General features: G+C 54.7%; 3 protein-coding genes across 15 annotated transcripts in view; 2 read left to right on the plus strand and 1 right to left on the minus strand.

Annotated features, from left to right (window-relative positions):
- ARHGAP4 (Rho GTPase activating protein 4) overlaps positions 1-6,474 on the plus strand; it is a 20,912-nt gene extending 14,438 nt beyond the window's left edge. For 5 of the 8 annotated variants that reach the window (XM_021932387.2, XM_021932386.2, XM_021932385.2 and 2 more), the window contains 13 exons: positions 1-151; positions 258-342; positions 476-503; positions 744-846; positions 2,639-2,699; positions 2,829-2,906; positions 2,994-3,128; positions 3,218-3,323; positions 3,424-3,815; positions 3,911-4,094; positions 4,309-4,401; positions 4,679-4,778; positions 5,906-6,474. The exon at positions 1-151 is cut by the window's left edge and continues 41 nt beyond it. In XM_021932387.2, coding sequence (XP_021788079.1) covers positions 1-151; positions 258-342; positions 476-503; positions 744-846; positions 2,639-2,699; positions 2,829-2,906; positions 2,994-3,128; positions 3,218-3,323; positions 3,424-3,815; positions 3,911-4,094; positions 4,309-4,401; positions 4,679-4,778; positions 5,906-6,139 — 1,750 coding nt within the window. In that variant the 3' untranslated portion in view covers positions 6,140-6,474. 8 annotated transcript variants of the gene reach the window in all.
- A 212-nt stretch (positions 6,475-6,686) lies between these two features.
- Positions 6,687-9,214, minus strand: AVPR2 (arginine vasopressin receptor 2). 2 transcript variants are annotated; one of them, XM_009198486.4, is made up of 4 exons: positions 9,088-9,214; positions 8,692-8,888; positions 7,464-8,339; positions 6,687-7,355 (listed from the first exon to the last, which is right to left on the minus strand). In XM_009198486.4, exons 2-4 carry the CDS (start codon positions 8,714-8,716, stop codon positions 7,150-7,152), a joined length of 1,107 nt encoding a protein of 368 aa, XP_009196750.1. In that variant the 5' UTR covers positions 8,717-8,888; positions 9,088-9,214; the 3' UTR covers positions 6,687-7,149. The 2 variants fall into 2 exon arrangements, with proteins under 2 accessions (XP_009196750.1, NP_001162262.1); NM_001168791.1 differs by lacking the exon at positions 9,088-9,214 and having other exon boundaries at positions 7,150-7,355; positions 8,692-8,716.
- Positions 9,215-32,628: 23,414 nt separating this feature from the next.
- On the plus strand, positions 32,629-57,727 carry L1CAM (L1 cell adhesion molecule). Of its 5 annotated transcripts, XM_031660407.1 has the most exons (29): positions 32,629-32,735; positions 43,309-43,492; positions 45,995-46,009; positions 46,583-46,688; positions 46,927-47,129; positions 48,065-48,187; positions 48,284-48,454; positions 48,745-48,856; positions 48,999-49,183; positions 49,305-49,436; positions 49,576-49,719; positions 50,289-50,400; positions 50,514-50,680; positions 50,783-50,939; positions 51,119-51,243; positions 51,331-51,441; positions 51,688-51,885; positions 52,117-52,187; positions 52,370-52,592; positions 53,394-53,509; positions 53,711-53,912; positions 54,001-54,123; positions 54,217-54,390; positions 54,506-54,625; positions 54,733-54,888; positions 55,200-55,334; positions 55,668-55,740; positions 55,838-55,849; positions 56,321-57,727. In XM_031660407.1, exons 2-29 carry the CDS (start codon positions 43,417-43,419, stop codon positions 56,550-56,552), a joined length of 3,774 nt encoding a protein of 1,257 aa, XP_031516267.1. In that variant the 5' UTR covers positions 32,629-32,735; positions 43,309-43,416; the 3' UTR covers positions 56,553-57,727.
- Positions 57,728-68,180: the final 10,453 nt, after the last annotated feature.

The following is a 68,180-nucleotide window of genomic DNA, read 5'->3' on the forward strand; positions in this document are numbered from 1 at the left end:
GGTGGTGGCCTCGGATGACGGGGATGTGCTCGACTCCTTCCAGACCAGCCCCTCCACCGAGTCCCTCAAGTCCACCAGCTCAGACCCAGGCAGCCGGCAGGCAGGCCGGAGGCGTGGCCAGCAGCAGGAGACCGAAACCTTCTACCTCACGGTGGGGAGGGCTGGGCTGGTGGGTGGGACCCGTGGGGGCGAGGCTGGGGCAGAGGGAGGGGCTCAAGCCAGGGCTAACACTTTGGGCTCTTCTTGGGGCTGCCTAGAAGCTCCAGGAGTATCTGAGTGGACGGAGCATCCTCGCCAAGCTGCAGGCCAAGCACGAGAAGCTGCAGGAGGCCCTTCAGCGAGGTGGGCCCAGGACCCTATGTAGCCCACGGTCCTCCCCTCCTGCCTGTCCTTGGCCATTATCCACACCTTTCTCTCTGGGATGCATTGAAGACCCTTGGCCTGAGAGGCAGACCAATGTTCTCCCACCCCACAGGTGACAAGGAGGAGCGGGAGATGTCTTGGTGAGTCCTTCATGAGGGGCTGGTGTGTTCTGAGAAGCTGGGGCCCTGCGATGGTCCCCCATCTCTTCTCTCTGTCGGGCCCAGCTCAGCTGCCCAATTCCCTGAGCCTCAATATCCCAGTTTTCGCACTGGATTGTGGAACAACTTCAGAGAATTAGAGGCCTACTTGGCTGGGCTGGTGGGTGGGGCACCCTATTCTCCATGCCCGGCCCCCTCAGAGCCAGTTCCCGTTCACCGCAGGACCCAGTACACACAGAGAAAATTCCAGAAGAGCCGCCACCCCCGCCCCAACTCCCAGTATAACCAGAGACTCTTTGGGGGAGACATGGAGAAGTTTATCCAGGTACTTGCTTTGCCCCACATGCCAGCCCACCTGTACATGCTGGTCTTTCTTCAGCCTTGGGTCACCTCAGTGACCAGAGCATCTGCCTGATCCCAGGGTCCTCCACTCTCAGTCATCAACTGTCCCTTTCTGGGTGGGCCTCTTCCAGGCCACTGTTGGGCTCCCCTGTAGCCTCTGCTGATTAAAGGGAGCATCCTTAACTAGTAATGGGAATGTATAGAAAACCTGGGGCAGCAGCATTTTTAGGTGCGAGATATTGAGAGCTTCTCCCCTGCAACTTCTGGCCAGCGTGGTACTGGGGGTCCTGGACAGTGAAATAAGGGGAAGCAAGAAAGATCAGAAAACTAATACTGAGATCAGAAAGTATCAGAGGGTGCCAGGCACGGTGGCTCACGCCTGTGATCCCGGCTCTTTGGGAGGCTGAGGTGGGCAGATCACTTCAGCCCAGGTGTTCAAGACCAGCCTGGGCAACGGTGAGAACCAGCGTCTCACTAAAACTCTAAAAGGTAGCGAACATGTAATCTGATCACCATAATTGTGAAGTGAGGAGGAGGAGGAGGAAAAAAAGGAAAGACAGAAACAAAGAAAGAAAGAAATACAGAGAATAAAAAGGGAAAGAAAAAGAGGGCGGGCCCAGCGGTGGCTCGGCCTGTAATCCAGCACTTTGGGAGGCCGGGGAGCGGGGATCGAGGTCAGAAGATCCCGGACCATCCTGGCTAACACGAGTGGGGAGCCCTGTCCTGCAAAAAAATACAAAGCGAGGCGAGGTGGTGAGCCTGCTGAGTGCTTCTTGGGAGGCTGAGGCAGGAGAATGCGTGAACCCAGGGCCCGAAGACTTACAGTGAGCTGAGATCCAGCCACTGCACTCCAGCCTGGAAATGACAGAGCCAGACCCGTCTCAAAAAAAAAAGAAAAGAGAAAAGTAAAGAAAGCATCAGAGGGCTGGGCATGGAGAATACCAGAAGATCAGGTGATACCATCATTTTCCAGTGATGTGGTTATGTGTGTAGAACATTCCGGAAATCAACAGATTCTTTGATAGACACTTTGAGTTTCTTTCTTTTTCGCTGCATTTTATTTGTTGAGACAGGGTCTTGTGCTGTTGACCAGGCTGAAGTGCAGTGGTCACGATCTCAGCTCACTGCAGCCTTCACCTCCTACCTGTTGGGGTTCAAGCGATTCTCATGCCTCAGCCTCCCAAGTAGCTGGGACTACAGGTGTGCACCACCACACCTGGTTAATTTTTATATTTTTAGAAGAGGTGAGGTTTCACCATGTTGGTCAGGTTGGTCTCGAACTTCTGACCTCAGGTGATCCTCCTGCCTCAGTCTCCCAAAGGGCTAGGATTACAGGCGTGAGCCACCACACCCAGCTTGAGTTTCTAAATGTTACTTGATTCAAGGTCGGTGTACAGAATTCAATTGCATTTTTATATTCCAGCAATAATTTGCAAATAAAATGTAAGGCACTGCCTGAAACCTCATCAAAGATATCAGACACCTAAGAGTGTGCTAGGCCTCGATGCCGACAACGATGATGTGTTCTTGAGAGAAAATAAAAGCACTCAGCCTGGTGCGGTGGCTCATGCCTGTAATCCCACCGTTTGGGGAGATTGAGGCAGGAGTATCACTTGAGCCCAGGAAGTCGAGGCTGCAGTGAGCTAAGATCATGCCACTGCACTTCAGCCTGGGTGACAGAGTGAGACCTTGTCTCACAAAAAGAAAAAAAAGCAATTGAATGACAACACAGGGCATACTGTGTCCATGGTGAAGTAAACACCCTCTGTCCCCAGTGCTCAGGCCAGCCTGTGCCCCTGGTGGTGGAGAGCTGCATTCGCTTCATTAACCTCAACGGTAAGCAGGACCCAGCCCCTCCCGCTGTCCTGGCACCCAGCACCCAGCTCCCAGCACCTGGCATGGGAGGCCATCCTGGAGGGGCTGGGGAAGATGCTCAGTGCCCACCAGCTCGTTGTCCTCCCACAGGCCTGCAGCACGAAGGCATCTTCCGGGTGTCGGGTGCCCAGCTCCGGGTCTCAGAGATCCGTGATGCCTTCGAGAGAGGTGGGGACGGGCAGGGCGGGCAGGGCTGGGGGCTCGGGCAGACGTTACCAGCTTCCTCCCCCCACTGCACCACTCGCCTGTCTGCAGGGGAGGACCCACTGGTGGAGGGCTGCACTGCCCACGATCTGGACTCGGTGGCCGGGGTGCTGAAGCTCTACTTCCGGAGCCTGGAGCCCCCACTCTTCCCCCCAGACCTGTTCAGCGAGCTGCTGGCTTCTTCGGGTGAGGCCGGGGCCTGAGGCCAGTGGGGGTAGGGCACTTGCTAGGGCAGCCCCACTCACTCGGCTCTCTCTGGGCGGTTTTGGCCACAGAGCTGGAGGCCATGGCAGAGAGGGTGGAGCACGTGAGCCGCCTGCTATGGCGGCTGCCCGCGCCAGTGCTGGTGGTTCTGCGCTACCTCTTCAACTTCCTCAACCAGTGAGTGCTGTGGGGCGAGTGCTGGGGTGGGGGCCAGGGTCGAGGGGATAAGGGGACTCGGGGTGCGGGCTCTCTGCTTGTGATGTGTGTGTCCCCCCAGCCTGGCCCAGTACAGCGATGAGAACATGATGGACCCCTACAACCTGGCCGTGTGCTTTGGGCCCACGCTGCTACCGGTGCCCGCTGGGCAGGACCCGGTGGCGCTGCAGGGCCGGGTGAACCAGCTGGTGCAGACGCTCATACTGCAGCCAGATCGGGTCTTCCCGCCCCTGACCTCACTGCCTGGCCCCGTCTACGAGAAGTGCATGGCACCGCCTTCCGCCAGCTGCCTGGGGTACACCCTTGGTGCTGCAGAGGGGATGGGGGGTCCACTGGAGAAGAGCCCCCCTCATCCACCTTGCTCTGCCCTGAACCTCAGGGATGCCCAGCTGGAGAGCCTGGGGGCGGACAACGAGCCAGAGCTGGAAGCTGAGATGCTTGCCCAGGAGGATGGTGAGGGCGATGGGCAGAGAGCCCCACCCTGTCCCTGCCCTAGTGTCCACACCCGCCCCCCCCCCCCACAGCTTGGACCCCCCTCTCCTCCCCAGACCTGGAGGGGGTTGTGGAGGCTGTGGCCTGCTTTGCCTACACGGGCCGAACGGCCCAGGAGCTGAGCTTCCGGCGGGGGGACGTACTGCGGCTGCACGAGAGGGCCTCGAGCGACTGGTGGCGGGGGGAGCACAATGGTGTGCGGGGCCTCATCCCCCACAAGTATATCACACTGCCTGAGGGGTAAGTGAGCTGCGCGCTCAGGCCCCAGGGTTCCTGGAGTCTCCGCACCTCCCCTTCATCCAGCCCTCCCCTGACCCCAAGTTAGATTCTGAAGGTCTGGGCTAGGCCAGAGAATGGAGCCTGTCTGACTACTTCTGACTGGCACGGAGGCTGCTGGCCCTGGACCCTGTGCAGGGAAGGAGCACTCAAAACAGGCTGGTGCTTCCCACCACAGGGCAGAGAAGCAGGTGGTGGGCGCAGGGCCGCAGACTGCAGGGGAGTCTGGGAGCAGTCCTGAGGGCCTCCTGGCATCAGAGCTGGTTCACCGGTGAGCAAGAAGACAGGGCTTGGGGGACCCACACATGTGCTGTTCTAGGCCAGAGGGGACTGGGGTCAGGCTTTGGCCCCGTGGGAGTGGGAGGAGTTGGCAGATGAGGACGTGACAGAGTGACCCAGCTTGTGACAGGGAAAGAGGCTCTAGAGGAGCTTGGGGACCACTGGGCCAGCCTCCTTTCCTTGGCCACACCCCAGGGTGGGAGGAGCCACTGCCCAGTTAGCTCAGGGACTTCCCAGAGCCCCCACCAGGCTCCCCGTCTGTCCTGCAGGCCAGAGCCATGCATCTCACCGGAGGCCGTGGGACTCTCTGGACATAGACGACGCTGCTTGGTCCCAGCCTCCCCGGAGCAACACGTGGAGGTGGATAAGGTGAGAGTGGGTATGTGGCAGGTGAGGGACATCTGTCCTGGGGGGATCTTTGCCTTCCCTTGGGAGCCAAACTCCTCCCTCCTTGAGGTTCCAGTCCTTGCCCTCCCTGGCCTTAGCTCAGGGGAACCTGCCGCCAGACACACAGGCCCAAGGCAGACCCCATGGAGGGTAGAAAGGCAAAGATGTAAGGGCGAGTGGGGATGGAGAGGGATGGCCACAGAGGCAGGGATGAGAGGGACAGAAGACACTTGGCCTGGCTAGAGCCTGGGGCTTGCATGTTGGAATTCATGTTCGGCTTCAGAGCAGGGAGTGGCAGGGCTGAGTTAAGGCTGTTTACCTGGTAGAGGCAAGGGACTCCAGGGCAGATTTCAAGGCTGGCATCTGTAGCTGGGCTAGGTAACAGGCGGTGCCATGGCAGGCGCCTGGCATGCCAGGGAGGATGAAAGGGACAGATGGCAGGGAGGCAGGAGGGGGTGGCTGGTTGGGGATTGGAGTGGGGCAGCAGTGGCTCTCGAAGGAGCAGAGCGCAGGCTCAAGATGTGGCTCTGGCAAGCGCACGACCTGGGGAGCCCTGCTCCATGCTCTGTGCCATGGGACCTGTGAACACTGTTGGGCTGAACGTGGAAGCCCAGGGAAAGTTGCTAAGCCCAAGGAGGAGAGACCCGAGAACATGTGGGTGTCCCAGGTGTGGCCAAGCCCCCCGGCTTAGGGAGCCCAGGGAGGGTCGGGTAGACACGCAGGAGCAGGAGCGGGAGCCAGGGACAGAGCAGCCTGGAGATGCCATGGGAGGACACTGACCTGGGAGTTCCCCGCATGCTGGCGGTCCCTGAGGCCACGGGCAGGGGGACTGTGATATCTGCCAAGGAAAGAGTGGGGGCGAGAAGAGAGGGGTCCCCACTTTCGGGCTAAACCAAGGAATTGCTGTCCTCAGAGGAGACTGTGACAGAGACACCAAAAGGGGCAGGCGGGATGCCAGGTGCGAAGTGGGGGAGAGCGACCTGGAGGCTGAGGGACTGGGGATGTTGTCTGAGGACTTGCTTTGGGAGTGGGAGGAACTCAGGTGGGTCTTGGGTAGGGTCAGTCGGGGGAGCTCACTGGCCACCCTCCCTTTCTTTCCCCTCCACTAGGCCGTGGCACAGAACATGGACTCTGTGTTTAAGGAGCTCTTGGGAAAGACCTCTGTCCGCCAGGGCCTCGGGCCAGCATCTGCCACCTCTCCCAGCCCTGGGCCCCGAAGCCCAAAGGCACCGGCCGGCAGCCGCCTGGGCAAGAACAAAGGCTTCTCCCGGGGCCCTGGGGCCCCAGCCTCACCCTCAGCATCCCACCCCCAGGGCCTGGACACAACCCCCAAGCCACACTGAGGTGCTGCTGCTGGAGCTGTGTGCCTCAGGCGGCTACCCCCTGGACCGGCCACTCTCCCCAGCCCTCTTGCTTCTCTCCAACCCTGTCCAGCAAGTTCAGGGTGCCTGCACTTCACCCTGTGCAGAGGTGGGATGGGGCCGCACATGCAGGGATGCCCACTCCACACCCTGCCTGCCTCTCAGCCCTGGCCCAGACCCCTTTTGGAGGCTGGGGAAAGCCCTATTCTGCGACTTTGTGGAGGGCTGGTCAGTGGCTGCTGGGTGGCAGGTACCCTTGCTCAGATGCCTGGCAGGGCTGGGTGGTGATTCATAAAGACCTCGTGTTGATTCCCTGATGGGAGCCAGCTCTCTGTCTCAGGGGTGGGTGGGTGGGTGCTGGAGGCCAGAACAGCTTCCCTGGGGGTCCTGCAGCTTTGAAGACTTGGCCGCCTGCACCATGGGTTCCAGAGCTGTGCACATTACTGTGGGTATGTGTGTGGGGGTCTGTGTATGGCTGTGTGCTGCCTCCACACCCACTGTTACCCTGATCCAAAGAGACCCCTTGCCATGTGGAAAATGAGCTGAGCTGCAACTTTTATTAGGGAGAGAATGAGGAGAGATGGAGGAAGGGAGGGATTAGAAAGGCAGAGACAGGAAGGTCCCCTGGCCCCAGCCCAGTCCTTCCTTTTCGGGCCCCTGGGACCGCTGTCTCACCTGGGGGCACCTGCTCCCTCTTTCCTGCCACCCCCAGGCCCCTCAGCCCTCTGCCGCAGCTCCTCCCACACCCAGCACGGTGAGCTGACTTGAGGAGCCCCCACAGTCTTGGGGCCTGAAGCTCTCCTCATACAGCTGGGGATGTGGAGACCCAGGCAGGGGCTGCGGCTTGTCCAGGGACACACAGTTTCCCAGTCTCGGGGCCACCGGATCTGGCCAATTCTCCATGGGTCCCCTTCCCAGTGGCCCCCAGGACCAGCCCCAGGAAGGCAACTGAGCTTCTCAAAGCCTCTGGAGGCAAGACACCCAATAGCTCCTTAGGATGAAGTGTCCTTGGCCAGGGAGGAGCTGGCGGTGGTGCAGGACTCATCTTGGGGACCCAGGCTGGGTGGGGTGCGCCCCCGGGCACAGCAGAGCAAGCTTCGCAGCTCTGAGGAGACGCTGCTGCTGAAGGATGCATAGATCCAGGGGTTGGTGCAGCTGTTGAGGCTGGCCAGCAACATGAGCAGCACGAAGGGCGCCCCTGTGAAGGTGGTGGGATCCACGTTGGGCTCAGGATGGCTGGTGGTGCACCGGGGCACGCTGCCAAGCCCGAGTGGCCCCCGACAGCCCTAGCCATGGCTATACCCACCTTCCAGAGGTGCCTCCGGGTCCCACGCGGCCCACAGCTGCACCAGGAAGAAGGGTGCCCAGCACAGCACATAGACGACCACAATCACCAGCGTCATCCTCACAGTCTTGGCCACAGCTGCTGACACGCGGGCTCCCTCACTGGGGTTGCCTGTCCGGCGTCCCCTGCGGCGCCCCCCAGGCCTCTCTGATGGCCCTGGCACCAGACTGGTGTGAATCTCCCGGAAGATGAGCACCTGGCAGGCAGCGATACCCAGGGTAGGTGCCACAAACACCATCAGGGCGATCCAGGTGACGTAGGTGCGACGGCCCCAGGGCTCCACAAAGCTGGCCCAGCAGTCGGTGACCCCGCTGCCACCTTCCACATTGCGCTGGGCAAAGATGAAGAGCTGGGGCAGGCTGAGAAGGAGCGAGAAGGCCCAAGCCACCAGCACTGGCCGGTTCCAGTGAGCCCCACCTCCATGGCGATACGCCAGCATGGGACGGCAGATGGCGCGGTGGCGGTCCAGCGTCATGGCCAGGATCATGTAGGAGGAGGCATACATGCCCACCATCTGCAAATACTTCACAGCCCGACACAGGGCATCCGGCCCACGGAAGCGGTCGGTGGCCTTCCAGGCCAGCTGGGGCAGCACTTGGAACAGAGCCACGGCCAGGTCAGCCAGGCACAAGTGGCCAATGAAGACGTGTATGGGTGCCCAGTGGCCCCGCCGGCCCCGCCGAGCTAGGGCCGCCAGCACCAGGCCATTGCTCAGGGCCACGGCCACAAAGACTATGGAGAGCAGCGCCAGCTCCGCCTGGGCTAGCAGCGGGTCCCGGGTGTCCGGCGGCCTCTCCTGGCTGCTGTTGCTGGGCAGAGAGAGGTGCCCAAGCACAGCTGGGCAGAGGTGAGGAAGAAGGCCCAGTTAGAGAGGGTGCTGTGCATGGGGACTCAGGCCTGCCTCCCGTGCCCCCATCTGGACACCCTCTTCCTGGCTCCTAGCAGAGGGGACTCCAGGAAAGCCATGTTATGGGGGATACACACCCCAGGCTCATGCAGTCCATAAGGAAGGGCAGCCCCAGCCCCAGCCCTGGCAGGGAAGTGGGGCTATGCCCCCCTCCCCGCTCGTTGGCAGCCTGGAAAGGTGCATCCAGAGGTGAGGGTGAAGGAGGTCTTTAGAAAGAGGGGCTTCCCTAAATCGTCAAGGCCATTCTGCCCACTGGGCTCATGGGGGGGGGGCAAGCCTTACCGGAAGTGGTGAACGTCATGAGCATGGTGGGGCCAGGACAGGTGTTCTGAGGGCCTGGAGGAGATGGGCAGACTCAGCCTCTGCCCGAGGGGCCAGCCCAATGACCCAGGTCTCTGAACTGGAGCCCTTACAGAGATGCTAGCACAGTGGGTGCCTGTTCGCGTGTGTGCACGTGTGCGGTGGGAGTATGGCCAGTCCTGGGCAGGGAAAATTGAGAGGGATGGTCAGACAGATGGATGCACAGAACCCAGGATCCCCCAGGCAGCCCATGAGTCCCGGGTTTGGAAGTGGGCGCCCCAGGCAGACACGCAGAACTCCGCTGCCCCAACCGAGGCCGAGAGAGGCCATCCGAGGGCTGGGGACTGGGCACGGGGGCGGGCCTGTGCAGCCCCTTACCTGGCTGGGCTCCTGGGCAGCTGGGTGGTAGCGTAAAGGTGGCTGGGTGCTCAGATCTGCTCTCCATCGGCCGCCCCACCCTGGCCCAGCCCAGCCTCTGGGAGTGACCTGGCCAGGAGGGGACTTCCTCCCCCTCCCCCTTTCCCCCAGGCCTCCCCTGGCCTCCCGTTTCCTTTCCTTTCCCCAGGGCCTCCCTGGTCCTGGCCCAGGACTCCCTCCTCCCACTGCTATAGCCTCCACGCCCACCCTCACCCTACCACACTCCCCTGGTTGGATTGTCTGGGCTGGCAGTGCTCTGGGAGGTCACTTAGTTCAGCATTCCCATTTTATAAGTCGGGAAACTGAGGCCAGAGAGCAGTGGGTCTAGTCCAGGACTGTGCTGCTTTTTCGTGGGACCTTCACGCCCCCTTCCCAAGTTGGGGTCCTCCTGCTCCTCGCTGGGCCCAGGCAAGGAAGGGGTGAAAACACTTTCGCTGGGCCCCTCCCAGGCTCACGCAGGCCCCTCCTCCTCCTCAATTAGGGCCCAGTTGGCCGGAGGTGAGGGACAGGAAAGGGAGGAGTGGGGCAGGGGCCAATCAGGCTTCATGAACCCCTGTGAGATCCAGGGATACCCCCACCCTCTTCCTCCTGCCGCACCTGCAACTACCTGTCCCAGGAAGAGGGGCTGGGGATCTCCATGTGCTCAAGGGCTCCCTCCCACCACACACGCCCTCACATACATGATACAGCCACACAGCCACAAACACACGACACAGAGACGCTCGCTCATGTTCCTGAACATGCCATGAGTGTGGATGCACCTTCCCTGTACCTGGGCCCTTCTCCTCCCTCCCCCAACACCTCTCTCCTTCCCCTGCCCCCACACCCCCTCCAGCCCTCATCCCAGTCGTTCTCTTTCCACTCCCCCCCGCACCCAGGCCTGGCTTAGCTCAGCCGAGGCCAGCCCAGCCCAGCCCAGCCCAAGGCAGCTGCTTTCTTCCTGTTTATCTGTCTTCTCTGTTGCCCTGTGAAGCCAGAGACCAAAACAGCCTCACAGACCAGGCCCAAGTCCAGCCCGTGGCCAAGGCCTCCTCTTCCTGCCCAGAGAGCCTGGCAGCACCCTGGCGCCTCCCGGCCCTGTTAGGGTGGTGGGAACACAGGGTGGGCATTTTCCAGGGACAGTGCACACACCACACCACATACATACATGTACACAGTCACACCACACACATACATGCACCCACCACACACCCATATGCCACACCACACACACACCACACCATGCACACACTCGTACACACCACACACATGCACACACCACACAGTCCCATACGCCACACACCCACACATGCACCAACCACACAACCATACACACCACACACATGCACGCACCTGCACACCACACCACACCACATACACATGCACAGCCAACACCACACACCCACATGCATGCACACACCCGCAGCACACACAGGTGCACATCACACCCCGCAGCACACACACGCATCTTTACCATGTTTTTGCAGAGCGCCTTGGGGGCAGGCTGCAGAGTGCTGGCAATGGGACTTGATGATTGAGGGGGACCTATGGTGGGAAGATGGGGAGGGCCGGGGACTGGCAGGGCCTTGGGAAAACCTTTGTTCCCTCTGTCTAAAGCCGGCTAGGCCAAGGAATCCATGCCAGCCTTTTGGGGTGAGCAGGCAACCGTCTCCTTATCAGTTTCTCTGCCTGAAAGAGGCTGTGCAGTGCCAGATCTCAGCAGCGGGCTGGGACCTCCCCTAGCAACGTGGCCAGGCCTGTGGCAATCTCTGCCCCCTGTACTCCTCACTTCCTGTTGTTAAACTGGGGAAGAGTCTGGAGGAAGGACCCCCATGGCGGTCTCCTCTGGGACACAAGAAGCTAGATCAGGACCCAACGCTACTCTGCTCAGCCAGGACCCCCGGGAAGAACTGGGAGCCACATGGGCAGGCACTACATGGAACTGTGCCAGGAGAGAGGCCCTGGGCAGACCCTGGACAGACCCTGGACAGACACCCCTCAGGGACCGAGAAAGATGGGGCTGGGCAGCAGCTCTCATGGGAAGAAGGGCAGACTGTGCTGATTCACACTAGGCCCACGTGAGTCAGCAGGGATGGCACTGGGCTGCCTCAAGCCCCTGCCCTTGGGCATTAACAGGAGCAGGGCATCTATCTGGGGGTGGGCCAGGCCCCCACTGCTGCCAATGCAGCACCCCTGTGCACACCTCCCACTGGTCACTCTAAGACTTGCAGAAAGGGCTCTGTGAGTGCCAGGGTGTGGCTCCTGATCTTCCAGCCTAGTACCTGGGCAGAAAAGGACAGGAGACAGATTGAGGGGACACTGTTTGTCCCTCTCTATCCACCGGTTCCCCATGATCAGAACCCTCCATTCACCAAACTGCAAGTGCCGCTGGCCCAGCACTGTGGCTACAGAGATGGAAGGACCTGGGCTCTGCCCCAGGAGCACATGGGCTTGTGCAGAGAAGAGTGGAGGCAGGGAGGCCGGTGGAAGCTGTGCCTATCACCCAGGAGAGAAATGGTGTGACCCACCTAACACTGGGCAGCGGGGCTAGAGGGGGCAGGCAGGTGGAAAAGGCATTTAAAGGGCCCTGAAGGATTTGTAAGGGGTGGAAGACAAAGAGGAGGCAGCCAAGGACGTGGAGAAAGAGGCCCCTGATTGTGTGGGAGGGGTGCATGTGCAGATGGCAGAGCCTGTGGGCAGTGGGAAGGATGAAGGAGCCAAGTGCCTGTCAACAGAAACGGCCCTCACAGGGACTGTGACCCGAAGGAGCATAATACGTGGAGCCCAGGAGACAGGGAGGAACAACGGGTTGGAGGATGGGATTGAAGGGGACAAAAACAAATTTAATAAAAACTCAAGTGCACAAGTGTGAATGTGAGGGTGTGTGTGTGAGGGTGTGCATGTGTGTGAGGGTTTGCGGGTACGAGGGTGTGTGTGAGGGTGTGTGTGAGGGTGTGCATGTGTATGAGGGTTTGCGGGTACGAGGGTGTGTGTGGGGGGGTGTGTGTGAGGGTGTTCATGTGTGTGAGGGTTTGCGGGTACGAGGGTGTGTGTGGGGGTGTGTGTGAGGGTGTGCATGTGTGTGAGGGTTTGCGGGTACAAGGGTGTGTGTGTGAGGGTGTGTGTGAGGGTGTGCGTGTGTGTGAAGGTTTGCGGGTATGGGGGTGTGTGTGTGAGGGTGTGCATGTGAGGGTGTGTGTGGCAGTGTGCATGTGAGGGTGTGCGTGTGAGGGTGTGCATGTGTGTGAGGGTGTGCGTGTGTGAGGGTGTGCATGTGTGTGAGGGTGTGTGTGAGGGTGTGTGTGACGGTGTGTGTGATGGTGTGCGTGGGTTTGCGTGTGTGTGGATGTGCGTGTATGTGAGGGTGTGCGTGTGTGGGTGTGCGTGTGTTGTGTGAATGTGTGTGAGGGTGTGCATGTGTGAAGGTGTGTGTAGGAGGGTGTGCATGTGCGAGGGTGTACGTGTGTGAGGGTGTGCACGTGAGGGTGTGTGGTGTGTGTGACGGTGTGGCCAATGATGACAGGAAGACAGTCTGCGGATGATCATCTAATTGTGTCCATTCACCTGAGTGAATAATAACTGGGAAAGCTGGACAGAGCCTGTTGATGGCTGCGGGAAGGCAGCCCATGGAACTGGATAGATTAGGAGCCCTGCAGAGTGGAAGGGAGGGCCAGGGTCTTCAGCAGGTGCTGGGGTGAGGGGCCGGGGGTAGAAGAAGGGTGAGCGTTGAGGGCTTGAGGGCCGTACCCATAGATGGCCTCCAGGTCATCACGTGACAGTCAGGCAGGAGGCGGCTCCCTGGCAAAGCTGCAGAGATTTTTTTAAAAAAAGGCAATGGGCCCTCCCCGTTTCCTCCCAGCGGCGGGCGACTGCAGTTCCTGTTAGTGGGCTGTTTGGGTAACTGTCTTGGGGTTCCCCAGTCTGACTTCCTCGTGCTCTCTCCGCCTGCACGTTCCTCCCCCAGATTATTGCATCAGCTGCTCCGGGTGTCCTCAGTGCTCACACACTCACCACCCTGGAACGGCCCTCATCAGGCAATGATTTCTCTCCTCTGATTTCTCTCCTCCAGAATGACTTTTTTTTCCGGCTTTATTGAGGTATGATTAGCATACAGTAAAATTCATTATTTTTAATTGCACTGTTCAATAAGATTTGACAAATGCATACAGTCATGTAACCACAACCACAGTCATGACATAGAATAAATATTTTGAACATTCCAGAAAGTTCCCTCGTGGCCTTTTGCAGTCAAGTTTCTTCCCCTACCTGAAAGCCTAGCAAACACTGATCTATCACTATAGATTTTCCTTTTCTAGAACTTTATATAAATAGAATCATAGAGTATGTAGTATTTTGAAAAATTAGCCGCACATGATGGCGTGCGCCTGTAATCCCAGCTACTTGTGAGGCTGAGGCAGGAGAATCACTTGAACCCAGGAGAAAGAAGAAGAAGTTGTGGTGAGCCGAGATTACACCACTGCACTCCAGCCTGGGTGACAAGAGTGAAACTCCATCTCAAAAAATAAATAAATAAGGGCCAGGGGTAGTGGCTCACATCCGTAATCCCAACACTTTGGGAGGCCGAGGCGGGCAGATCACCTGAGGTCAGGAGTTGGACACCAGTCTGACCAACATGGTGAAACCCTGTCTCTACTAAAAATACAAAAATTAGCCGGGCGTGGTGGTGCACGCCTGTAATCCCAGCTACTCAGAGGCTGAGGCAGGAGAATCACTTGAACCTGGGAGGCAGAGGTTGCAGTGAGCCGAGATCTTGCCATTGCACTCCAGCCTGGGTGACAGAGCAAGACTCCATCTCAAAAATAATAATAATAATAAAAATAAATAAATAAATGAGTACGTAGTACTTTGTAACTTCTTTTTTTTTTTTTTTAATTTTTTTTTGGTGGGGAGGAGGAATAGTCTCTCACTCTGTCTCCCAGTATACTGAAAGCTTTTATCACAAGTGAGTATTGAATTGTTTCTTTTTTTTTCTTTTTTCTTTTTTTTTTTTTTTGAGCCGGAGTTTTGCTATTACTCCTGACTTCAGGTGATCCACCTGCCTTGGCCTCCCAAAGTGCTGGGACTACAGGCGTGAGCCACTGCGCCTGGCCGTTGTTTACCATTGTTACATCTGTATTAATGAGAGATGCTGGTCTACAGTTTCCTTTTCTGTAATATCTTTGGTTTGGGGATGGCTATATTACGGCTTTATTTTTGAGGCAGTCTGTCTATGCCAGGCTGGAGTACGGTGGCGGATCTCAGCTCACTGCAAGCTCCGTCTCGGGTTCCGCGCCATTCTCCTGCCTCAGCCTCCTGAGTAGCTGTTCTGAAGCCCGCCACCTGCGCCCGGCTAGTTTTTGTATTTTTAGCAGAGAGCCGGGGTTTCACCGTGATAGCCAGGATGGTCTCGATCTCCTGACCTCGTGATCCGCCCGTCTCGGCCTCCCAAAGTGCTGGGATTACAGGCTTGAGCCACCGCGCCCGGCCAAATGCTGACTTTATAAAATGAGTTGAGAAGTGTTCTCTCTTTCTGTTTTCTGGAAGAGTTTGTAGAGAATTTTTTTTTTTTGAGACTGAGTCTCACTCTGTCGCCCAGGCTGGAGTGCAGTGGTGTGATCTCGGCTCACTGCAAGCTCTGCCTCCCGGGTTCACGCCATTCTCCTGCCTCAGCCTCTGGAGTAGCTGGGACTACAGGCACCCGCCACCACGCCCGGCTAATTTTTTTGTATATATATTTTTTAACAGAGACAGGGGTTTCACTGTGTTAGCCAGGATGGTCTCGATCTCCTGACCTCGTGATCCACCTGCCTCGGCCTCCCGAAGTGCTGGGATTACAGGCATGAGCCATCGCGCCTAGCCGAGAATTTTTTTCAGTTATAAATTCAACTCCTCTAACAGATATAGGGCTAATCAGGTTATCTATTTTTTCCTAAATGAGCTTTGACCATTTGTATCTTTCAAGGAATTTGTCCATTTCATCTAAGTTGTTGGATGTATTGGAATAAGTTTTTCACAACATCCTCTTATTATCACTTTTTTATTTTTGTAGGATCTGTAATAATGCCCCCCTCTCTCTTACTCTTCATATTGGTAATTTGTATCTTCTCTCCATTTTTTTTTTTCTGATCAGTCTGGCTAGAGGCTTATCAATTTCATTGATCTTTTTGTTTTGTTTCTTTCTGTTTTGAAGCGAAGTTTTGCTCTTGTTGCCCAGGCTGGAGTGCAGTGGTGTGATCTCAGCTCACTGCAACCTCCACCTCCTGGGTTCAAGCGATTCTCCTGCCTCAGCCTCCCAAGTAGCTGGGATTACAGATGCCCACCACCATGCCTGGCTAATTTTTTGTATTTTTAGTACAGATGGGGTTTCACCATGTCGGCCAGGCTGGTCTTGAACTCCTGACCTCAGGTGATCCACCCATCTCGGCATCCCATGATCTTTTCGTTTCTTTCTTTCTTTTCTTTATTTTTTATTTTTGAGACAGGGTCTCACTCTGTCATCCAGGCTGGAGTGCAGTGGTGAGATCTCAGCTCACTACAGCCTGGACCTCCTGAGCTCAAGTGATCCTCCTACCTTGGCCTCCCTAGTAGCTATGACTGCAGGCATGAGCCACCACACCTGGCTAATTTCTGTATTTTGTGTAGAGACAGGGTTTTGTCAGGTTGTCCAGGCTAGTCTCAAACTCCTAGGCTCAAGCAATTCACCTGCCTCCACCTCCCAAAGTGCTGGGAATAGCACCATACCCAGCCTGATTTTTTCAAGGAAGCAGATTTTGTTTTGATCCATTTATTCTTCTTCTTTCTTCTTTCTCCTTTCTTCCTTCTTCTTCTTCTTCTTCCTCTTCCTCTTCCTCTTCCTCTTCTTCTTCTTCTTCTTCTCCTTCTTCTCCTTCTCCTTCTCCTTCTCCTTCTTTTTTTTTTTTGATGAAGTCTCACTCTGTCATACAGGCTAGAGTGCAGTGGCACAATCTTGGCTCACTGCAACCTCTGCCTCCCAGGTTCAAGCGATTCTCCTGCCACAGCCTCCCAAGTAGCTGGGATTACAGGCGCCTGCCACCGCGCCCAGCTAGTTTTTGTCTTTTTAGTAGACACAGGGTTTCATCCATGTTGGCAAGGCTGGTCTCGAAATCCTGACCTCAGGAGATCCACCCACCTCAGTCTCCCAAAGTGCTCGGATTACAGACATGAGCCACCGTGCCCAGCCCCGTTTATTCCTCATTTGTTGTTTTGCTTTGTGATATTGTTTGGGTTTTTTTTTTTTTTTCCCTAGTTTGTTTAGAGACAGGGTCTCACTCTGTCACCCAGGCTGGAGTGCAGAGGTGTGATGATAGCTCACTGCAACTGCAAACTCCTGGGCTCAAACAATCCTCCTGCCCCAGCCTCCCCAGTAGCTAGAATTACAGGTAGTCACCACCACATTTGGCTTTTTTTTTTTTTTTTTTTTTTTCTGAGATGGAGTCTCACTCTGTCGCCCAAGCTGGAGTGCAATGGTGTGATCTTGGCTCACCACAACCTTTGCCTCCGGGGTTCAAGTGATTCTATTGCCTTGGCCTCCTGAGTAGGTGGGACTACAGGCACGTGCCACCATACCCGGCTAATTTTTTTGTATTTTTAGTAGAGACAGGGTTTTACTATGTTGGCCAGGCTGGTCTTGAACTCCTGACCTCAGGATCCACCCACCTCGGCCTCCCAAAGTGCTGGGATTACAGGCATGAGCCACCGTGCCCAGTCCACCTGGCTAATTTTAAATTTTTTTATAGAGGCCGGGCATAGTGGCTCACGCCTGCAACCCTAGTACTCTGAGAGGTTGAGGCAGGTGCATCACTTGAGGTCAGGAGTTTGAGACCAGCCTGGCCAACATGGTGAAACCTCGTCTCCACTGAAAATACAAAAAAAATTAGCCAGACATGGTGGCATGCGCCTATAGTCCCAGCTACTTGGGAGGCTGAGGCAGGAGAATCGCTTGAACCCGGAAGGTAGAGGTTGCAATGAGCCGAGATCGCACCACTGCACTCCAGCCTGGGTGACACAGTAAGACTCTGACTCAAAAAAAAAAAAAAAAAAAAGAAAAGAAAAGAAAAATAGCCAGGTGTGGTGGTGACTACCTGTAATCCTAGCTACTTGTAGAGACAGGGTCTCGCTCTGTTGCCCAGGCTGGTCTTGAACTTCTGGCCTCAAGTGATCCTCCCACCTTGGCCTCCCAAAGCACTGAAATTACAGACGTGAGCCACTATGTACTGCCTACTCTTTTTAATTTTTTCTATTTTACTGATTTATACTGTTTATTATCCCTTCCCTTATGCTTATTTTGGATTTAATTAGCCCTTTCCTTTCTAGTTTCTTTTTCTTTTTCTTTTTCTTTTTTTTTTTTTTGAGATGAAGTCTCGCTTTGTCACCAGGCTGGAGTGCAGTGGTGCGATCTTGGCTCACTGCACCTTCTGCCTCCCAGATTCAAGCAATTCTCCTGCCTCAGCCTCCTGAGTAGCAGTAGCTGGGATTACAGGCACACGCCACCATGCCCAGCTAATTTTTATATTTTTTAGTAGAGATGGGGTTTCACCATGTTGGCCAGGATCGGCTCGATCTCTTGACCTCGTGATCTGCCGCCTGCCTCAGCCCTCGCAAAGTGCTGGGATTACAGGTGTGAGCCACCGTGACTGGCTCTAGTTTCTTAAAGTAGAAACTTAAATAATTATTTTGGGACCTTTCTGCTTTTCTAATATAAGTAGTTCATTTTCCTCTCAGTTGTTTTGTTGAATTCCCAAATTTTGATATTTTGTTTTCATTTCTATTCAGTGAAAAATATGTTCTACCAATAATTTTTTGTGTGTGTGTGTGTGTGTGTGTGAGACGGAGTCTCGCTCTGTCGCCCAGGCTGGAGTGCAGTGGCGCAATCTCGGCTCACTGCAAGCTCCGGCTCTCCTGACCTTGTGATCTGCCCGCCTCAGCCTCCCAAAGTGCTGGGATTACAGGCGTGAGCCACCGCGCCCGGCCTCTACCAATAATTTTACTTGGGGTTTCTTCTTTGGTTCTTGGGTTATTTGGAAGTAGATATTTTTTCATTTCAAAATACTTAAATATTTAGAAAATTCCTAGATGTCTTTTTGTTGTTGATTTCTAATTCAACATCACTGTGGTCAGAAATTGTACTTTGTATGATTTTGACCCTTTGTAATTTATTGAGGCTTGCTTGATTGCCCAGAAGCTGTCTATGTTGGTTGGGGTTCCATCTGCACTTGAGAAGAATATGTGTTCTGCTGTTGTTGGATGTAGAGTTCCGTATATATCAATTGAGTCAATTAGGTTGATAGTGTTGTTCAAATCTATATTCTTCTGATTGTTTTCATATTTGCTTTATCATTTACTGAGAAAGGAATGTTAAAGTCGGCCAGTATGTTTGGAGATTTATCTGTATCTAGAATCCTTTAGTCCTATAAATTTTGTTTCATATATTTGGTAGATTAGGTTCTTATATATTTGAAATGGTTGTGTTTTCTTGATTATGTGTTCCTTTTTCATTATGACTGTCCCTCTTGATCTCTAGTAATACTCTTTGTCTTGAATTCTGCTCTACCTGACATTAGTATGATGCCATGGCAGCTTTCTTATGCTCAGTGTTTGCTTGGTATATCTTTTTCCATACTTTTACTCTCAACATGTCTGTGTCTTTATGCTTCAAATGTGCTTCTCGTAAATAACATATAGCTATTTTATCTAGCCCAACAGTCTCTGCCTTTTAACTGGTGTGTGTGGCAGATTGTGTTTTTCAAAGGTAGCCCCAACAATATCTCCCATCCCACATGCTCTCCTGGAACCTTGCCACTTCCCCATCAAGAGGTGGAATTTAACCCCCCCCCCCATGATCTGGGCAGGCTTGTGACTTTCTTGTACTCAAGATAATATGGTAAAGGTGGTGCTGATTGATTTCTTTTCTTTTTTTTTTTTTTGAGACGGAGTCTCGCTCTGTCCCCCAGGCTGGAGTGCAGTGGCCGGATCTCAGCTCACTGCAAGCTCCACCTCCCGGGTTCACGCCATTCTCCTGCCTCAGCCTCCCGAGTAGCTGGGACTACAGGCGCCCGCCACCGCTCCCGGCTAATTTTTGTATTTTTTTTTTAGTAGAGATGGGGTTTCACGTGTTAGCCAGGATGGTCTCGATCTCCTGACCTCGTGATCCGCCCGTCTCGGCCTCCCAAAGTGCTGGGATTACAGGCTTGAGCCACAGCGCCCGGCCGGTGCTGATTGATTTCTGAGGCTAGTGCAGAAAAGGTAATGAAGCTTCTGCCTTGTTAACAGGGACACTCACTTTTCAAGCCTTTAGCCACCATGTAAGCATTCCAACTTCCCTGAGGCTACAAGAAAGCCCAAATCAGCCATCATGGAAGGACCACACGAAATAGCTCTGAGGCCAGGCACGGTGGCTATGCGTGTAATCCCAACACTTTGGGAGGCTGAGGCAGGCGGATCACAAGGTCAGAAGATAGAGACCAGCCTGACCAACATGGTGAAACCCCGTCTCTACTGAAAAACACAAAAATTAACTGGGTGTGATGGCGTGTGCCTGTAATCCCAGCTACTCGGGAGGCTGAGGCAGGAGAATAGCTTGAACCTGGGAGGCGGAGATTGCAGTGCGCCGAGATCATGCCACTGCACTTCAGCCTGGGGACAGAGTGTGACTCTGTCTCAAAAAAAAAAAAAAAGGCCAGGCACGGTGGCTCATATCCGTAATCCCAGCACTTTGGGAGGCCAAGGTGGGCGGATCACTTGAGGTCAGAAGTTGGAGACCAGCCTGGCAAACATGGTGAGACCCCATCTCTACTAAAACTACAAAAAATTAGCTGGGGCATGGCAGTGCATGCCTGTAATCCCAGCTACTCAGGAGGCTGAGGCAGGAGAATCACTTGAACCCGGGAGGCAGAGGTTGCAGTGAGCTGAGATCCCACCACTGCACTCTAGCCTGGGCAACAAAGTGAGACACTGTCTTAAAAAAAAAAAAAAAAAAAAAAAAAAGGCTCTGAGGCAATATAAAGAGGGAGAGATGCCCAGGCAACTGTCAGTTGCTCCGGCACCACACTGTTCCAACTTCAGCCACCATCTGACAGCTACCACATGGAAGACCTGGGCCAGGACTACCCAGGTGAGCCCTTCACAAATTCCATTTTTTTTTTAAGGCAGGGTCTTACTCTGTCAGCCAAGCTGGAGTGCAGTGACATGATCACGGCTCACTGCAGCCTCGACCTCCCAGGCTCAAGGGATCCTCCCATCTCAGCCTCCTGAGTAGCTGGGACTGTAGACATGCACCACCACACCCAACTAATTGTTGTATTTTTTGTAGAGACACAGTCTTGCCATGTTGCCCAGGCTGTTCTCAAACTCCTGGTCTCAAGCAATCCTCCCACTTCAGCCTCCCAAAGTGCTGGGATTACAGGTGTGAGCCACCACACCTGGCCTATTTCTATTTTAAGAAGTAAATAATCATATATATTTACACCTTCTTGGGTAAATATATGTAATAGAACAGTGGGGAGGACACAAATAAAATTATGCCCAAAAAAGGGCATGACCCTTCTTGTTTGTTCATGTGTGTGTGTGTATTAGAGGCTGGTGTGTAGTTAAGCGGAGTCTGGCGTTTCTTGTTGCTTTGCGTAGACTCAGTTTCCTGTATACTTCAGATGATTTCAGAGCAGGATCAGAACATTCTTTTTGGCAGGACTTGTGATCTGAGTGGCTGGGAGTTTCTTTGGCTCTTCTGCCTCACCCGTAGACTTCAGCAGATCCCTGAACGCACGTTCCCGGGTGCCTATTGTAGGTCTTTTGCCTCCACTCCACCCCATAGTTGGCTCCTGGTTTGTACTCAGGGTAAGGCTTAGAACCAACTGGAAGGTTTGTTTCAGTTCTTCTGTCCTGCCTTAAGACTTCCTAGAGCCTGGGGATGAACTCTTCAGTCCTCCTGCCCTGCTTCAGTCACCAGTTACAGCTGCTCTGTACTCAGTGGAAGGTCAGGAGCCCCAGGGGGGTTCCTGTCTGTTCCCTTGTCCTACATCCAGACTTTAGCAGCCTGAGCACATCTCTACCTCAGAGAGTATCTCTCGACCCACCTGCTTTGCCTTCAAACTCTCTTGGTGAAGGCCCATGCAAAAGAGTTAGTGGGTGAATGTAAGCTCTCTTGAATTGGAGGCATTAGAGAGTCTATAGCCTCATGCCATCCCACACTCAGCCTTTTAAAATGTGTTCAAAGTTTCTCTGTTTCTTTCTTACACAAGTCTGTGGCAGCCTCCTCTTCCTGCTGCTGCTCTGCCAAAAATAAAAGCAGCTATGGGGCTTTTTTTCTCCTAGAAAGGGCTTTTCAAGATTTTGATTCTTTTTTCCCCCAACCTCAGCTTCCCAATAGCCTTAAAATAAAAAAAAAAAAATTCTATGATTTGTAGGTGATCCAGCTTCTTCTTGTAGCTAGGATGGGAGTGATGTTGTCTTGCAACTTTCTATGTTTTGTTAGAAGAAAAATATCCATCTATTGAATTTTTCATGCATGCTTCCACAAAAAACTCTTGTTTGTTCTCTGAATGTTCCTTTTTTATAGCGTCCTCTTCTTGTTTCATGGATATTTTTGCATTCTGTTATCTCCCTGAGTGAGTTAATAGTTTTAAAAATTCTTTTTTTTTTCTTTTTAATGAGAGAGTCTTGCTCTGTTGCCCAGGTTGGAGTGCCATGGTGCAATCTCAGCTCACTGCAATCTCTGCCTCCCGAGTTCAAGCAATTCTCCTGTTTCAACCTTCTGAGTAGCTAGGATGACAGACATGCGCCACCACGCCCAGCTAATTTTTGCATTTTTTAGTAGAGAGCAGGTTTTACCATGTTGGTCAGGCTGGTCTCAAACTCCTGACCTCGTGATGCGCCCGCCTCAGCCTCCCAAAGTGCTGGGATTACAGGCGTGAGCCACCGTGCCTGGCCTAGTTTTAAAAATTCTTATCTCTCATAGTTGTGTTTCCCAACAATTGTTTTCCTCTTTGTTTTGGTCTTGATCTTTCCTGCTTTCATGCTAGAGGTTTTCCTCAGGTGTCTGGTGATCCTTGGTTGTCTTCTCATATTTAAGAATAGGGCAGGCTGGGCATGGCAACTCACGCCTGTAATCCCAACACTTTGGGAGGCTGAGGTGGGCAGATCACCTGAGGTCAAGAGATCAAAGCCATCCTGGCCAACATGGTGAAACCCTCTCTCTACTAAAAATACAAAAATTATCCGGGCGTGGTGGTGCGCACCTGTAGTGCCAGCTACTCAGGAGCCTGAGGCAGGAGAATCGCTTGAACCGGGAGGTGGAGATTGCAGTGAGCCGAGATGGCTCCACTGCACTCCAGCCAGGGCGACAAGAGTGAAACTCCGTCTCAAAAAAAAAAAAAAAAAAAAAAAAAAAAAGAATGGGGCACTAATGAGCTGAATGGAAGGGAAGGACATGTCAACTATGAGCCTCATCATAGGATGATCTGGCTGGGCTTGTTTTACTGGAGAACCCCAATTTTACTACCTTTAGTTCCTTCACCTTGGGATGGCCAAATACCCAGAGATGGGTAGCCTGATGCCTGAGGCTGGTTGTCAGCACTTGAGAAACAGAGTGGGCCAAGAGGGTCCAAAGTGGTCCAAATTCAGTAGGTAAATATTTATTCAACCCCCTCATTTTTAGTATGCTATCATCTAAGCTGCTCCTGGAATTTATTCCCCACTTGGAACACTCTTTGCTTCATCATCTCCAAAGAGTAAACATTCTGTTCTGTTGGGATGGGGAAAAGCACGTGGAGATCTAACTGCCTCTTCAACAGACTTTTTTTTTTTTTTGCGATAGAGTCTGGCTCTGTCGCCCAGGCTGGAGTGCAGTGGCCGGATCTCAGCTCACTGCAAGCTCCGCCTCCCAGGTTTATGCCATTCTCCTGCCTCAGCCTCCCGAGTAGCTGGGACTACAGGCGCCGCCACCACGCCCGGCTAATTTTTATGTATTTTTTAGTAGAGATGGGGTTTCACCGTGTTAGCCAGGCTGGTCTCGATCTCCTGACCTCGTGATCCGCCCATCTCGGCCTCCCAAAGTGCTGGGATTACAGGCTTGAGCCACCGCGCCCGGCTTCAACAGACTTTTAATGGCACTTCCATACTCACCCCCATTTTCTGGCTCCTCTCTAGGATGTGTGTGGGTTCTGCAGTGAAATTCAGGTGGTGCTCAGCCTTCCCCATTGTCCCACTTTCCTGGGTCTGCTTCATCAGTTACTGTTCAGCTCCCATGATTTTGCAGCTGTTATCTATTTTCCCATTATTTCTGTCCTTGGGAAGTTTTTCTTTTTAAAAAGTCATTTACTGTCATTTTGGTGGGATTTCACGAGGAAGAGAAATTGAATGCTTCATCTGTCACTTTCGCTTGCTTGCTTTCTCTCTCTTTCCTTTCTTTCTTTCCTTCCTTCCTTCCTTCCTTCTCTTTTTTTTTTTTTTTTTTTTTTTTTTTTTTTTTTGAGACGGAGTCTCGCTCTGCTGCCCAGGCTGGAGTGCAGTGGCCGGATCTCAGCTCACTGCAAGCTCCGCCTCCCGGGTTCACGCCATTCTCCTGTCTCAGCGTCCCGAGTAGTTGGGACTACAGGCGCCCGCCACCGCGCCCGGCTAGTTTTTTGTATTTTTAGTAGAGACGGGGTTTCACCGTGTTAGCCAGGATGGTCTCGATCTCCTGACCTCGTGATCCGCCCGTCTCGGCCTCCCAAAGTGCTGGGATTACAGGCTTGAGCCACCGCGCCCGGCCTTCCTTCCTTCTATCTGTCTTTCTTTCTTTCTGATGGAGTCTTGCTCTGTTGCCCAGGATGGAGTGTAGTGGCAGGATCTCGGCTCACTGCGACCTCCGCCTCCTGGGTTCAACTGATTCTCCTGCCTCAGTCTCCCAAGTAGCTGGGATTACAGGTGCCCCATCATGCCTGGCTATTTTTTTTTTAACTTTTAGTAGAGACAGGGTTTCACCTTGTTGGACAGGCTGGTCTCAAACTCCTGACCTCAAGTGACCCGCCCGCCTTGGCCTCCCAAGGTGCTGGGATTACAGGCAGGAGCCACCACGCCAGCCAGTGACTTTCATTTTCAAATCAACAGTATGTGGAGAAAGTCTAGAAGGTGCACTGAGTGGAAGGGGAAGCAGGGCTGGCTAAGGGCATGTGGCAGGATTGTGATATTCATGGGCAGCTTGTTTGGAGCCCATAAACCCCTAGGGATACCAGTCTACACAGTAACATGATCACCTCCAGGCTGTGAGGAGGAGTGGTGAAGGCAAATAAGCAATTCTGTTCAAAGCACGGGGCTTCGTGGGCCTAGTATAAAGTAAAAACAAGGAAATGCACGACTTCAGTGTGGTTAGATAGGAGAGGCTGAGCAAGATGCCCACCAAGACATACTTCCTGCTGCAGCAGCACCACTAGCCAGTGACTTACACATTGGTGGTGTCTTAGTCAGCTCCAGCTGTCATCACAAAATACCACAGACTGGGTGGCTTAAACAATGGAAATTTATCTTCTCACAATTCTGGAGGCTGGAAGTCCCAGATCAAGGTCTGGCAGGGTCCACTTCTGGTGAGGGCTGTCTTCCTGGTTTGGAGACAGCCGCCTTCTCACTGTGTCCTCACATGGTAGGGGCAGTGGTGGAAGGGAGGGAAGAGTGCTTTTCTTGTGTTCTTTTACTTTCTCTTTTTTTCCTCTTCTTTCTTTCTTTCTCACTCTCTCTCTTTCTTTCTTTCTTTCTTTCTTTCTTTCTTTCTTTCTTTCTTTCTCTCTCTCTCTCTCTCATTCATTCTTTTTTTTTTTCTTTCTCTCTCTCTCTCTTTCTTTTTTTTGAGGCAGGGTCTTACTCTATCACCCAGGCTGGAGTGCGGTGGTGCAATCTCGGCTCACTACAGCCTCCTCCACCAAGGCTCAAGTGATCCTCCTACCTCAGCCTCCCAAGTAACAGACTACAGGTGTGTGTCACTATGCCTGGCTAATATTTTGTATTTTTTGTACAGCTAGGGTTTCCCCATGTGGCCCAAGCTAGTCTCGAACTCCTGGACTCAGGTTATCTGCCCACCTTGGTCTCCCAAAGTGCTGGGATTACAGGCATGAGCCATCATGTCCAGCCTCTCTGTTCTTCTTTATCTGCTCCATCTGGGGATTAGGACTTCAACGTACGAATTTTGGGGGCACATAAACATTCAGTCCATAATAGATGGCCATACTGCATATCACACAGCTTGAACCAACCTTGGCCTCAGCTGTCTGGACCAGGAGCCCGCACCTGGCCAAGACTAGCTAGTCCATAGGCTGGTTAGTTGCCTACGAAGTTACCTGGCATGAAGGCTCTGCCAAAATGAGAATAATGAGTATTTGGGCCCATAAATTTCTCTCTCTTGGAATTGAAACTTCAGTGAGATTAAAAGCCAAAAGACATGTGCAGAAAAAGCCATGGGTATTTGTCACAAAGCAGGATAATGCCAGGAGAAGCAAAGAGATGAAGAAAAGATGGACACAGAGGAGAGGGGACAGCAGCTGGTGGGTAGTGACAGGCACCGTGGGGACTGCAGCACCATAACAGTAGCTCGGGGTGGGAAGGTGGGGGTGTGGGAGTGTGGGTAAGATAAGCTGGTCCCTAGACCTACTGAAAACCAGGCTTCCCAAAGCTCAGACGGCTGACTCTGCCTGGGTTCCTGTCCACATATCTGAGATTACTGCCTTCCTCGTTCCTAAATGAGAATAGGGTCCACCTCATGTGGCTAGTATGTTATCCCAGGCAGTGCATTGTGTAGGAGGAGGGAAGATGTATAAGTGATCTGTGGCTGCAAACCAAATCACTCCCAAAGGCAGTGGTTCAAAATGACAGTAACCATTTATTTTTTTATATTTATTTATTTATTTATTTATTTTTGAGACGGAGTCTCACTCTGTCGCCCAGGCTGGAGTGCAGTGGCCGGATCTCAGCTCACTACAAGCTCCGCCTCCCGGGTTTACGCCATTCTCCTGCCTCAGCCTCCCGAGTAGCTGGGACTACAGGCACCCGCCACCTCGCCCGGCTAGTTTTTTGTATTTTTTGGTAGAGACGGGGTTTCACCGTGTTAGCCAGGATGGTCTCGATCTCCTGACCTCGTGATCCGCCCATCTCGGCCTCCCAAAGTGCTGGGATTACAGGCTTGAGCCACCGCGCCCGGCCTATGACAGTAACCATTTATTATATCATAATCTCTGTGAGTCAGGATTCAGGAGTGGCTTAGCTGGATGGTTCTAGCTCAAAGGCTCTTGTGAGGCTGCAGTGCAATTCTGGCCATGACTGCAGTCATGCAAAGGCTTGGCTGGGGCTGGAGGATCCTTTTCAAAGTGGCACACTCATGGTTGTTGGCGGAAGACCTTTGTTTCTCTCCACGTGAGCTCCTTCATAGGGCTGTTGAGTGTCCTCACGATGTGGCACCTGGCTTCACCCAACAGACCAATCTGAGAGAGAGAGAGAGAGAGAACAAGGAGGAAGCAGCAGTGCCTGTGTGACCTAGTCCCCACAGCTGCAGCCATTGCTTCTGCTTTATTTTATTCCTCAGAAGTGGTGAGCCACGTGTGGTGGTGTGTGCTTGTGGTCCCAGCTCCTCAGAAGGCTGAGATGGGAGGATGACTTGAGCCCAGGAGTTCGAGGCTGCAGTGAGCTATGATCATGCCACAGCACTCCAGCCTGAGTGACAGAGCAGGACCCCAACTTCTAAAATAAAATTTAAAAAAGAAGTGAGGCCGGGCACAGTGGCTCAAGCCTGAAATTCCAGCACTTTGGGAGGCTGAGGCGGGCGGATCACCTGAGGTCAGGAGTTCGAGACCAGCCTGGCCAACATGATGAAACCCTGTATCTACTAAAAATACAAAAATTAGCTGGACGTGCTGGTGGGCGCTTGTAATCCCAGCTACTTGGGGGGCTGAAGCAGAAGAATCGCTTGAACCCAGGGGTTGGAGGTCGCAGTGAGCCGCCAGCCTGGGCAACAGACTGGGCAACAGACTGAGACGCCTTCTCAAAAAAAAAAAAAAAAAGCCCAGCGTGGTGGCTCACACACCTGTAATCCCAGCACTTTGGGAGGCCAAGGTGGGTGGATCACTTGAGGTCAGGATTTCGAGACCAGACTGACCAACATGGTTAAACTCTGTCGCTACTAAAAATACAAAAATTAGCCAGGCGTGGTGGCGCATGCCTGTAATCCCAGATACTTGGGAGGCTGAGGCAAGAGAATTGCTTGAACCCAGGAGGTGGAGGTTGTGGTGAGCCGGGATCACACCATTGCACTCCAGCCTGGGCAACAACAGCAAAACTCCATCTCAAAAAAAAAAAAAAAAAAAAAAAAAGTGAGCCACCGAGTCCAGCCTATACTCAAGAGGAGGAGAATTAGGCACTACCTCTTGAAGGCAGGAGTATCAAATAATTTATGCACCTACATTAAAACCAACAGAGCAGAGGTATTGGTTAACTTTAGACTTTGTTAAGAATACATGTTAAAATAGGTAGAGGAACTACTAAAAATTTCATAGAACACTTCTAAACAGAGGGGAAAATAGAATAAGAAAACAAATCCAGTCCATCTAAAAGATGACCAAGAGCAGAGCGTCTCCCTGGGTGTGTTGACAGCTCTGGGCACTCACTCCCCACTCCTCGTGGCTCTGGCATGGCAGAGGCTGGAAATGTCCCAGACTCCAGAGCAGCCAATAAAGCAAATTTAGTTTTGCCAATCTGGTGTGCTCACATGAAGTTTGGATGACCGAAGGAAGAGAAGTCACCCTTCTGCTGTGTGGGGCTGCGTTTCTGCTAGACATCAAGGAATTTCTGGGGTCTAACCTCCACTCCTTGGTTGTTGAGGGGCACTTGTGGCAATGGCTTCCAGGTCCCAGCTTGCTGATCCTCAGGTCATGACTTTGGTGGTATCTTTTTGAACTCAAAGGTTACACTGGCCGCCTCCCAATCCCCCACCTTGTGGATGGTGGCAGAGGTAGCAGCTTCCTTGGGGAGCCAGGTCTGCACTGGTGTTACTGACACCCAGCCCAGAGTCCACTCTTTTGACCCATCCAATGGTCAAGTACGCATCTGATCACTTCTACAGAATTCCTTTCTGTTCATGATCACAGGAGGAATTTCTGCTTCCTATCCTGAACCTTTGAGAGGTGAAGCCAGCTAGACTTCCTGGGTCGAGTGGGGACTTGGAGAACTTTTCTATCTAGCTAGAGGATTGTAAACACACCAATCAGCAGTCTGTAAAAATGCACCAATCAGCACTCTGTGTCTAGCTAGAGGATTGTAAATGCACCAATCAGCACTCTGTAAAATGGACCAATCAGCAGGATGTGGGAGGTGAAAAATAAGGGAATAAAAGCTGGCTACCCCACCTTCCCTCCACCAGCAGGGGCAACCCGCTTGGGTCCCCTTCCATGCTGTGGAAGCTTTGTTCTTTCACTCTTCACAATAAATCTTGCTGCTGCTCACACTTTGGGTCTGTGCCACCTTTAAGAACTGTAACACTCACTGCGAAGGTCCGCAGCTTCATTCTTGAAGTCAGCCAGACCAAGAACCCACTGGAAGGAATCAACTCCGAACACACCTTCAGTGATACAAAGTGGGGGTGAGGCCGGGTGCAGTGGCTCACTCCTGTAATCCCAGCACTTTTGTGAGGCCAAGGCAGGTGGATCACCACTTGAGCCCAGGAGTTCAAGACCAGTCTGGGCAACATAGTGAGACCTCACTTCTACCAAAAAAAGAAAAAAAAATTAGTCAGGTATGGTGGTGGCACATCTGTTGTCCCAGTACTTGGGAGGCTGTGGTGGGAGGATCACTTGAGCCCAGGAGGTCAAGGTTGCAGTGAGCCCTGGTCACACCCCTGCACTCCAGCCTAGGCAACAGAGCAAGACCTTGTCTCAAAGTAATAACAACACTAATAAAAAAATAATGAAGTGGAGGTGGGGGAGAGAAATGGGGAAAGCAGGACAAATAGAAAGCAAACACTCAGCTGGCATGACTACATCCAGAGATAATAGCAGTCATCACTGTGCGACCAGCTGACCTGCACAGTCCAAAGACAAAGGCAGGTTCAACGTCAATCTACCACTTGACCGAACAATCCACTCCTAAGCAGTTACCTTAGAGAAATGAAGATGCGCGTTTACACACAAGCCTGCCACTCCATCATAATGACACAAAGCAGGAAACCACCAAGTGTCCTTCAGCGGGTGAATGGCTGAACAAACCCCGATCCAGCCAAACAATGGAATACTATTCGGCAATCAAAAGGAAATGCACTGCTCTCTCTCGCTCTCTCTCTCTCTTTCTCTCTCTCTCTCACACACACACACACACAAACACACACACCAACACGGATGAAGCTCAAAACGTATGCTGCGTGAAAGAAGCCAGACAAAAGAATACATACCGCATGATTCAATTTATAATAAAGTTTAGAAAAGACAGAAATCAAATCAGAGGTGGCCAAGGGCAGGGGGTGGAGGGAGTGGTTGGCTGCAAAGGGCATGTGGGAATTTGGAGAGGTGATGAGATGTTCTAGAGCGTGGTTTTGGTGATGGTTACACAACATTCACCAAAACTCATTGAACTGTAAACCTCAAAAGGATGAATTTTACTGTATGTAAACTATACTCCAGTAAAACTGATTCTTTTTTTTTTTTTTTTTTTTTTTGAGACAGGGTTTCACTCTGTCGCCCAGGCTGGAGTGTAATGGCGTGATCATGGCTCACTGCAGCCTCAACCTCTTGGGCTCCAGGGATCCTCCCACCTCAGCCTCCTGAGTAGTTGAGACTATAGGCATGCACCACCATGCCTGACTAACTTTTCTATTTTTTTTTTAAGAGATGGGATCTCACTATGTTGCTGCCCAGGCTGGTCTCAAAGCTGATTTTTAAAAAGACAAGAATTGTTAGACAGAGTCAAACGAAACCAAAACCCAACTATGTGCTGTTTCCAAGCGCCACACCTGAGATATGAAGGCACAGAAAGATTGAAATATCGGAAAGGAGAACAGAGAGAGACATGTCTGGCTGAACGCAGCTTGCCTGCCTGTTGGTCTCTTCCTTCCTGTCTCCAATTGTTGGTCAGGCCTCACACTCCACAGGCTCCACTACAGGGTCAGTCTGGGCTTCCTTTGTCCAGTCCAAATCGTGTCTGTGAGGGGTGGGTCACAGGGAGCAGGGCTGTGAGAAGCACTTGACGTTGAAGGGAAAGAGCAAGTGCTTCTCATCTGTCTGCTTCAGGTTCCTAACTGCCACCAGCAAAGCACACATGGCAGTGAGGCATGTCTTCTTGTTCAGGGCCAGTCCCTCCTGCTTCTCCTGGGACTTACCCTGCCCTTGGTCTTCTGTCACTCTTGCTTTTGCTCCCATTGGCTCCTCCACCTCATTACACGGAAGTGAGAATGGACATTGTGGTCAAGCAGAAGGGAATTCAAGTCCCAGTTCTGCCATTTACCTTCTGGGCGATCTTGGGTGGGTCATTTGACCTCTCTGGACCTTGGTTTCCTCATCTGTGAAATGGGGGCACTGATAGTGCCAATTATTTCCTGGTTGCATGACTGCCCCTCTCTGGACCTTGGGTACCTCACTGGTAGAGTGAGGATAATAACAGCACTGTCATCTGGGGGAGGTGTGTGTGTGGATGCAATGAGCCAGTGGAGATAAAGAGACCTTCCTAACTGTGCCTGCTGGACCCAGCCCTTGAGCTCTGTGGGCTTTGGTTTTCTCATCTGTAACGTGGGGCGAATGCTTCAACAGACCTCCCCAGGTTGGTGTGCAATTTAAATGTGCAGGAAACGTAATGATGGCAGGTCCATGGCTCTGCTCAGGAAATGTGATGTCGTGTAGTCCTAGTAATGAATTTTTTGTTATCATAAATGGACCCATCACTACACATTAGCAGTAGCATATAAACGGGCTCTATTCTCTGCTTACTTCACCCCTGTCAAAGTCATCATCCTGATGGGCATCAAACCCTAGATTAGGGAAAGGATTTGCAGAAGTTGGGGCTTGGAGAAAAGGCTGGGAACATAGGGAGTGAGTGGAGGCAGCAGCTGGAGAGGAGAGAGGCCTATCAGAGTTCAGATCAGCAAAGGCAGAAAGCTGACCACAGCTCAGTGCCTCATGGAAAACACACCCTCTCCGCCCAGCTCATGGGCCCGCTGGCCTCGTGACCCAGGCAGGCTCAGTTTCCTCTGCTGTCACCTGAAGATGCCCTGCAGGTGCCTCCACTCTGGGAGCAGTCTCCCTAGCTGTCCACCTTCACTCAGGTGCCTAGTCTTGTCCATTTCCCTCCTAAAGACTGGGCAAACATGGCATCCAGACCCTCTCTGAGCACAGGTGGGTCACCGCAAGCTTCCCATTCCAGGGGAACTGAAGCTGGCACTATGGGGGTGGGGCATCCAAGCCAGGATGCCAGGGCTGCTCCCATGTGGGCCCTCCAGGGCCCCACACCACTTGGGGAATCTTGTGAGACTGAGTTGAGGGCCCCTGGAATGCTTCACTGGGCAACAGGCATGCCCATAAAAATATCTTGGCCACCAGAGCTGTAATCTGCCATCAGGGCTCCAGGCCTTCCTAGCCCTGCGGCTGCAGCCAGCTCGCCAGCTCCGGAATTCCTACCCCTCCATTTTGCTTCCTCGCCTGTGAGGTCATGGCCTTGAGCCTAGGAGGGGGCGCTGGGGAGGAGCTCCTTGCTTCTCGATCCTGTGCAGGGCTGCGGGGGAGAGTGGGAGAGAGTGGGGTCGGCGGGAAAGGTCGAATGAGGCCAATCCCGAGGACAAAGAAATAAGACACCGGAGAGCTGGAGGAAAATCTGGGAGTTGGGGGTGGCAGTTCGAGGGATACCCTCTCCGAGACCCTGTCGCCCCTGGACTCGCCTCCTACCCTGCCGCCCGCCTGGGCTCTGGGGTGCGCAGGAGGCCGCCCTCCGCCGCGCCTCCCCAACACGCTGGAGATCGAAGCCCCCGCACCCCTCCCATTAGGACCCGAACTGGGAGCTCAGGATCGGGGGGGCATTCGGGAGAGGTCCCGGGAGTCCTGCCCTGGGTATATGTGTGTGTGTCGGGGGGAGGGGGCGTTACATGCGATGCCCATCGCTGGCCTGCGCCGTCGAGGGCCGGGCCGAGACTGGGGGAGAATCCCCTTCCTTGTCGGACTCCTCTCTCCACCGCCCGGCCCCAGGTCTCTGGGAGCACTCTCGCCCCGCGATTCCCGCTCCGAGCCTTCACAGCGGGCTCCCTTGCGCTGGGGCTGGGAACACTCTCCGGCCGGAGACTCCGGGTCCGCTGGGGAGGGGGTCTGGCGGGACCCGTCGACTGGGATCCCAATGAGCTCCCTGAGTGGGCTGCCCGGGGGCCCCCAGCCCGCGTCGCGCTCGGCTGGAACCAGGGGCTAGGGTGCGGCGGGGCGGGGCGGGGCGGGCGGTCGGGGAGGTGATCTCACTCCTCCCTCCCTCTCCTCCCCGGCGCTCCCCTCCCCCGCCCCTGCGCGCACGCCCGCCCCGCCCCGCCACCGCCGCTGCTGCCGCAGCATCGGCATCACAGACGCGCTCGGTCGGCGGGTCCGAGGCCGGCGTGCGCGGAGGCTGGGCGGGCAGCCCCAGCGGTGGCCACAGCGCAGGTAAGGCGGGCTGGCTTCCCCGTGCGCCCGGGCCGCGGCTGCGATCCCCGGCGTCTCCCACCCCACTCTGCCCGGGGTGCACGGACCAGGGAGCGCCGCCCGGCCCGGTCCGGCCCGCGGTAACCTGCGTTGCTGACGGAGCCCCACCCATGCAGGGCGTCCGGCTCCAGGCACCGCGGGCGGGAGCGGGGCGGGGGAGGGAGGCCGGGTGCCCGAGCCCGACAGGTGTAGGGTACCTGGGCGGCGCCCCATATGCTGGCCTGGGCGAGAGAACAGGGCGGGGGGCGTCAGGTAGGGTCTGTGTGGGCAGGCGGGGGCTGAAGTTGGCGGGTCCCCGTGCGCGTATGCGTGTCTGAGAAAAGAAGCCAGATCGGGCTGAGCGCTCCCTCACCGGCCGCCGTGGGGTGTGGCCCTGGGCGTGGCTGCCCCCTCATCCCCAGCCGAGAGCCCAGTTTGGTTGAAAACCCCGGCTGATAGCGTGGTGAGGGGAGATTGGAATAAGCCGCCCCTGCAAAGCGGGGAAGGGAGTGACGGGACTGGGCGCTGCCTGCCCTCCGCCCCAAGGTTGGGGGGCTTTGTTCTCCTCCTTCTTCTTTCCAAATCCCAGCCTGGGCTCCTCCGGGCTCACCTGAAAACCTGCCGCAGAGCCAGGGGCTCCTCCCTGGAGGCGCAGGGCACCTCTGGAGCCCGTTTCCACAGGCTCTGTGGCCAGTCAGGGCTGCAGTGGGTGAGGTCGGTTCGGGCACACACTGCTGCGCCTCCCGTGCATGGGTGTCCATCAGGTAGGGTCCATCAGGTCGGGGTGAGGAGGGTGGGCCTCACTGGCTCAGACGGTTCCTGCGCATTGCAGGTCTTTTGCCCACTGCCACATCTTCCCATCTCTGTGCGGTTATGGGAGGGGTCAGCGATTCCTATTCCTTCCTTTCCAAGACAGACTTTTGGGGCCTCTTGGTTGGCAGGGATTGCAAAGAACACGTACTACAATCCATTGCCCCCAACAGGGTATCTGGACCCCCCACCTATCACTGCCCGTCTCAGGAAGGCAGGCCTAGAGCCATCTGCCCCTTCCCCAGAAGGAGTGGGGCCTGGCACCCCCTACCCTGCCCTTATTAACCCCACCCTGAAGGCAGGGGCATCGGGGCAGCCCAGTGCCATCTCTGCTGACTCACGTGGCCCTGACATAAATCACTGCAGTCCTCCCTTCTTTCCCCGGGGGCTGCTGCCCAGTGTCATCTTTCTGAGTCGGGGGCCTCTCCCCTCCCATCGGCTTCTTGCTGCAGGTGGTGGGACTTGGCCCAGCCCGGCCTCTTCTCTGGCACAGCTCCCATACAGCCCCGCATGTGCACACCTGTGGGCCCCAGAGCCTTTGAGGACTTAGCTGTCTTGGCCACATGGGAAGTTCGGGGCAGGGTTGGGCCTGGGACCTTCCCACCTCCCTGGCTCCTGGCCATTTCTCTCTGCTGCAACTGAGTCTCTCTCCATATTTATTGATGTTTGTGTGTGTATGATCCCGAAAATAATACATCTTATTGTAGGACACTTGAAATATACAGAAAAGAACAAAAGAAATTAAGAATCGCTGGTGATCTGATCACCAAGAGGGAAACACGTTCAGCACGCCCCAGCCTCCCTGGTTTGCTACACCGCACTCCTAAAAGGCTCCTCCCCCTCCCCTTCCCAGCTGCCAGCCCCCTGCTGAGCATCAGGAGGACAATCAGCGCTTCAAGGTGGCGGGCTCCCCTGCCCTGCAGCCAGTGAAGATCTTCCCTACCCGGGTGCTAAGCATCCCAGCGATGGGCAGTCATGTACTGGGCAGCTGCTCACTGCCAGTGCTCCTTTGGGCCGGGCTCTGGGCTGCCCATGGAAGAGCCAGTGGCACACTGGAGCAGCGTCATCCCTGTCTTCGTGGGGTGTCACTTGTTTCCTTTTTTTCTTGATGATTATCTGAAGGGAAAAGGGAGGCAGAGAGTGAGGAAGGGCCTGGCCTGAAGGCTGCTACAGTGAGCAGGGTGCCCAGGTTGTGCCCCCAATCGGCCTCTCCCAGTTCTGAGCCCTTTCCACCCCTGGACCTACAGCTGGCACCTTCCTTGGCATGCACCTGGCCAGGACTGGCCCGTGAGGGTCGAGGAGACAGGCCTGTGTGCCATACTGGCCAGCCCCCAGCCCAAGGACTTGGGACAGTCGGTCCCTTTCCCATGGGGGTAGGTTCCTTGATCACCAAGATCCCTTTCAGAGCTTGAAATGGCTGCAACTGGGTGCTTTTCTGGATGTGAGGGTGATGTGGCCTTGCAGAGTGGCCCAGGCTCCAGGAGGGCACATTCACGGGAGAACACGGGGTAGCGGTGGGGTCCTGTGAGGAGGTCTGCAAGGATGGGGATTCCAGCCAAGCCCCTGGTCTGCCAGGCTTCCCTCTGTGGGCATGAGTGGGGGCCGTGCCCCCCATCCCCCGTGGTTCAGACAGTGGGGGACGCAGGGGGTCTGGATGCCCCTCTAGGGTCCCCAGCAGGGTGCTCATTGCCCTGTCCTCTGCCCTCACGATGGGCTGGGGTTGGGTCCCTGGGTGGGGCCATCTGGAATGGGCCTGCAGCATCCCTGCCCTCACAGTCGCTCTTACTTGCTCTGATCTGGCCCATCCCGGACACCTCCCTCTCCTGCTTCCCCCGCCCCGCAGCTCTCTCCTCTGAAGCCTCCCACGTCTCCCTGCGCCCCACCCCCAGGGCCATCACCTTCCCCCTCCTTCTAGGAAGAAGTCTGCTGCTGCCAGGGATGGGGTACACCACTCCCTGTCTCCTCCCTCTGCCTCTGCCTGCCTGGCCCTCCCTCCCCTCTTCCCCCTTCCTGTCGGGGCTCTGCTCCATCTCTCTGCTTACCCTTTTGTCTGTCTTCCACCACTCTTCTCCTCTCCCTGTCCCCCCTAGCTGCCCCTGCCTCACCCTTGAAGGCCCTGAGGTTGCGCCCTGTCCAGCAGCCACTCAGCACCCCTCTGCTGGACTCTATGCCTTAGGGTTGGGCCCAGACCCCCCACGGGGGCCTTGTCTGAGTGGAAGGCTGGATGGGGGGTGCCTGGTGAATACCAGCCAGACAAGCACTGGGGGAGGTAGCCTGCCCAGCCTGCTTCTTCCCCAGATATCAACAGGGTCTTTGTGGCTTCCTGAAGGCTGTGGCTGGAAATAGAGGGAGGAGCCGGGAAGGGTCTGGTCGTTGTTCTTTCTAGAAGCTTTTCTTTGTCCAGTGGCCCCCTCCCCAGGCCCCCGTGTTCTTCCCAGGTTGGAAAGCTGCAGAGGGAGTCAGCAGCTCCTGCTCATCTAACTGGCCCTTATGCCCAGCAGGGGCAGCTGCGCGGGCCAGGGGTTGGGTGGGGCAGGAGGGTGGCAGCGTCCTGGGCTCCATGCACTTGGCCAAGGAGGACTTCTGAGCCCGTCCATCCCAGTGTGAGTCTGAGAGTGGAGCTTGAAGGAAAGAGACTGAGTCCCGGGAGCCCCTCTGCCCCCAGCCCTCCAGCCAGGCAGTCTTCCTATCTGCATGTGTGGGGTTTGTGTCTCTGCTTGTGTTTGTGTATTTGTGTGTGTGTAACTTCCAGTATTCCTGTTTGTCTGGGTGGGGTCATATATTTGGCTGCATGTATGTGTGTGTTCATGAGCCAGCATGCACACAGATATTGTCATGTGGCCACGTGGGTCTCCTCAGATGCCCCAACAGGGCCTGTGCTGGGAAGGGGTGGGGCTGAGGGTGGCGGCTGCAGTGGTTGGAAGCAGCGATGCATGATATGGGGACAGAGCCTCTGGCCAACCCAGGCTGTGCTTCAGTGGGGGGGGGGGGTTCCCTGTGGCCCTCTCCCCCAGCCATCTGCGTCTGTGTTCATGACTTAGGAATGCCCAAGCCCTGGGGATCACAGAGGCTCCATTGTCTGCCCCCGGGCTTCCTGTGTCCCCCTCTGCCCTTTAACCCTTTGGGAGTGGGGCCCCTGGAGGGGGCCGATGGGGCCTGGCAGTGTCTGAGCTGTTTCCAGGCACCTCCACCCCGCCCCCTCAAACCAACACAGGCTAGGTGTTCCAGGACTGATGTGGGCCAGGGCCTCTCCCTGCCTCAGGCTCGACTCCCTCCCTGCTCTGCTTTTCAGGCCACAGCCCCAGGAACTGGATGCACTCTGTTCCTTCTGGCCTGACCCCTGAAGTCCCCTCTAGTACTAGGGTTATCCTAGCTCACTGAGGAGGCCCGGGGCTGGAGAGGAGCCCTATTTTTGCTGCCACCGCATTTCTCTGGCCTTCTAGGGGTCTGGGAGGCTGAAGCCTTGCCACCTGCTGGGCATCAGTATCCCCTTTGACACAAGAATGGGTCTAGTGCTGTCCCTAAGTGCTGATTGGAGACAGGCCTCTCTGGGAGGGTTCTGGAGCCTCTGGTTGCAAGAAAAGGTCCAGATTTCAGACAGCAGAAGAGGGGACCAAGAAACCAGCCTGTTCCCAAACCCAAAAGGGAAAGGAGTTGGCCTTCTCTTGGACTGAGTACCTGGGTGGGGGACTTGGGGGTTTGTTTAGTGTCAGGCTTCAGCTCTGTGCTGAGACGTGATGTTGATCACATCCTTCTTCCGCATGGCCTCCATCCCAAGATGTCACTCCCTGCCCCCTACATTTGCCTGCCATCTGCCTGGCAAATAAGCCCTCCCCGTGGGGCAGGATGGCTTGGAGGCCATCCTTGCTCAGGCCACTGGTCCCCTGGGAAGCCTAGCAGGCACACATATTAGGATGCCAGAGCCTCTGAGAGGCAACTTGGGGAGCCACCATGCCCTCTAGAACCCCACCCCTGCTGAGAGCCAGTGCCAGCTCTGTGATCTTGGACACAGTTTCCAGTTTTCTGAGCCTCCGTTTCTCATCTGTAAAATGGGGATGATGATAGCACCTCTCTCCCTGGGGCAAATCTGGGGAGGAGATGAGTGGATGTGCTTGGAAGTGCTCATGAGACTTTCTGGTATGTGGTAAGTCCACGCCGAGGGTTGATTTAATAGAACAGACCACAGAGGGATGTGATTGCGGGGATGGAGTGGGGCTCCTCCCTCCCTTTCCCAGTAGTCAAGATCATCCTCCCTGCACCCCCACAAAAGGTAAACCTCTGTCTCTTCTCCCCATCTTTTAAGGAGAATGGTCCATGACAGGTGAGCTGTAGTTGCCTTGGAGACTAAAGCCTCAGGCGAGATGAGGGGGCTGAAGGCTCACTCTCTGGGGGGTACCCCCTTAGGGAGGGGTGAGGTGGGGAGTGCAGGGACTAAGTAGCAGTCATAAAGGACTTCTGGGCCCCCAGGTACCTGTGGGGGCTCCCTGGAGCAGCCCCCTTTATGTGCTGTCTACATAACACATAACAAGGCTTTCCTTGGCTTCCCCACCTCTGGCTCCCCCACCTCTGCTACCGAGGGACTTGGGCTGCATCACCATAGAAACCTGCCAGCCACAGCCTCGGGGAGGGCCAGCGGGAGCCTTAAAGGGACACAGTGCAAGGGGTGTAAGTGACACCCACACCATCATATACACACCAACAGGCACAAAAGACCCCCAGGCTCCCAGGCCTGCAAGCATATGGGCCTAGCACCACACTCTGACCCTGTCATGTGCCCTGTGCTGAGCCCCCAGCCCCACCCCCACTCTGGCCCATTGGGTCACCAGGCACCATGTCCCCAGAAGACAAGGGCAGGAGAAGCTGGGGAGTCTCTACTGTGCTGTTGAAGGGCCCTCTTGTTGCTTCTCCTTTGAGAGGAACTCCAGGCAGAACCTGAGAACTGACAGGCAGGTGTGCAGGGCACATGTGCAGGGCACCGCTGGAGGTTCCCTTCCCAAGGTGTGTGGTGGTGGTGGTGGTGGTGATGGTGTGTGTGTGTTTTCAGAGAGGAGGCAGCCACCCCAGGTCTAGCCAGGCTCCACGACCTCCCAGGTCCCTCCCTGGCAAGCTGCTTCCCGTCAGACAGAAGCAGGCATTTCGGAGCAGAGGACAGAGGACTCCCTGAGGGACCTGCGGTCATAGTGGGAGGCCAGGTAGGGTGGGATGGGGCGAGGTTCTTCTGGGGCTGAACCCCTCCCTGTAGGCTGCTGGGCCTGACCCTTGCCTCCCTGGTCCTTTCCCACCAGGGAGGATGGGTTTGGGACCGGACTTACTCAGGAACGGTCCCACCTTCAACTGCCCCAGCACAGCGGCTACTGTCCACTCAGTGCATGGTCAGACATGATCACTGTTGGCCTAACACATGTGTGTCTCCTCCAGCCAGGTGGCCGCTTACTCCCAGCCAGCAGCAATATTGGAAGGCTTCTCTGGGGTCTTCTGGGTGCTTTTCCCTCTCCCATCCCTACCCACAGCAGGAAACCCACCACCTGTTCCCTGGCTTGGCATGGGTCAGCCAGCAGTGCACCATTCATCCTGTCTCACGGCCGTCCCTTGCCCAGTGCCACAAGTGGGCAGGGCCTTGATGCTCTGTTGCGTGGGGCTTTGTAGGCTCTTCCGGCCCCAGCTCACAGCTTCTCCACCCTCTGTCTGTCTCTACCCTGCTCCCAGGCCAGCATGACGTCCACACTTGGAAGCCCCTCCACTGACCCAGGACCATCTTCCTTCCTCCCCGCCCCTTGCCTGGCACAGCCCCTAGGGACAAGGATGCTGTGCAGGCGGCCTGTGCGCACGCGCACGTGCACACGCCCACCCCCACCCCTCACTCTTCTCGCTCTTTCTGCCATTTCTCAGCAGCGCTCTCTGCGGCTGCCTCTCACCCTTTGTGCTCCGGTTTCCTCTTCTCTCCCTTTCCCTGCTGCCTGGGTCTCCGTTTCTGAATTTCCCCACCTCCCTAACCGTCTCCATCGTGGTTAGCGCTGTCTTCCTACATCTGTCTTTGTCTCCTGCTCCCTCCTGCCTCTTCTCACTCTGTCTGTCACCCTTGGCAGACCCGGCCTTGGCTCCATCTGTGGAACACATCCCCTCCCCGCTCCTTTGCCCTTGGTGGTGCTGGTGGGGGGTAGAAGGCCTGCTGAGCTGACAACCCTAGCCGCTTGCTCTGTAATTGCCTGAGGAACGGTGAGAGATCAGAGACCCAGCAGCAGTGGGAGGGGAAGAGGGAGCGCCCCCTCCCAGCTGTTATGCCTCGCAACCTTCTGGCTGCTTCCTGCCTGTCTCCAAGTGCCCAGGGCGGTGGAAAGCTGGGTGGAAAATACTGGGAGACCAAAAAAGAAGTTGGATATGAGCCTGTGGGAAGATAGGATAGCGCCGGGATGGGGCAGGGAGTGGGGACCAGGGGTTTGGGGATATTGTATTTCCCCTGAGTGTACATGCCACACACCATTCCAGGATTCTAGATTTGGAGGACAAATAGAGGAACTTGCGTGGCAGAAACCATCAACCTCCAGAGCACCCAAGCCTCTGATATGCAGGAGGGCCCTTCTTTGAGCTTCTCCTTGCTCCAGTTTCCTCCCCTCCCCCTCCCAAGACCAATGCTCAGAGCTCCCAAGGCTGCTGTTTGATCATCTGCTCTCTGATCTGAGTCTCCTACTGCTCCTACAGGCCTTGAAGTTGAGGCCAGTGCTGCCTGGGGCCTCCCCTGATCCACTGGCTTTGTGGGGAGAGGCTGGGGTGGAACAGATCCACTGTTGCTCCTCCCTTCTGGGCCCTGGTCCAGCTCTTGCAGGTTGGGAATCACACTTCTTACCCTCCAAGTCATCTCTTGGCCTCCAGGCCATGCATGCTGACCCACCCTGCTGCTTCTCCACCACCCTCTGCAGCAAGCTCCTGCCCAGAGTCCCCACAGGATCTGCTGCATTCACAGCTCTTCTTGGGTGACTCTGTTACACAAAACTGACAAGGCCCAGAGCCTTAGCACAGCATGGCTGACTTCTCTACCATCCTTTCGGTGTTCCTGCTGAGACTTGGTACCCGCTTTGATAAGGTCCTGGCTGGGCAGAGGGAGGATGTGCAGTATGGATTAAATGAAAGCGTCCAGTCTGGGACTTCAGCCTCCAAGCTCTGTCACCTAACAACACCTTTTCTTGCCTCACCTGCACTTTAACCACTTCCTGTTTGTAATTGAAGTGGTCTGGCCACTTGGGAGTCTGTTTCCTCTTCTTGTCATTGTCAGAGGAGCTCCCTCTTTCAGACCCTTAGTCTTTGGGTCCACTTACTTGTAGGTGGATGTGGACATGGTTGGTGTGGCTTGGGTTTGGGGTGGACACATGCAGCAGTTGAGCTCTGAAGACTCAGACAAAGACCTAGAAGTTGGGACTTTGAGACACACAAGAAGTGTCAGAAACACTCTCACAGAAAATGTCCTGGACGGGCGCGGTGGCTCAAGCCTGTAATCCCAGCACTTTGGGAGGCCGAGACGGGCGGATCACAAGGTCAGGAGATTGAGACCATCCTGGCTAACACGGTGAAACCCCATCTCTACTAAAAAAATACAAAAAATTAGCCGGGCGTGGTGGCGGGCGCCTGTAGTCCCAGCTACTCGGGAGGCTGAGGCAGGAGAATGGTGTAAACCCGGGAGGCGGAGCTTGCAGTGAGCTGAGATCCGGCCACTGCACTCCAGCCTGGGCGACAGAGCAAGACTCCATCTCAAAAAAAAAAAAAAAAAAAAAATGTCCCAGAGCTTGTCCTGACCCCTGTCCTGACCCTAACCTGGAGCATCTGGAAGGGAGGAGGCCTCAGTGGCCTCTCTTGCCCCCAAGGGGGATGAGGAGCAGCAGGGGGGCTGTTTTCCTCCTTGCTCTCATCTCCCACACCAATTCTCGAGGGAAGGCTTCCTTCCCCATTCCCTCTTCCTTCCTCCCTCCCTCCCTCCCTTCCTTCCTTCCTTCCTTCCTTCCTTCCTTCCTTCCTTCCTTCCTTCCTTCCTCTTCCTTCCTTCCTTCCTTCCTTCCTTCCTTCCTTCCTTCCTTCCATGGAATTTCTCTCTTGTTGCCCAGGCTGGAGTGCAATGGCGTGATCTTGGCTCACTGCAACTTCAGCCTCCTGGATTCAGGAGATTCTCCTGCCTCAACCTCCCGAGTAGCTGGGATTACAGGAATGCACCACCACACCAGGCTAACTTTTTCTTTTTGAGACAGAGTCTTGCTCTGTTGACCAGGCTGGAGTGCAATGGCACAATCTCTACTCACCACAACCTCCGTCTCCTGGGTTCAAATGATTCTCCTGCCTCAGCCTCCTGAGTAGCTAGGATTATAGGCATGCACTGCCATGCCTGGCCAATTTTTTTGTATTTTTAGTAAAGATGGGATTTCACCATGTTGGCCAGGCTGGTCTCAAACTGCTGACCTCAAGATCCGCCTGCCTCAGCCTCCCAAAGTGCTGGGATTACAGGCTTGAGCCACCGTGCCCGGCCCTAATTTTGTATTTTTACTAGAGACAGGGTTTCACCATGTTGGCCTGGCTGGTTTTGAACTCCTGACTTCAGGTGATCCACCCACCTCGGCCTCCCAAATTGCTGGGATTACAGGCATGAGCCACTGCGCCCGGCCTTTTATTTTTATTTTTATTTTTAGACAGAGTCTCACTCCATCACCCAGGCTGGAGTGCAGTGGCACAGTCTTGGCTCACTGCAACCTCTGCCTGTCAGGCTCAAGTGACTCCCGTGCCTCAGCCTCCCAAGTAGCTGGCATTACAGGCATCCACCACTACAGCTAATTTTTTTTTCTTTGCTTTTTTTTTTTTTGTATTTTTAGTAGAGACAGGGTTCCACCATGTTGGCCAGGCTGGTCTCAAACTCCCACCCTCAAGTGGTCCACCTGCCTCAGCCTCCCAAAGTACGAGGATTACAGGCATGAGCCACCGTGCCTGGCCCTTTCTCCATTCTTTCTTCATTTTCTTGAAACTATTTTGTGAAATGCAGCCATCTTGGGCCCCTTTCCTCCCTTCTCTATCCCATTTTCCAAGCCCCCCATTAGCTTTTTAGGGCTGTACAGCACCCAGGCATCAGTTGGCTCTGAAAGCTATAGCAACGTGACTGCAAGAAGAGTTCTTCTTTACATATATGTGCATACAGAGATAATAGATACATGGATTCATCTCCACAGATAGATAAAGACACACGTAGCTAGCAGACTTGTGTGTTGATTCCCTCAGGCACACATACTAACACACCCACTCATGAGTGCAACCCCTCCCAGAGAAGACACGCCACAGAAATACCAGCTCACATTCAGCTCACTCCCTGCATGCAGATCTACAACCACACACATGCCCACGGACACCTGCTCACAGGCACATGCAGACACATACGGGGATGGTGTGCACACAGTGGCCTGTGCCATGCATAGGGGAGCTGATGGGGCAACAAGTTGGTGCTGGGTAGGCAGCTGGCAGGAAAGGTGCAGACAGAGAGTAGAGAGGGAATAAAAGGCAACCTGGAGGCCCAGCCCGGGCTATCTCTTCTAGATTTCTCCCTCCAAGGTGGGGAGGGGTGCGGATGGGGAGGGGACGGCTGGAGAAGCCGGCCAGCTGGGGGCGGGGCTGAAGGCGGGGCCAAGAGCCCGGGCTTACCCAGATGTTAGTCACTAACGTCCTTCCGTTCTCTCGTCTCTCTTCCCCCACCTTTCCCTTCCCTTCTCCCCTCTCCCAGTGCCCCCACTCCCAGCTCCCGCCCCAAGCCGACCACAAGACCCCTTCCCCTGCGACCGGAGCCTGAACCGAGCCCGGCTGGCTGTGCTGCGCGGTGCCGCCGGGAAAGATGGTCGTGGCGCTGCGGTATGTGTGGCCTCTCCTCCTCTGCAGCCCCTGCCTGCTTATCCAGATCCCCGAGGAATGTGAGTAGCTGAAGGGAACCTGGGCGCCTCCCCTCGCCGCTATGTTGGGCCCCTCTTTATCTTCTGCCTCCTCACCTTCTCCTTGTTCCGCACTCTGACTCCTCTCCCTGGCCTTTCCTGGGCATGGGGTGGGCAGGACACAGCCAGGACGTTGGGTACCCCTGGAGAGAAGGGCAGGGTAGAAGGTGCGGGGCGTGTCAGCACCATGGACAGGGACAGGCGCGGCCGGCCGTAGCGATTTCAGCACCAGGGACAGCGAACCCGGCACAGGGCCACGAGGTCTTGGGCCTCCTGCATGCTCTCCTTAGCCGCCCCATCCCTGCCCGCCCCACTCCGACTCCTCCTCTTCCATCCCCCACTACAGGGGTGTGGCAGCAGGAGAATGGGGCTGTCCCAGCCCTCAGCTGGTTTGTGCAAAGGCTTGTGTTCAAGTCTTGTCCCCGTTTCTCTTTCTCCTCCTGGGCCCTTGGCCACCCTGTCTCTGAACTGAGACAGGAAAAGGTGGCTTGAAAAATCCTGGTCCCAGCTCAGCAGCCTTCTGGACCCTTTTTCGTGTGTAGTTATTTGGTGGGGATGGGGGCAGGGCTGCTGGAGCATGTGTCTCTGGTTGTAACATTTGTTGGGGGCAAAGCAGATTGGGGAGTGTGGCCATAGGGTTGTGACTAAGCATGGATACACTGTGTATTTCTGTGTGTTCTTGTGATTGACTGAGTGTAGATATTCGTGAATGTGATTTTGACTTCCTTACATGGGTAACTGTGTGAGTCACTCTGTTACTTACTGGCCAGGTTTGTGGAGGTTGGGAGGTATTTGATCACGACATTTGATTGCAGTGGGTCATGTGTATGTGTGAGTGGGGCTGAATGTGAGTACACACTTGCATGTGGGGGGTGTTACTGTGATGGTGTCTTCTCTTTAAGTAGCTGTCAGGCTGTGTGAGGGGCATGTCACAGGGCATCATATGTGAGGGCATTTGTGTCTCTTGAGCTACCAGGCTCCAGTCCCTTCCCAGCCTCATCTTGACACCTTTGTCTCTGGACCTGGACAAGGAAGAGGCCAGTGTCACTGAGAGATTAGTTGGCGGATAGGGGTTGGGAAGACTGTCTGTACCAGCAGTGGGACAGGGGCTGCGAGAGAGAGGCTGGGGAGGCACCTGGCATTGGGAGGCAGTGAGGGCTTGGAGGAGGTAAAGAGGCTGGCCCCTTAGGCACATACATGGAGGGCCAGGGCCATGCAGACTCCCCTGGCACAGATGCATATGGGCACATGCACACTGGTGCATGAAGACAAGCCAGGTACAGGGATAAAGGAGCAGAGCCACTGAGAGGCCACACAAGTGGAAACACATACCAGTGAGGCTTTTAGACACAGAGGACACAGAGGTGGATACACAATATAACACTGTACAGTGGAATGCAAGCTGTGCATTCTCTACAGAAAGATGGGAGTGGGGAGAACAGAACTAGGCCAAAGGCCATGGCAGCTCCAAGGCTGCCCTGGGCACTGACCAGCACTTGTTCTTGACCCTGATATGGCACAGTGGGCAGTGGCAGGCAGCCGGCCCTCCCTGTTGGAACCTATCTTCCATCTCTCCCTCCCAGCCACTCCAGCCTGCTTTGTCTCTTTTCCTGCTTCCTCCACCTAGTTGGCTTTCTGCATCCTGTCATCCCTGTCACCATCTCCCTCCCCAGCTCAGGGCCCTCTGCAGTGTCCCCAGGGAGCCCCCTCCTCCCTCCCTGGACCTTCACACTGAGGTCTTCTGCAGAGACAAAGCTTTCAGAGGCAGCCTGCTGCTCCCTCCCTCCCTCTTCTCCCTTCCTCGAGGCCGCCCTGGCCAGTGCTCTGCAGAGTCCTGGGGCTGGGGCAGCAGCTCTGGCCTCTGCCCCAGAGAGCTTGGTGACTGACTGGGAGGAAGGAGGGAGAAGAGGAGGGCTGGTGCCAACCCCGCAGGCTATGGAAACTCAGAGGCAGCAGGGCCTTTGGGATAGTTTTCAGGGGGAGGGGGCAGCAGGGCTCTGAAGGCTGGGCCCTGGTAATTGAAAACACTCAGCTGTGCTAATTGGATTAGGAGGGAAGCAGGCTGGAGCAGGGGAGGGTGCCTTCCAAGGCATCCTGAACGGGTGGGGTCAGTTCTGCAGGCCCTGCCAGGCCCTGCCAGGGGGCTGCAAGGACGCTCCTTATTAAAGGCAAGAATTTCTCTCTCCCTGTCTGCTAGAGCTGGAGGCATGGCCTGGCTGCCTCTGGGCTACATATCCCGTGTCTATCCAGTGCAGCCCCTCCCCCTGGGCATTTCTCTGCCCCATCTCCCTGGGCTTGACCTGCCACTGCTCCAGCCCAGCGTGTGCCCCCTTGTTGCTACTGCCAGGGCCTGTTCTACTGCCATTCCCTCTCCACCGGGGGACTGCAGAAGCTTACTATGTCCCCTGCCATCTGCCCCACTCTGGGGCTACCTGTCAGTATTTCTCTCCATTCCCTCCCTCACTGCCTGCCTGGATTTCTCAGATGAAGGACACCATGGTAAGTTGGGGAGGGGTGAGAGTGTTTCCAAGAAGGCCAAGAAGAGGGGTAAGGGGGCCCTTGGCTGAGCCTGCATGCCCGCCCTCCTGAGTGCCCGGGTCCTGCTTGGCTTTCCTGAGCACCATGTGCTTCTCTCACCTGTGCAGGGCTGGCTTTGTTCTGCCTCTGCCCCAGCCTGGGTACTCTGTCACCCTCACTGTTCCTCTCTGCCATTCTCTCTGGTCCCTTCTCCCCTGTCTGGGGTTTGTCCTTCTTGGTTTCTGTGTCTTGGCTTTTGTTATCCCGGCTTCTTTCTGTCATACGCTTTTTGTCTTTTTCAGGCATCTCTTTGTAACTTCCGTGGCTGTCCCCTCTGTCCCTGCCTCTCTTTACATTTTTGCATGTGTCCCTTTCTCTTTCTCCCTCTTTTCATGTCCCACAAGCCTCTTTTGTTCTTCCCCTCCATTCATCCCCCTGTGGCCATGGGGCCTCCAAGGGCTCTGGACCCTGCTTCCCTCACGATGGGACAGGGGCCGAGGCTATGACACCAGCCAGGCAGCACCCTCACCACCGCTCTCTCCACCCTGTCTCCAGTGATGGAGCCACCTGTCATCACGGAACAGTCTCCACGGCGCCTGGTTGTCTTCCCCACAGATGACATCAGCCTCAAGTGTGAGGCCAGTGGCAAGCCTGAAGTGCAGTGAGTGATCTCTGCCGTCTCAGCCCCTGTTGCCTGCCACTGACCCCGGCCTTGTGCCTCCCTGAACTGCCTAATTTCTAAGCCCAGAAGCCCCAAACCTTGCTAATCAGCCCAAGTCCTTGCCATCTCCCAGTCCATCCCCTGGGGGCCCTGACTGCTTGCACCTGTCCCCTCCAGCCTGTTCCAGCCCCCGTTGGGTTCCAGGGCCTCAGGCCTCTGGGCCTTTTTCCGCCCACAGGTTCCGCTGGACGAGGGATGGTGTCCACTTCAAACCCAAGGAAGAGCTGGGTGTGACCGTGTACCAGTCGCCCCACTCTGGCTCCTTCACCATCACAGGCAACAACAGCAACTTTGCGCAGAGGTTCCAGGGCATCTACCGCTGCTTTGCCAGCAATAAGCTGGGCACCGCCATGTCCCATGAGATCCGACTCATGGCCGAGGGTGCGAGGCGCTGCAGGGACCAGGGAGGGCAGGTCCCGGAGCTCGTGTGGGAGTGTGGGCTGGAAGCTGCTGTCTCTCAGCTGGTTGTCTCATGGCGAGGGGCCTGGGTGCCCTGCCAGCCTTCCACCCCAGCTTCTCCCCTGGCCCATCTTGTTTCTTGTGCAGTCTTCTCCTTCTTTACCCTGTCTCTGTCTCCATTGCGCTTCCAGTCATCTCATGCCCCTTCACTCCCTCAGGCTTTCCTGGTGCCTGCTTCATGGCTGGGTGGGAAGGTGGCGGGGGTGAGGGGCTGGCTGGCTGCAGTCATCTCTGTCCACACCCGCACTCCTTAGCAGGGCCCCTCTTCTCTGGCTTTTCCACTTGGCTCTCCATCTCTCCCTCTCCACCTCCGACTTGGTTTCTCTTGCCCCACGGCTCTGTCTTGATCTGTGTCGCCTTTTCCCTGGGGTTTTCCCTTCGCATTCCATCCTCCCTGAGCTTTCTGCCTCCTGAGCGCTCTCCTCTCCCCTCCCCACCCCTCTGGTTACCTTGGGAACCGTTGCCATGGTTTCTGTGTCAGGATGATGGAAGGGTCTGTGACTCCTGCATCCCTCCACAGCTCCCCTCCCCCATCACTGCACCTCAGCCTCAGCCTCCCCCCACCCGTCTTTTCCTGGGGTGGGCAGGGAGAGTTGAGAACCATGGAAGGTTAACCCTTCCTGGCCTCCTGGCCTCCTGCTCACCCTGGCCTCCCTAAGTGCCAGTCTCTGCCATGAGCCCAGAAGGTATCCAGAGTGTCTGCCTCCTTTTCTGTGAACTTTCTCCTGGCCTGACCCTCTCGCCTTCTCATCCATCCCCAGGGTAGCCCACCATCCCCCCCCCCCCCCCCGCCTCCCTTCTCCTGCCCAGCACCATCTGGGCCAAGAGGAGAGTGTCAGCCCGTCTGTCCCTTCTAGGTGCCCCCAAGTGGCCAAAGGAGACAGTGAAGCCCGTGGAGGTGGAGGAAGGGGAGTCAGTTGTTCTGCCTTGCCACCCTCCCCCAAGTGCAGAGCCTCTCCGGATATACTGGATGAACAGCAGTGAGTGCCGGCGAACAACTGCCTCATGGGGTCGGGGTGTTAGCGGGGGTGTCTTCCTGGATAGGGTCATGACCTCAGCCTCCTTTCCCCCTGCAGAGATCTTGCACATCAAACAGGATGAGCGGGTGACGATGGGCCAGAACGGCAACCTCTACTTTGCCAATGTGCTCACCTCTGACAATCACTCAGACTACATCTGCCACGCCCACTTCCCAGGCACCAGGACTATCATTCAGAAGGAGCCCATTGACCTCCGGGTCAAGGCCAGTGAGTCTCAGAGGCTCTGCACCCTCTCCCTGACTCCTTTCACCCTCAGGCATGGCCCTTCCCAACATAGGTCCATCTGACAACTCCAGGCTTCCTCAAGAACAGCTTGGCTCCCACCTCTACTCTGCCCAGACCCCTTCCCAGGCGTCGAGAGCAGAGACAGCACACTCTCCTTCACGGAGGAAGAAACAGAAGCCCCAGGGGCTGGCTGGAGTGTTAAGTCCCTCAGCCTTGCGATTTTGGGGTGGAGGGAAGAGTGGGCAGCCCACCCACCCACTTTCTCCTGGCAGCCAACAGCATGATTGACAGGAAGCCGCGCCTGCTCTTCCCCACCAACTCCAGCAGCCACCTGGTGGCCTTGCAGGGGCAGCCATTGGTCCTGGAGTGCATCGCCGAGGGCTTGTGAGTCTGGGCACCCAAGGCAGGGCAGATCAGGGTGGGGCAGCCCTAGCGGGGAGCTCAGACCACTGCAGGGTGTAGGGGGCTGGGGTGAGTGGCCTTGTCCTCTCTCCCTTCTGCTCTCTTCCTTTTGCCTCCTGGGCAGTCCCACGCCCACCATCAAATGGCTGCGCCCCAGCGGCCCCATGCCAGCCGACCGTGTCACCTACCAGAACCACAACAAGACCCTGCAGCTGCTGAAAGTGGGCGAGGAGGATGATGGCGAGTACCGCTGCCTGGCCGAGAATTCACTGGGCAGTGCCCGGCACGCCTACTATGTCACCGTGGAGGGTATGGACCTCCTGGGACAGTGGCCCATGATGCCCACTGTCATGGGGGAGGGGAGGGTCTTTGCTGGGGCAAGAGCCGGTTGCCGGCTGCGGGCTCAGGTTGGCTCTCCCCTTCTTCCTAGCTGCCCCGTACTGGCTGCACAAGCCCCAGAGCCATCTATATGGGCCAGGAGAGACTGCCCGCCTGGACTGTCAAGTCCAGGGCAGGCCCCAACCAGAGGTCACCTGGAGAATCAACGGGATCCCCATGGAGGGTGAGCAGGGCCTCAGGCAGGAGTGGGGAGTGTGGTGAGCCCTGGGCGCTGTAGGGGAGAGGAAAAGGAGGGTGAGAAAGGGCCTCAACTCAGCTCAATGCCGGGCTGGGGCCCACGGGCACACCTGCTGCATGCACAGAGTTAGCCAAGGACCAGAAGTACCGGATTCAGCGTGGTGCCCTGATCCTGAGCAACGCGCAGCCCAGTGACACAATGGTGACCCAATGTGAGGCCCGCAACCGGCATGGGCTCCTGCTGGCCAATGCTTACATCTATGTTGTCCGTGAGTACCCTCCCTTCCTTACCTCCTAACTCCCAGTCTGTCCCTGCAGCCCACTGGGCCAGGCCACCAGAGTGACTCAGCTGGCAGCTGACGTGTCCTCGGCCTACCAGGCTGGCACCGGCCTTTCTCCTTGCTGAGACCCTTCACCCCATCTCACTCAGCCTCATGATAGCCGAGGGAGATGTAAGAGGGGAAAGGCCTTGTCACTGTGACTGAGTGGAGGCTCACCACGGACAGGATGTGACCGAGGCCAGCCCAGGTGGCACCTCTCCTGGAACCTCAGGGAAGGCTGGGGACCAGGCCAGGAAGGTTTTTGGGGAGAGGTGACTGTCAGTTAGGTCTGGAATAACGTAAAAGTTGGGTGGCTGCAACCAGAGGCGCATCTGAGGCAGAGGGCAGTGTCTGAAGGCAGAGAGAGACGCAGCCTGGCGGGGGCCTCAGCTGGGAGCAGGGAAGCAAGACTTGCAGGGCTCTTGGGGGCCTGAGGAAGCCGTGCAGAGGGTCCCTGGCTCCTGGCCCAGCTGTGGCCCCAAGTCCCACCCTGTTTCCCGAGACTGTTCCTCCCCTAGAGCTGCCGGCCAAGATCCTGACTGCGGACAATCAGACGTACATGGCCGTCCAGGGCAGCACCGCCTACCTTCTCTGCAAGGCCTTCGGAGCGCCTGTGCCCAGCGTTCAGTGGTGAGTGTCTTGTCCCGGTAGTGGTGAGAGTCCTGTCTCAGTGGCCAGGGAGCCAAGGAGGGCAGGGAGCCCAGGCCAGCCAGTCAGAGCCAGGCCCACCCTGCTCCCTCCAGGCTGGATGAGGATGGGACAACAGTGCTTCAGGATGAACGCTTCTTCCCCTATGCCAACGGGACCCTGGGCATTCGAGACCTCCAGGCCAATGACACCGGACGCTACTTCTGCCTGGCTGCCAATGACCAAAACAATGTGACCATTGTGGCTAACTTGAAGGTTAAAGGTCAGGCTACCCTGGCCACATGGCTGGCTGTGCCTCTGGGAGGGAGGGTCCGGGCCCCTGGAGGACATCAGAGTGACTTCCTCACGTATGCATTACCCTCAGATGCAACTCAGATCACGCAGGGACCCCGCAGCGCAATCGAGAAGAAAGGTTCGAGGGTGACCTTCACGTGCCAGGCCTCCTTTGACCCCTCCTTGCAGCCCAGCATCACCTGGCGTGGGGACGGCCGAGACCTCCAGGAGCTTGGGGACAGTGACAAGTGAGGACAGTGATAGTGAAAGGGGGCAGAGTGGGAAAAGCTGGAAGTCCAGACCTTCTGGCCTCATGCTTGCTTTGAGGGGGAAGGCTCTGACAGGAGTGGGGAAAGAAGGCAGGAGGCAGGGATGAGAGGGGAGAAGAGCCCAGATGGTAGGAAGGACAGACATGGCTCCTCCACAGGTACTTCATAGAGGATGGGCGCCTGGTCATCCACAGCCTGGACTACAGCGACCAGGGCAACTACAGCTGCGTGGCCAGCACCGAGCTGGATGTGGTGGAGAGTAGGGCACAGCTCTTGGTGGTGGGTAAGTCTTAGGGTGGAAGCCTCCACTCCAGAAGGCCAGGGCTCACATCGCTGGGCCCTTTCAAGCACCTACCCTCCCCACCCTCAGGCAGCCCCGGGCCAGTGCCACGGCTGGTGCTGTCCGATCTGCACCTGCTGACGCAGAGCCAGGTGCGCGTGTCCTGGAGTCCTGCAGAAGACCACAATGCCCCCATTGAGAGTAAGAGGCTTGAGCTCGGTGCTACCCTACCATCACCTCTGCCAGCCCTGGCCCCTTCTGGGGTCCTCCCTCCTCCTGGAGCCTTCCTGGGGGGACATGGCTTGGGGAGACTCACGGTTCCTCATGGGAATCTGGAGATGCCAGTTGGCCTGGGTACTCAGGGACCCAGATTGTACCCAATCCCTCCACAGCCCTTCCCCCAAAGCCACACGCCGATCACTTCATTGCTGGTTCACTTCTTGGCAGAATATGACATTGAATTTGAGGACAAGGAAATGGCGCCTGAAAAATGGTACAGTCTGGGCAAGGTTCCAGGAAACCAGACCTCTACCACCCTCAAGCTGTCGCCCTATGTCCACTACACCTTTAGGGTTACTGCCATCAACAAATACGGCCCCGGGGAGCCCAGCCCCGTCTCTGAGACTGTGGTCACACCTGAGGCAGGTGAGTCAGGTTGGCACCCACTCCCATGCCACCTGGAAGGGGCTCCGGGCTGTGAAGGGAGGGCTGAGAGAGGTGCCGTGCCCAAGTTCCTCTGCTTCCAAATTTCCAGGGGGAGTGCGAGGGGACTGGACTCCCTTGGTGCCAGAATGAGCCGTTTGTTCCTTGGTCCTCAGTCCTCATGGTTCTCCAAAAGAGGCTGCAGCATTGATGTGTTAATACATTCCTTTCCAGCCCCGGAGAAGAACCCTGTAGATGTGAAGGGGGAAGGAAATGAGACCACCAATATGGTCATCACATGGAAGGTGAGAGTCCCTGGGCTAAGCTGCCTGTGGGACATGAGGCCATGACCTGGGTGTCTGTTGCTCCCCCTTGGCTGTGCAAAGGAAGGGGCTGATGTCTGGGGATGCCAGTCTGCGCTGGGGGGCGGGCCAAAGAATGCTGATGTTCTTGGCCAACCAATTCCTCTTCTGCTGGCCTCCTCCAGCCGCTCCGGTGGATGGACTGGAACGCCCCCCAGGTTCAGTACCGCGTGCAGTGGCGCCCTCAGGGCACACGAGGGCCCTGGCAGGAGCAGATTGTCAGCGACCCCTTCCTGGTGGTGTCCAACACGTCCACCTTTGTGCCCTACGAGATCAAAGTCCAGGCCGTCAACAGCCAGGGCAAGGGACCAGAGCCCCAGGTCACCATTGGCTACTCCGGAGAGGACTGTGAGTATCTGGCAGGCTCCTTCGCCTAGGGTGGAGCTCGCCTGCTTCCACCCCAGCCCATGTCCACACCTCTCCGCGCTGGTGTGCGCCTTTCCTAAGGGTGAGGATATTCTCTTACATAACCAGAGCGACGTTATGAAATTCCCCACACTTCACATTTCTATAATTGGCAGCAGTATTCCAGTTGTATCAGCCAATGATGCTTCTTTCATTTCCTTGAATCTGGAACATGACCAGATGGTAACTGGAAGTACCCGGTCAAGTTTTTTTCTGGTTTCTCCTTTTTTTTTTCACTTTTTTTTTTTTTTGAGATGGAGTCTTGCTCTGTCAGCCAGGCTGGAGTGCAGGGGAGCGATCTTGGCTCACTGCAACCTCCACCTCCCGAGTTCAAGCGATTCTCCTGCCTCAGCCTCCTGATTAGCTGGGATTACAGGCACCTGCCACCACACCCAACTAATTTTCGTATTTAGTAGAGATGGGGTTTCACCATGTTGGTCATGTTGGTCTCTAACTCCAGACCTCAAATGTTCCACCTGCCTCTGTCTCCCAAAGTGCTGGGAATATGGGTGTGAACCACCACACCCGGCCATGGTTTCTCCTTTGTATAAGCTACGATTTTCACCTTTGCAACTAATAAGCAGCCCAGGGAGAGATCTTGAGACCATGCAAATACACCTCTCCTCCTCAAACTGTGCCTCATAAAACTTCCGAATCCATCTTCTCTGTGTTTGGGGGCTTGGGCCTGGCCTCAGGGCTAGGGTGAGAGCTTGTGGCTCTTTCCAAGTCACTGGTGGTTTCCAGATCCCCAGGCAATCCCTGAGCTGGAAGGCATCGAGATCCTCAACTCAAGTGCCGTGCTGGTCAAGTGGCGGCCGGTGGACCTGGCCCAGGTCAAGGGCCACCTCCGCGGATACAATGTAAGGGTTGAAGGTGTGGGGGCCCGGGAGGGTGATCACTGAGGTAAAGTGACAGGACGGTGAGGGGGCTTTGCCACCTGTCAGCCGCTCTCCTGGAAGACTTGGGTTGAGAAGAGGGTCCCCATCAAGGGTGGTGGGCGTGCGCTGGGGGCCCTGCTGGGTGCCTTCTGCCCCTGTGAGGTCTCCTGTCCGCATGTGCAGGTGACGTACTGGAGGGAGGGCAGTCAGAGGAAGCACAGCAAGAGACATATCCACAAAGACCATGTGGTGGTGCCCGCCAACACCACCAGTGTCATCCTCAGTGGCTTGCGGCCCTATAGCTCCTACCACCTGGAGGTGCAGGCCTTTAATGGGCGGGGATTGGGGCCTGCCAGCGAGTTCACCTTCAGCACCCCAGAGGGAGGTGAGTCCTGCACCCCACGCCTCATCCCGTACCCTCCTCCCCAGACCTGGGCGAGGACCTACCTGCCACTCGGTTCTGTGCCCTGCAGTGCCTGGCCACCCTGAGGCGTTGCACCTGGAGTGCCAGTCGAACACCAGCCTGCTGCTGCGCTGGCAGCCCCCACTCAGCCACAACGGTGTGCTGACCGGCTACGTGCTCTCCTACCACCCCTGTGCGTGCACTGCCCCAGTAGGGAAGGGAGGTGGAGGGGCCACGGGGAGGGGGCAGAGCTGCAGCCACAGCCAACCCCTGCCTGTCCCCACAGTGGATGAGGGGGGCAAGGGGCAGCTGTCTTTCAACCTTCGGGACCCTGAACTTCGGACACACAACCTGACCGATCTCAGTCCCCACCTGCGGTACCGCTTCCAGCTTCAGGCCACCACCAAAGAGGGCCCTGGTGAAGCCATCGTACGGGAAGGAGGCACTATGGCCTTGTCTGGTGAGACGGAGGAATGACCTGCCAACAGGGATGCCCTGGCCAGCCGGGTCCAGGAGGGAGGGCCTTAGACTGCCTGGCAGCTGCCACACTCTCCTCGTGCCCCTGCATCCCCCAGGGATCTCAGATTTTGGCAACATCTCAGCCACAGCGGGTGAAAACTACAGCGTCGTCTCCTGGGTCCCCAAGGAGGGCCAGTGCAACTTTAGGTTCCATATCTTGTTCAAAGCCTTGGGAGGTAAGCGTGAAAGGGGGCCCTGGGGCATGGTGGGGAAGGGGGCTCTGGGCCAGAAGGGCTGCCTGGCACTCCAAGTCACCCCCGCTGCTACCTTCTTGCCTTTGCAGAAGAGAAGGGCGGGGCTTCCCTCTCACCACAGTATGTCAGCTACAACCAGAGCTCCTACACACAGTGGGACCTGCAGCCTGACACTGACTATGAGATCCACTTGTTTAAGGAGAGGATGTTCCGGCACCAGATGGCTGTGAAGACCAATGGCACAGGTGAGGCGCCGGGGGCCCGCCATTGCCTGCCAGGGAGGCATGGAGGCTGCACAATTCATGCCCTTCTGTCCCCTGAATGACCACTACTGCCCAGGCCCCTCCACGGCTCCTGTCTGCTTCTCCTCCCAGAATCTGGGTGTCCCCAAATCAGCCCCCTTTTGTACCCTTTCCGCAGATGCCCTCTTCACTATCTCCCTGTCCCTGTCACTCCTCAGCCCCCCAGAGGGCCCCGACTTTAAGAGCATACTTCAGGGCCTCAGGTCGGGTTCTGGCTTGGGCGGCAGCACGGGGGGCTGGTGTCTCACCCTCAGGCCGCGTGAGGCTCCCTCCTGCTGGCTTTGCCACTGAAGGCTGGTTCATCGGCTTTGTGAGTGCCATCATCCTCCTGCTCCTCGTCCTGCTCATCCTCTGCTTCATCAAGCGCAGCAAGGGCGGCAAATACTCAGGTAGCCTCTGAGCCCCATGTGAGTGGGGTGGAGCCGAGGGTAGAGAGGAGCACCTCACCCCTTCCACCCTTCTGCAAGGCCTCCTGGATTCCCCGAGCCCCCCACAAGACGACAGGCGCATGGTGGGGGCGGGCAGGGGGATCATCCTCCTAGGCCGGGGTTGGGGCCACAGGCAAGTGGTGGCCGGACCACAGGGGACCAGTGGTTTCTTTCAAGGCCTGTCGCCTCTGGACGCTGTTGAGACAGAGTGCTGCAGGTGCAGGGCGTAGAGGGGCCTGGAGCCCTGGGTCAGGCTGGGGTGGGAGAAGAAGCTGTCCCTCTCTGTGTCTCCAGTGAAGGATAAGGAGGACACCCAGGTGGACTCTGAGGCCCGACCGATGAAAGATGAGACCTTTGGCGAGTACAGGTGAGCTGGGGCAGGAGCGGGTGCTGGCACTCAGCTCCACCCTGGCCTTCACATCTCACCCCCTCTCTCTCTTCTCTGTGCTGCTGGGTGACTTCAGGTCCCTGGAGAGGTAAGGCAGGGGTAGTGGGGAGGGGCCAACAGCAGGGACTCCCTAAAGACAATGTGTGCCTGGTGTGCCATTGTCCCCTGGCTGCCGGTGCTCTGACAGGACTCTCACTTCCCAGTCCCCAGGCCCGGCAGCTCCTCATTTCAGGGAGAGGCCAATACACCCCAGCCCCTTCTCTCCAAACAGATACCTTCACTGCTCCCATCTCCCCAAGGGAGGCCCCAGACAGTTTCCCAGACAGGAACCAGGCCCTGTAATCCCTGCTGAATGCACACTTGCTCCCTCACAGTCCCCAGGATCTGGGGAATGCCCAAAGGTGACAGCTCCAGACCTGCCTGCCAGGGTGGCCGGAGCTGCTCTTCCTGAGCGCATTCTAAGCAAATGGAAGGCAGGCGGGCGTCTGCCTCACCCCCAGCCAGGCTCCTGCAGGGGCTCGGCAGTGCTCTCACTCACACCTGCCTTGTGCCTCCACAGTGACAACGAGGAGAAGGCCTTCGGCAGCAGCCAACCATCGCTCAATGGGGACATTAAGCCCCTGGGCAGTGACGACAGCCTGGCCGATTATGGGGGAAGCGTGGATGTTCAGTTCAACGAGGATGGCTCCTTCATTGGCCAGTATAGTGGCAAGAAGGAGAAGGAAGCGGCAGGGGGCAACGACAGCTCAGGGGCCACTTCCCCCATCAACCCTGCCGTGGCCCTAGAATAGTGGAATCCAGGACAGGAGATGCTGTGCCCCTGGCCTTGGGATCGAGGCCCCTTCCTCTCCAGCCGGCCCATGGGAGGCTGGAGTTGGGGCAGAGGAGAACTTGCTGCCTCAGATCCCCTTCTTACCACCCAGTCCCCACTTTATTGCCAAAACCCAGCTGCATCCCTTCCTGGGCACACGCTGCTTTGCCCCAGCTTGGGGGCAGATCTCCCACATGTCAGGGGCCTTTGGATGCTGCCTTGCCAGCCCATTTGGGCAGAGAGGCTGTGGTTTGGGGGAGAAGAAGTAGGGGTGGCCTGAAAGGATCTCGAAAATGCTGTCTTTCTTGCTCCCTGACTGGGGGCAGACATGGTGGGGTCTCCTCAGGACCAGAGTTGGCACCTTCCCCCTCCCCCAGCCACTCCCCAGCCAGCCTGGCTGGGACTGGGGACAAAACTCGGTGTCCCCACCATCTGCTGTCTTTTCTTTGCCATCTCTGCTCCAACTGGGATGGGAGGTGGGCAAGCTGGCCGCAGGGGCAAGGGAGGCCATCTGGAGAGCCCAGAGAGTCCCTCCACCCCCGCCGCCAGCATTGCACTCTGGCAGCACCACCTCTTCCTGCCGCCCAGCCCGCTCCACAGCCGGCTTTCAGGAGCCCCAAACACACGCTGCCTTCGGTACCCACCAGACAACATCCAAGTGGCCTCCGTCACTACCTGGCTGCGGGGCGGGCACACCTCCTCCCACTGCCCACCGGCCGGCCTCTTCCAGCCACCCCCACTTCCCAGGACCCCTTAGCAGCCCTGCCCTCCCCCACTTCCCATTGTCTGAACAATTGTCTTCCTCAGCCTCCTCCTGCCCCCACCTTGGGAATGTAAATACACCGTGACTTTGAAAGTTTGTACCCCTGTCCTTCCCTTTACATCACTAGTGTGTAGGCAGATGTCCGAGTCCCTAGGTGGTTTCTAGGATTGATAGCAATTAGCTTTGATGAACCCATCCCAGGAAAAATAAAAACAGACAAAAAAAAAGGAAAGATTGGTTCTCCCAGCACTGCTGTGCCCCTGTTCAGCAGCCACAGCCTCCCTGTATGCCTGTGCTTGGTCTACTGATAAGCCCTCTACAAAAAACAAAAGTATATATATATATGTACATAATATCAGAATTATAACAGGCAAATAAAACCTGAAAATCAAGAGCACCTTTTGTCATTTCGCAGAACGCTTACTTCCCCTGTCCATGTCACACTGTGGGAGGTGCTAGGAGCGACCTGCCAGGCGGGCCCAGGTGTGGCCCAGCCACACAGTCCTGATGTTTCCCTGCCCCTTCCCAGAGCCCGGGCCTTCCACCCACCCTCTCAGGCCTGGCTATTGGCCCCCTTGGGTGTTGCTGTCACATTGTTGCTAGGACTCAGGATCCTCGCCTCTGCTGGCCTCCTGAGACCAATCTTAGCTGTCACCATGGCCGGGCTCTTCACTGCTCAAACATGGGAGTGGAGTGTGGCCAGCAGCGGGAGCCTCTTCCCCTGTCTCAAGGGACACAGCTCCATGGCTCAGTGGAAGATGCATGATGTGTCCCGGTGGCATAGTTCTCTCTGGGGTATCCAGCCCTCTAAACCAGTACAAAGCACCTTATTTATTCATTTTTTGAGACAGGGTCTCACTCTGTCTCCCAGGCTGAAGTGCAGTGGCGCAATCAGGAGCAGGTGAGACCATCTACAGCCGTAGATGGCAGGACGGGACTTACCTCTGTAGCTGGGGATTGGCAGCCTGGAAGCACAAAGGCATTCTCTGTGGTGATGCAAATGTTCTTAGCTCTTGGTCCCGAGCTCGGTTGTAATGTGTAGATAGGCAGGTAAAAAAAATCAGGTTGTAGTGACCGGAATTGTGCTGCTGCACTCCAGCCTGGGTGACAGAGCAAGACTCTGAAAAAAAAAAAAAAAGAAAGAAAGAAAGAGAAAGAAAGAAAAAGAAAGAAGAAAGAAAGAAAAAGAAAGAAAGAAAGAAAAGCAAGCAAGCAAGCAAGCAAGCAAGCTGGTACAGGTGAGCCCTCAACTTCCCAGGCTCAAGAAATCCTTTGGCTTTGGGTCGGCTGTGGCTCAAGCCTGTAATCCCAGCACTTTGGGAGGCCGAGATGGGCGGATCACGAGGTCAGGAGATCGGTGACCATCCTGGCGAACATAGAAACCCCGCCTCACTAAGAAATATTAATAGCCGAGGATGGCGGAAAGCTCAGTCCTGTAGCTACTCGGGAGGCTGGAGAGGAGAGAATGGCAGGAACCCGGGAGGTGGAGCTGCAGTGAGCTGAGATCCGCCACTGCACTCCAGCCTGCTACAGAGCGTAGACTGCCTCAAAAAAAAAAAAAAAAAAAAAAAAGAAATCCTTTGGCTTCAGCCTCAAGCAGCTAGGACCACTGGAGCACGCCACCACGCCTGGCTAATCTTTTTAAATTTTGTTGTAGAGATGGGGTCTCCCTATGTTGCCTCTGGGCTGGTCAAACCCCTGGGCTCAAGCAATTCTCCCACCTCGGCCTCCCAATAGTGCTGGGATTACAGGCGTGAGCCACCACACCCAGCCCAGGACAAAGCACCTTAGATTTATGACCACAAGCCTCGAGTGGACCCAGGCAGAGCCAGCCTTCCTTGGGAATTCTGGAGTTTCCTCCCTGGTTCTCCAAGGCCTCACACCTTCCCCTCAACCCCCAGGCCCTGCACTCTCAAGGTGAGAACTTTGTTTCATGTTTCACTGAGAAAGTTGAGAGCATCTGACGAGAATTTCTTTCCTTGAGTTCCCATCATCAAATCTGTCCCCTCCCCAGCCCTAGCCCCCTCAGGTGAACCCCTCCTCCCATGTGCAGTGGTCTCTGCCACCCCTGGGACCCTGTCTCTCCTCCTGTTTTCTGCATCTGTAATTTTTCTCTCCTCCCTATGGGGTCAGGCCCAGCAGCATACCAACATGCCCTCCGAGCTTCTATCACCAGAAGCGCCCGCTCCTGCCTGCGCACACCCCCTGGCTCTTGCCCCATTTCACTGCTCCTGTTTACAGCAAAACCCCACAAGACTCCTCTATACTCATTGGCCCCCTTGATCCCCACCTGTAACGGCGTCCGCTTATTGCCCTCCAATATCTGTTTTTCTGTTCTTCCATAACAGTAAATCTGTGGCTTAGGGACGTGGCAGCTCAGCTGAAGACCCATTTCCCAGCCTCTATGTACCCAGTAGGATGGTGGGGTATGAGTGTGCCTATACCTGCAGGGCAAACCTGTGCTAGCCTCTTTCTTTCTTTCTTCCTTTCTTCCTTTTTTCTTTCTTTTTTTTCTTTTTTGAGATGGAGTCTTGCTGTGTCACCCAGGCTGGAGTGCAGTGGCATGATGTCCGCTCACTGCAACCTCTGCCTCCTGGGTTCAAGTGATTCTCCTGCTTCAGCCTCCAGAGTAGCTGGGATCACAGGCACCCGCCACCACGCCCAGCTTATTTTTGTATTTTTAGTACAGACGGGGTTTTGACACATTGGCCAGGCTGGTCTCGAACTACTGACCTCAGGCAATCCACTCGCCTCGGCATCCCAAACTGCTGGGATTACAGGCATGAGCCACCGTGCCCGGCCTTGTGCCAGCCACTTTCTGTCTCCTTACAGCTGAAAGGCAAACGTGATCTGTGACGGTGGGGAGAGCTACCTTGTCACACCAAAGGGAAGTCCCACGCTGAGGATGGCAGAACAGCAAGAATTGCAGCCTGAGGGCCTGAGGACCTGAAGCTGCCACATTGGCCCTGAGCTGCTTCCCTGGGTTTTTAAAAAATTAAGGCTTTTTTTTTTTTTTTTTTAGACAGAGGCCGGCTCTGTCGCCCAGGCTGGAGTGCAGTGGCCGGATCTCAGCTCACTGCAAGCTCCGCCTCCCGGGTTTACGCCATTCTCCTGCCTCAGCCTCCCGAGGAGCTGGGACTACAGGCGCCCGCCATCACGCCCGGCTAGTTTTTTTTATTTTTTCAGTAGAGACGGGATTTTGCCATGTTAGCCAGGATGGTCTCGATCTTCTGACCTCGTGATCCGCCCGTCTCGGCCTCCCAAAGTGCTGGGATTATAGGCTTGAGCCACGGCGCCTGGCCGGCATTTTGTTTTTTAGAGAAATTTTAGGTTTGCAGAAAAATTGAGCGGAAAGTAAGGAGTTCCTGCGGACCCATCACTCCCCCCACACCTCCCCATGGTGAACATTTCGCATCAGTGTAGTACATTTGTTACAACTGATGAGCGACCAGTGAGAAGCTCCATAAACTGAAGCCCATAGCTGACATAGGGGTTCACTCTGGTGTTGTCCATTTATGGGTTTGGACAAATGTATAATGACATGGGTCCACCATCACAGTATCATACAGAGTAACTCCACTGCCCTAAAAATCTATGAAACATGTCCTTATTGAGGGTTACTGTGCAGAAAATCAAGTGCACGCCTGCTTTTTTCACCTGCCTATTCACACATGCAACCACAACTTGGTCCAAACTAAAGAGCATCTGCATCACCACACAGAGTGCATTTGTGCCTCCAGGCAGCCAATCCCTGGCTGCACAGCTAAGCCCTGTCCTGTCATCTATGGCTGTAGATGGTCTCACCTGCTCCTGATGGGTATGGAAATGGGACCATATGCTTTGGAGCCCTTTGTGCCGGCTTCTTTCTGGCATTATTTCTATGAGACTCATCCAGGTTGCTGTCTGTGTCACTTCTTCCCTCTGTGATGCTGACTAGTAGCCATATTGTATGTATGCATTGCAACTCACTTACCCATTCCCCGTTGATAGACGTATGGGTTGTTTCCAGTTGTAGCCATCATGGATAAAGTGGGCACATGCAGTCCTTTCTCTGAGATCTGTGCCCTGGAAGGAGCAGTGCTGGCTTGTGGAGTGCGCGTGCCACCCCCTTTGCTGTCCTCTGCTTGGTGATGTTCCTGCTTTGCCAGAGCCTCCCTCCTAGGCTCTGCTAGCTGGGGGCGTTTGAGGGAGACCACAAGACTGAAGGAGGAAGAAGGGACCTGCTCTCCCTGTAGGCACCATCTAGCAAGGCTTCTTCATCCTTGCAGCAAGCGCTTCATTTCCGTGGCACCGCCTGAAGCCAATTTTCAGATCTCTCACCACTTGCAAGACGAGCTTCATTGCATCCCACCTCTGAGACACCACCACCAGACACCCAGTGCCCTATGCTCAAAAATCTGAGTACTAGGCCATCCCCGGAGCTCAGAAACCCCAGCATCAGCCAGACCCCTGCTCCTTAGAGGTCTGGATCCCAGCCCCACAAGTCCCTCTACTGAGCTCACTCCTACACAACTAGCTAGGCCATGCCCCCACCTCAGACCTCAGAGACCCAGCTTCAGCTCTGTGGGCCTCTCTCTAACCTTCCTTCCTTCCTTCCTTCTTTTTCTTTTTTTTTTTTTGAGACAGAGTCTCGCTCTGTCGCCCAGGCTGGAGTGCAGTGGCGCGATCTCGGCTCACTGCAAGCTCCGCCTCCCGGGTTCACGCCATTCTCCTGCCTCAGCCTCCCGAGTAGCTGGGACTACAGGCGCCCGCCGCCTCGCCCGGCTAGTTTTTTGTATTTTTTTAGTAGAGACGGGGTTTCACCGTGTTCGCCAGGATGGTCTCGATCTCCTGACCTCGTGATCCGCCCGTCTCGGCCTCCCAAAGTGCTGGGATTACAGGCTTGAGCCACCGCGCCCGGCCTCTTTCTTTCTTTTTCTTTCCTTCCTTTCCTTCTTCCTTTCTTTCTTCTTTTTTTCTTTCTTCTTTCTTTTTTCTTTCTCTTTTCTTCCTTTCTCTCTGTCCTTACTTCCTTTTCTCGTACTCTTTCTTTTCTCTTTCTTTCTTCTTTCTTTCTTTTTCCTTTCTTCTTTCTTTTTTCTTCTTTCTTTCTCTTTTCTTCTTTCTTTTCTCTCTCCTTACTTCCTTTTCTCATTCTTTCTTTCTTTCTCTTTCTTTCTTTCTTCTTTCCTTCTTTCCTTCCTTTCTTTTCCTTTCTTTTCTTTCTTTCTCTATCTTTTCTTTCTCTCCTTTCTTCCTTTCTCTTTCTCTCTCTCTCCTTTTCTTATTTCCTTCTCCTCCGTCCTGTCTTTCCTTCCTTCCTTCCTTCCTTCCTTCCTTCCTTCCTTCCTTCCTTCCTTCTTTTCTTCCTCTCTCTCTCTCTCTCTTTTTCTTTCTTTCCACATAATCTCCCTCTGTTGCCCAGAGTGGAGTGCAGTGGGACAGTCATGGCTCACTGCAACCTCAAACTCCCAGGCTCAAGTGATCCTCCTGCTCTCTCACAGCCTTGATCTAGGGCTTCTTCCCTGCAGAACTGTGAGAGAATCCATTTCTGCTGTCGAAGCCACTGGGTTTGTGGTGCTTTTCTATGGCAGCTCCAGGAAATTAACAGAGCCTCTAAGGCTGGGGAATGAAGGGAGTTAGAACTCTTCAAACAGAGGAGGCTGGGCGCTGTGACTCACACTTGCAGCCCCTGCACTTTGGGAGGCTGAGCTGGGAGGATCACTTGAGCCCAGGAATTCAAGAGATCCATCTACAAAAAATACAAAACGTAGCCTGGTGTGGTGGCAGGTGCCTGTAGTCCCAGATACTCAGGAAGCCAAGGCAGGAAGATCACTTGAAATCTCAACTGCATGCACCAGGGGAGGAGCTGTCATCCTTTCTACTTCCTGATCAGATCCTTGGTGATAGCAAAATTGGCAGCTGGAGTGGTGTCAAGAATCATATCCTGGAAGATGGGGTTTGAAGATTGGTTTGTTTGCATCCTTGTGCTTGAAAGCAGTGGTAAGTTTCAGGGTCTCACTCCTCCCGACCACTGCCTGACATTTCATGTGAGACACATGACTAGGCTGGGAATTCAACTGATGTTACAATTCTGTAACCCAAGCAATTAAAGTTTGTGTTTGATTTAGCACTGTTAGCCCTGCAGGTACAAGGAGTAAGACAATTTTTAGGGCTGACCTGGTAGCCCTCTGGTGCCTTGCAAGAGGATACCCATTATCCTCTCAGGACCCACCACAACCACCACCGCCTGTTCCATAATGAGGGTGCAATCCACCACAGGTGGACAGGTACACACTAAAACACAAGAAGAAAACCTATACACCAAAACAATAACATGATTTTTGTTAAGAAATATTGGCAAAAACCTGGGTGAATATGTGTATAAGTGAATTCTAAGGAAGTTCTACCAAAAGGGATGGATATAACATTGGATTGGGCACAATTTCTTGAGCTGGGGACATTTACCAGAGGGCCTATATTTAATGTTGGTCCATGCAGCTGAAAGTGACTTTAACAGCCTATGTGGTTGGTTGACTTAAACTGGAACTCAACTGTGGCCTAAATTCAATGATATTGAGATGTCAGAACAACCCTTGCCTAATGGAGAGAAAGGAACCCAAAGTCACGATTCTGGGGGAAATTGCAGAGATTAGTGCCTTGAACCTGAAGGTTGCAGTCGTGATGTCTCTCATGTGCTATTTGTCTATTTGACACTTGGCAGAAGGTGGATGGCTCTTCAAGAATGACCGCAGGTGAATTGATTGCAGCTGCTGTTTCAGACGCAGTCACTTTACTGAAGCAAAGCATCATAGCCCCTGCATCTAGTTTGCTACTGCCCTGTCAAATAGTGTTACTCCATAGCAATTTGCAAAGACCACCAGAGCACTTTTTTTATTGCTCAGGGTTGAAAAGCTCACATATTTGCACTTCAAAGATCACATTTCTTTTAACCTGGCAGGGCCAACAGTACATCTTCACAGTCTTCCCTAAAGGCTCTGCCATCTCTCCTCCTCTCTGACACGAAATAGTACTTACAGATTTTGATTCTCTCTCTCTCTCTCTCTTTTTTTTTTTTTTTTTTTTGAGACGGAGTCTCGCTCTGCCGCCCAGGCTGGAGTGCAGTGGCCCGATCTTGGCTCACTGCAAGCTCCGCCTCCCGGGTTCCCGCCATTCTCTTGCCTCAGCCTCCGGAGTAGCTGGGACTACAGGTGCCCGCCACCTCACCCGGCTAGTTTTTTGTATTTTTATAGAGACAGGGTTTCAGCATGCTAGCCAGGACGGTCTCGATCTCCTGACCTCGTGATCCACCCGCCTCGGCCTCCCAAAGTGCTGGGATTATAGGCGTGAGCCACCGCGCCCAGCCTCTCTCTCTCTTTTAATTTGAGACAATCTCGCTCTGCTGCCCAGGCTGGAGTGCAGTGGTACAATCTTGGCTCACTGCAACCCCCACCTCCTGGGCTCAAGCGGTTCTCCTGCCTCAGCCTCCTGAGTAGCTGGGACTACAAGCATGCGCCACCGCACCTGGTCAATAACAGTTGTTTTGATGGTAAGTTTTACAACTTAGCCTCTAGGTCACTGAATAGTTAAGTGGTACTATGACTTATTTAAAGGAGAAATTAATATCATCAATAGCGTGACTAATTTGGAGATGATTGCAAAGACTGTTGGGACTTTATGTCTCCCCTCTTGAGAAGAGAGTAGGAGCATATTTGTATGAAAGAGACTGGCATCGCTGGGCGCGGTGGCTCACGCCTGTAATCCCAGCACTTTGGGAGGCCGAGGCGGGCGGATCACAAGGTCAGGAGATCGAGACCACAGTGAAACCCCGTCTCTACTAAAAATACAAAAAATTAGCCGGGCGCAGTGGTGGGCGCCTGTAGTCCCAGCTACTCAGGAGGCTGAGGCAGGAGAATGGCGTGAACCCGGGAGGCGGAGCTTGCAGTGAGCCGAGATCGCGCCACTGCACTCCAGCCTGGGCGACAGAGCGAGACTCCGTCTCAAAAAAAAAAAAAAAAAAAAAGAAAGAGACTGGCATCTTGTTAGGCAGAAACATAAAGTTGTCATTACTGCTGAGGGAAGTTCAAACGTATGTAAGGCTTCGAACTCATGTTGCGAAGCCAAAGGGACGGGGGTGGGGAAGGTGCCATACTCTGCTTTGTGAGGCTGACGCTGGGACTCTGAACCTACATTCCTTCTTTGTCTTCTGGCTGGCTGTCAGTTTCCACCAACTGGGACACTAGAGGGAGACTGGAAGGCTGGGAAGGAGAGAAGGGTCTTGCTCCTTCCTGTTTGCTTTCTATTCCTGTTGCTGTAGCGCCAGTCTCGATCGGCCCTTAGCAGCAGCAGTGGTTTCAGGTTCCAGCTCATTTCAGCCTTCTCAGAACCCGCCAGATGACACCCCTTCCTCAGAGGTCGGAGGCCCAGCTCTACATGCCCCACCAAGTGTTGGCAGCACCAGCAGCAGACATTCCACACCCAAGATGTGCAAGCCCATTGATTATCAGAGGAATGCAAATCAAAACAACAGTATCACTGCATACCCATTAGATTGACAAATATGCACACACCTAGAAATGCAGGCAATAGCAAATGCTGGCAGGGATGTGTGGCTAGAGAGCGCTCATGTACTGCTGGTGGAGATACAGACCAACACAACCATTCTGGAGAACAATATGTCAGTATCCTGTCAAATAAAGTGTACACTAGGTTGGGTAATTCTGGTAATTCTCTGTAATTCTGCTCTTGGGTATACATCACAAAAATTCTTGGCTGGGCGTGGTGGCTCATGCCTGTAATCATGGCACTTTGGGAGGCTGAGGTGGGAGAACTACTTGAAGCTAGGAGTTTGAGACCAGCCTGGGCAGCATGGTGAGACTCTTTCTCTACAAAAAATACAAAAATTTGCCGCATGTGGTAGCTCATGCCTGTGGTCCCAGCTACGTGAGAGGCTTAGGCAGGAGGATCCATTGAGTCCAGAAGGTTGAGGCTGCAGTGAGCCATGTTCATGCTACTGCACTCCAATCTGGGTGACAGAGCAATGGCCTGCATGACAAAGGTCATGGCAGCATTATTTGCAGTGACTGAAGAAGCAGATAAAATATTAGGGAGTGCTATGCAGTACTTGGAAGCAAGATTATATGTAGACCCAACAATATAAATAGAGCCTAACACCTAGTGCTGAATGACTTCTGTGTCTGGCAATGACAAAATAAGTAATTTGAACCACGACATCCACTGGGAACAACTAAACAGACTCAATAAAATAGGGAAAATATTTGCTTGAAAATATCCAAGTGATAATAGGTGGTGAAGCATATGGGACCAAGATATGGGAGAAAGGAAATGAGCTGAGAGATGAGCTCAGCATTTAAGGCTGCTTATCCCCTATGGCCATCCGCTAATTCCAGCAGACAGCTGAGGGCCCAAGAAGCTGAGCAGAACTGTTAGTAGACTTATGAGGTAAGGGGTCAAAAATCAGAGTTCAGGGCTCACCAAGGAGGAGGGCCCTAGTAAGCCCCTCATGCTTTGGGTTGGAAACCCAAAGGTCTAGGAATAAGTGTAAACGGGAAATAGAATAGCCCTCTAAAGGACTGCATCCTCGTCCCCTAAGGGACTGTAGTCAAGATTTGAGCTCTTTCAATCCCTGAAAATTGAATTAAGGTGACCAGGATTTCCAGTGCCCCAGCTGCCTGCCAGAAACAAATGTAAATTTTCTCTGGAGGAAGATAACATTGTCCTCGGCCTCAAATGATTTATAGTTTTCCATTCACAATGTCCAGCACTCAATAAAAAATAACCAGGACAAGGCCCGGCATGGTGGCTCATGCCTGCAATCCCAGCACTTGGGAGGCCTAGGCAGGTGGATTGCTTGAGCCCAGTAGTTCAAGGTTATAGTGAGCTATGACTGCACTCCAGCCTAGGTGACAGTGTGAGACCTTGTCTTAAAAACAAACAAAAAATGTCATAAGGAGAAAAGGAAATGTAATAAAAATGAAATTGGAAAAGTAATATAATAAAAACAGAGCCACAAGGACTCCAAATAATGGCATTATCAGATACAGAATTTAAAATAATTATATTTAATAATTCAAGGAAACAAAAGACAGAATTGAGAAATTTAGCAGATAATTTGAAACTAGAAAAAGAATCTAATGAAAAATTTAGAAATATAAAATATACAAGTTAAAATTAGCAGCTCAATGGGTGGGAGACACAAGAGTTGAAGACAGAATTAGTGACCTGAAAGATAAGTCAGAAGAAAATAACCAGACTAAAGCTTGGAGAGGTAAAAAGATGGTAAAAGACAAGGCAAAGGAGGTAAGAGACATAGGGCATACAGAAAGAAGGTCTAATATATATATGTGTGTGTGTGTGTGTGTGTGTAAGACAAGGTCTTGCTGTGTTACCCAGGCTGGAGGGCAGTGGCACAATCTCTGCTCACTGCAGCCTCAACTTCCTGGGCTCAAGCAATCCTCCTGCCTCAGCCTCCTGAGTAGCTAGCACCACAGGCACATGCAATCATGCCCAGCTAATTTTGATCATTTTTTTTTTTTTTTTTTGTAGAGATGAGGTCTCACTATGTTGCCCAGGTTGGTCTTGAGCTCCTAGGATCAAGGAATCCTCCTGCCTCAGCCTCCCAAAGTGCTGGGATTACAGGCGTGAGTGACCATGCTTGACCTAATATACGCTTAATTGGAGTTCAGAAAAACAAGGTGAGAAAGAATGGGACACAGATAACATTTGAAGAGGTAATGGATGAAATATTTCCAAACTGGTAAAAGATATCAAGTCAGTTTCTAGAAGTCACATGAACCAATTGCGGGATAAAACAAACAAACAAAAAACCACACCTAGGCACATCAT

The sequence above is a fragment of the Papio anubis genome, chromosome X (genome assembly GCF_008728515.1).
Source record: "Papio anubis isolate 15944 chromosome X, Panubis1.0, whole genome shotgun sequence".
Lineage (NCBI taxonomy): Eukaryota > Metazoa > Chordata > Mammalia > Primates > Cercopithecidae > Papio > Papio anubis.

Coding starts and splice junctions, on each gene's coding strand:
- AVPR2 (XM_009198486.4), bottom strand. CDS start 8,716: ATGCTCATGACGTTCACCACTTCCG. Junction 8,340..8,691: donor CATGACGTTCACCACTTCCG/GTAAGGCTTGCC, acceptor ACCTCTGCCCAG/CTGTGCTTGGGCACCTCTCT. Junction 7,356..7,463: donor CCCGGAGGCACCTCTGGAAG/GTGGGTATAGCC, acceptor CCACCTTCACAG/GGGCGCCCTTCGTGCTGCTC.
- L1CAM (XM_031660407.1), top strand. CDS start 43,417: ATGGTCGTGGCGCTGCGGTATGTGTGGCCTCTCCTCCTCTGCAGCCCC. Junction 47,130..48,064: donor GATCCGACTCATGGCCGAGG/GTGCGAGGCGCT, acceptor TGTCCCTTCTAG/GTGCCCCCAAGTGGCCAAAG. Junction 52,593..53,393: donor TGGCTACTCCGGAGAGGACT/GTGAGTATCTGG, acceptor GGTGGTTTCCAG/ATCCCCAGGCAATCCCTGAG.